This window comes from Delphinapterus leucas, chromosome 11, assembly GCF_059928025.1.
Source record: "Delphinapterus leucas isolate spDelLeu-1000000601 "Yukka" chromosome 11, BTC_Dleu_Yukka2, whole genome shotgun sequence".
In the NCBI taxonomy this organism is placed as follows: Eukaryota; Metazoa; Chordata; class Mammalia; order Artiodactyla; family Monodontidae; genus Delphinapterus; species Delphinapterus leucas.
Window position 1 is genome coordinate 5,166,629 of NC_143139.1, and position 71,469 is coordinate 5,238,097.

Genomic DNA, 71,469 nt, shown 5'->3' on the forward strand with positions numbered 1-71,469 from the left:
GAAATTAAGGAATTGAGGGTCTACTGAATTTTTTTTTGCAAAGCCCATGGAATCACTTCATTTTGTGGGGTCCAGCCTGGACTCTTCTTGACTATAAGCATCTTAACCTTTATATAAAAAAAAAATTCTGAGATATTTTGCCTAAACTGACCATCTCTGGGTTATAATAAATCTTAGATGGTCAGATGCAGTAGCACTAATCCATCCTCTGCAATTCTCGACCTGAGGAACCATACTGAGATTGATCAGACCAAGAGCATTTGGTTGGCCATTTCTAGGCTTGAGGAGACTTTATTAGCAGTACACTCTCTTTGGAATGTTACCTTAGGTACTCTTAATGACTCTCTGAACACCGCTACAGGATAAAGATTAAAATTGTTAATGAATTCAAAAACGACTTACTGGTTTACAAGCTTCCTTCAACAAGGTTATTTATCTACTGATAATCTTTTATATTGTTTCAGTTTCTTCATCTTTAAAATAAAGAAATTGAGTTTGCTGATCTCTTAAGATCCCCTCCAGCTCTAACATTCTGTGATTTTGATACTTGAGTGCGATGTGAACAGAACACACATACACTCATACAGCACTTTGCAGCTGACAAAGTGCCTTCACGTCCATGTCACTTGATCCTTCCGGTAGCATTCTGAGGAAACAGGACAAGTGTTCTCTTCCCTGTTAGACAGATGTAGAAGCTTACCCAGCTCACAACAGACACCTGGTAGACTAGAACTGGGCTCTAACATTCTGAGTTTTTGAGTTTTAAGTCGATGCTGTTTCAGCAATATCATGCCACCTTGAAAGTAGTATTGAGAACGTGAAGCACTGTTTGACTTGGAGATGAAACACAACTGGCAATATTACACAGGTGTTAGGATGCGGCCAATGATAATGGGATCTATCAATTTATCAGAATCAGGAAGGTATGTTTTTATTCATATTGACTCCAGAATCAAATATTAGCAAAATATAAGTGCTGAGTGAACACAGGATGAGACCAAGAAATATGATAGTGTAGCATTAGTAAAATTCTCTGATAAAATTTCTTCAAAAGTTTCTTTCCTCTTCCAATTCACTGTGGAAGATGACGTTTCAGTAAGCGGAGGGGGTGGGGTAGAGTGGGACCAACCAACCTTACAAGCCTAATAACAGGCCACTTCTGCTCACTACATGTCTTTTGTCCATCCCAGCAACGCACATTCCTTTCTTCCTGAGAACACAAAGCACTGAAGAAATGACCGAGTCTAGAAAGATTCCCCCAAACGAGTCTGTTTTCTGATAAGCCCTAGGTAGATGTCTCACGACAGGTTGCTGATCGCTGTTCCTACTCAGGGAGCTTGAGAGGTTGCCCCGAAGAAAGTATTCAAAAATGCAAGTCTTTATCTTTCTGGAATTTCCATAAGCTCTGGATACTACTATACTTTCTAGAACAATGTAGACTCCCAACGGATCCACAGTTTAAAAAAAAAATTGCAAACCTTTGCCCTAGAGAGAGCCATCTTGAGTTTCTTCCTAGAAAAATGTGCAGATGGCATACACGCCCACTAACTTTTACGTGACATTTCAGGAAGTTCGCAGACTTCCTGAAGCCCACTCCTTTTTCTTTGGCCACTCTATGCGGCCTGCAGGACCTTAGTTCCCAGAACAGTGTTCGAACGGGCACCCCCTGTGGGTGGCTGTGTTGCGTCCTTCCGTGGAAGCACGGAATCTTAACCAATGGACCACCAGGGAAGTCCCCTGAAGCCCACTCCTGGGTGGCAGTCCAAGTTAAGAATCCCTGGATTCATGTCAGGTGGTGAGATAAAGGCTTTGATAAATCAGAGTAATTAAAGGACAGGTGGAATGATAGAAGACGTCAGACAAGTCGTCTCCGAGGTCACCAACCCGCAAAGACTTGAGCTGGTGACACGCCAGGAAAAAGGAACAGCAAGAGCCAAGGCTCCGGACGGAACCTCCTCCGGTTCCATGACAGCATCCTTTCTCACTTCTATTTCTCATCCTCACTTCTTCTCTCTTAGTCCCCGCCCCCTCCAGTCCCCTGGGCCCGAGTTTTCTCCTTGAAGAGCGTCCCGAGCGCAGGGGCCACGCCTCCTCCTTCCCCGCCTCACCGGGGCCGCCCCATTTGACACTTTCAGGGCACGAGGAACTGAGAGTCGGGAGAGCTGCGGTGCTGCCATTTTGCCCTTGAGTCAGTCCTCGGTCCACCGTGAACTTCAGGTTCCTCGACAATACAAGGTTATCTTTACGGTGCACTCTAGACCGGGGATTCCGACCCTAAGACTCCTTTCTTTCTACATCCCCTCCTCCCCGTCTCCCTCGCGTCCCCCCAGCCCCTCCACCTCTCTCCCCATCAGTCTTCCGGGCCACTCTTCATCCTAGCCTCGGACCCGCCCCTTCCGTTCCCGGTTAGCGCCTGCGCAGACAGCCGGGAAAGATGCCTTTTGACCCAGCTTAGTAGCCGTAGGCGGCCGAGCGCCGGCGGCGGGGCATTGTGGGAGAAGATGGCAGCCGCCGTTCACCCCCGAGTTGTCAGGGCCTTGCCAATGTCACGTAAGTGTCACCGGGAACGGCGGCCCCGGATCGGGAGTCCAAGATGCGGATCTAAAGTTTTGGGAGTGGCACCGTGGTGCAGCGGTCACGCTGAGTCCCTGGGCACTCTGGTTTTTCTAGGTCCGGAGCTGCCTCTGTCCAGTTCCTCCTTTTTCTCCCCTTCCCCGGCTCACGTATTAAATTGTGCACCTGGGAAGGGGTCTTCGCTGGGTGAACGTGAGCAACGGGAAGGGGAGAGGAAAAAGGGGGACATGTGAAAGACCGAGAAAGTACTGATAGGGTTGTAAGGGTTTGGGGTTATAAGAAATACTGGGGGGAAGGCGGGGGAGGAATCTGAAAATGATGGGGGGATAAAAGGATAGTGGAGAAAAAGTTCTTCATGGATTTACTTTATGACTTTGCGCAAACTCTTAACCGGTCTCAACTTCAGATTCTGCGCATCACAGTGGAAATGATCATACGACAACGTCAGGGAGTTTCCGAGAAGATTCAGTGAAGTAGTATTTATAAAAGCACTTTCTAAATCAAAACCATTCCTACAAATGTGGAGGCGTTGAGGCCTCGGGGAGCGAGGGATGCTCAGGAGAGAGAAGAATCAGGACATTGGTGGAAAAAAAGGAAGAAGAATAAAAGAATATCTTAGGATTTGTCTAAGTGTAGTTTATTTTCCCTTCTATTCTGATCGGATCTGCTGTGGTCTTCAAGTTGAAAACACGCATTTGCTCTTCCACTCACTAAGAGAGGCTAGAAAAGCAAGGAAATTGGGAATACAGTTACACTTCCTCATCATTATTTCACCCTCCTCTCCTTCACAAACATGCCCTGCATCAACCTCCAGAAATTGCATTTTTCCATAGTGTATTTTAGTTATTACAGAATATCATTTGCTCTTAAAATTAGGTGCATGTCAGAACCATTCTTAGAGCTTTATGAAAAAATAGAAATGGAGGGCTTCCCTGGTGGCGCAGTGGTTGAGAGTCCGTCTGCCGATGCAGGGGACGCGGGTTCGTGCCCCGGTCCGGGAAGATCCCACATGCCGCGGAGTGGCTGGGCCCGTGAGCCATGGCCGCTGAGCCTGCGCGTCCGGAGCCTGTGCGCCGCAGCGGGAGAGGCCACAGTAGTGAGAGACCCGAGTACTGCAAAAAAAAAAAAAAAAAAAAAGAAATGGAGACTCATTGAAGAGCTATTGAATCAGAATTCTTGAGACTGGCTCCTTGTACCTTAAATTTTAAAAAGCTCCCCAGGTACTTCTAATGTTCAGCCAGAGGTGAGAGTCGGGAGTATTTGGAGGATTCTTTTCCATCTTGGGTAGAGCTCCTCCACGCCTCTGGGCAGGTGGTTGGTGCACATCACTTATAATGGATGGTTTCGTAGCGCTCACTTCTTTGCAAAGAAATTTGCTGGTTCTTGTTAAACTGTTACATTGGTGCCACATAGTGTAGGTTGTGAATGGTAATAACGACAATTTATTGAGTTCCTGCTGTCGGCTAACCACAGTTCTAGACATTTTCATAAAATTTTTTCCTTTAACATTTTTTTTTTTAACTTGACACCGTAGCTTGTGCTCTTTACCACTCTGCTTTACACTCTCTGGTAAAGTAAGCTTTTGAGTAAACTCGGGAGAGGCAAGTCTAGTGTGTAACATAAAACACTACAGAACTGTATAAAACATATATAGTGAAATGTGGCGAGACTATTAAGTACCACAGGAAATCAGAAAAGGGAAAAAGTAGATCATCTGAAGTAGGGAGGGAAGATTGAAAGGGCAGTGGAGAATTGCAGCGCTTCCATTGATTTAAAAAAATTTTTTTTTAGGGTTGTTATGATCTGGAAAGTCAGAGGGGTTGGACATTTTCCTGGCACTAGCAAGGACAAGGGGGTGAGAATGGAGGCAGTGAGATGACTACCTGAAGATCTGGAATAGTAGGAAAGGAGGTTGAATATGTTAGATGGGGTCAAATAATGGAGGCCTTTGAAAGCCAAACAGAGTTTAGACCAGTGGTTTTCCAAGTGGATTTTGCAAGAGGAACCAATGGTATATAAAAATACAGTATTAGAACTTAAAGAAAAAAGTTTTCTGTAGTAGTAACAATAGCTAACAAATGGTTCAAACTATATAGCAGACACTGTTCTAAGGGCTTTCATGTGTGTTGCAAAATGTGTATAACATATTGGTACTACATAGAACGTGCATGTAATTTACAAATAAATACTTAAAAAAAAACCCTTACGCGGTGTGGAAGCAAATATGTTTGGAGGCTATTGGTTTAGATACTAACAGTAGGAAACCAAAGTAGGTTTAATGAATAAAGGATATTATTTTCCTAATGGTGTTCCTAATAAATGGAAGAAAATGGAGAGGCTGGAGCCAAAGAGGGTAATAACATATTTATTGAGAACCTACAGTGTGCAAGGCACCGTGACGTACTTACCCATTTATTATTATTATTTTTAAAAATTTATTTATTTATGGCTGTGTTGGGTCTTTGTTGCTGTGCGCAGGCTTTCTCTAGTTGTGGTGAGCAGAGGCTACTCTTCGTTGTGGTGCGCGGGCTTCTCATTGTGGTGGCTTCTCTTGTTGTGGAGCATGGGCTCTAGGCGCGCAGGCTTCAGTAGTTGTGGCACGTGGGCTCAGTAGTTGTGGCTCACGGGCTGTAGAGCTCAGGCTCAGTAGTTGTGGTGCGCGGGCTTAGTTCCTCCGTGTCATGTGGGATCTTCCTGGACCAGGGCTCGAACCCATGTCCCCTGCATTGGCAGGCGGATTCTTAAACACTGAGCCACCAGGGAAGCCCTTACCCATTTATTATTAATTTTCATATCAGCCCTCTAAAATGTAACTTTCATGAGGCCAGGGACTTTGTCTTTTTTACTATGTTAGTCACAGTTTCTAGAATAATGCTTGGCTGGTAATTGTTGAAAAAACAAATAACCATGTGAGGTTAGCGTAACATTACTTTCTGAGGAATTTCAAAGTAATAGTAAAATACTCCTGGAATTCTTAATGTGTGCTGGGTAATGTGCTAAATGCTTTACACACATTTACTCCAGTCCTCATAACAGTCCTTGCAGATGTTCATACCTAGGCTCCAGTGATTCTTCTCATTTTATTTGCTCTGTCCTTTATCCTGTGCCCTAACTTCCTTACTCATCATGCTAATCATTCCCTTTCATACATTCTCAACTCCCCAGCCCTTATCCCTTTGACATAAAAAAATCAATGTTGATTAAACCAAGCTTTCCACATATTTCCTGCCTGCCCCTGAGCGGCTGAGAGCTAAGCTAAGGAAAACTCCAAACGAATTGAGTGTCCTTATTTTAAATCCATGAATGCAAATCTCAAATGGATTTTCAGCACATTTTTTCTAGGAAATTTGCTTTCCCTTTCTCCATATGACTAGTTAACACTGCCAGTCTCCTAAAACTTTTAACACGTGCTTCTGTCTTATTCTTAGCTTTACAGAGAATGGAAAGGAATCAGATGGGAACAATCTTTTTCCCACCATGAAAATCTAATAGCTGAGCTGGGATAATTCTCTGCTTTCCCCCCTCTTACAGTGTATGAGCTTCTCCTGGTCTGATGGAAGGCCAGTTCCCTCATTTGGCCTTTGATCCCATCCTCCCTTCCCTCTTCCTCCCCTCTCCTGAGTCATTAACATTTCCCCTCTACTGGGTCGTTCCCATCAACATCTAAATATGTTATAATATTTCATATTAAAAGAACCCTTCCTTGTCTTCCTGTTCCTCTAGTCCCATTTTTCTTTGTCCCTTTACATCGTATCCCCAGAGAAGAATTTTCTGTACTCCTCTTAGGACCTCCCTGCCGCACTCTCCTAATCCAATCAAATTGCTCTTGTTCAGGCCATTTACAGCCAACATTTTCTAGATCCTAGGGTCCTCTGCCCTCCTCTTACTTCACTTTTCAGCAGCATTCGATAGAGTTGACTATTCTCTCCATCAATCACTTTCTTCTTTTGGCTTCTGGACACCATTTTCTTTTGTTTTTTTCTCTCACCTCACTGGGCCACTTTTCAGTTTCCTTTGCAGGCTCTTTGGGTTAGTCATGTAACCCCTCTGAGCCTTGGTTTCCTCATCTGTAAAGTGGCAATAAAGATAGTGTGAAATAAAATAATATCTATTAAGCGCTAAGAACGATGCCAGGTGCCTTTGTAAGTTTAGCTGTTATTTATACATTATTATTTTGTTACTATTATGTGTCTGATCTGCATTGTTTGTTTCTAGTCTCTGTGGTTGCAGTAACTATTCGGCAAGCTAGGCTTTTTCTCCAATTCCATACTTTCGGATGGGAAAATCAGTGGTTTCTGGGCACAGCGCCACTGGAAAGTCAGCTTTAGAAAGCAGAACAGACTTATTGATACTTTCTTAGTTACTTACTTGTCTACTTTTGATGATTTTCATTAGTTTTTTATTAAGTCTGAAGTGTATTTTTATTTTTTTTAACTAATTACTTTATTTTTGGCTCTGTTGGGTCTTTGTTGCTGCACGTGAGCTTTTCTCTGGTTGCAGTGAGTGGGGGCTACTATTTGTTGCGGTGCACTGGCTTCTCATTGCGGTGGCTTCTCTTGTTGCGGAGCACAGGCTCTAGGCCTGCGGGCTTCGGTAGTTGTGGTGCGCAGCCTCAGTAGTTGTGGCTCGCGGGGTTAGTTGCTCCACGGCATGTGGGATCTTCCCAGACCAGGGCTCGAACCTGTGTCCCCTGCATTGGCAGGCAGATTCTTAACCTCTGCACTCCCAGGGAAGCCCCTGAACCGTACTCTTTTAAAAAAAATAATCTCTGGGCTTCCCTGGTGACGCAGTGGTTGAGAGTCTGCCTGCCGATGTAGGGGACATGGGTTCGTGCCCCGGTCCGGGAAGATCGCACATGCCGTGGAGCGGCTGGGCCCATGAGCCATGGCCGCTGAGCCTGCGCGTCCGGAGCCTGTGCTCCGCAACAGGAGAGGCCACAACAGTGAGAGGCCCGCATACCGCAAAAAAAAAAAATAATAATAATAATCTCTTACCTCTACCTCCAACCCATATCATCAACTCTGTTTTTCATTCATCATCAGTTTTACAGTCTGTTCCAGGTATGTCTTTTGCTGTTCCCTGCGCTGGGCTTATTCATTCCCACCCCTACGTTGTTAGATGTGTTACGTGTTTCACATGGAAATCTATCTTTTCTGTTACTACTCTTTCAAATCTTTCTCAAAACACTTTATTCAGGAGTCCTTCCTCATGAGTCTCTAACTTGTGGCACCTTTACTTTGCATTCTCTCTGCTCCTTTCATGTAGAGATTTATACTCTCTTAATTTGTAACTTTATTATTATCTTTCTTAACGTGATTTATCTTTTTAGGTAAATTATATCCTATAGGGCAGGGAGTTTGCTTTCTCACTTTTATACATTTCCTTATGTCCTATGGATTTTTTTGTTGCAATAATTTGTGTTTATTATTGCTGTTGTTACGTAAATTATAAAAGTTAAATTTAAACTGTAACCTAAGTAAATGAAAATACTGATAGCAAAATAATGTCGCATTTCTAGGAAAAGAAGCTGTTTGAATTCATGGTCAATTTTTATGTATATTCTGGGGTTCTCTTTAAGGTTCTTCTGTTACTACAATAGCCACATCTGTGTTTCATGGCCCGCCCCAGCGCCAGCTTCATCATGCACTCATACCTCATGGGAAAGGTGGGCGTTCCTCAGTCAGTGGGATTGTGGCCACTGTGTTTGGAGCAACAGGATTCCTGGGCCGCTATGTTGTCAACCACCTTGGTAAAGTACCTTGTGTTCAACGTACTCCAAAGCCATTTATTACAGTTGCCTGATGAGAACTGTTTCTTTTCATTGTAACGGTGTTTTGAATTACTCCTATCTTGGATTTATGTAATTTTGGTCTGCTGTATGTTATGAACAGGCCCAGACTTCCTATATCGGACGTTAATACAGGAAAGGGGGCTCTGAAAAGTTATGACATCTCTAGCATGGCAAAATATGTTTCTTACTAAAAACAGAATCAATTCACCTATCATACTAGAATTTAAATGTCACAGAATCACTGTTGTATAATGTAACCATATTATGGTAACGACCCTTGTTCCAATCCATTCTTTTTTAGGTCGCATGGGGTCACAAGTGATCGTCCCCTACCGGTGTGAGCCATATGATACCATGCACCTTCGCCCAATGGGTGACCTGGGCCAGATTATCTTTCTGGTAAGAGCCCCTGTTACTGATTATTGGAGTTGATAAATGTAAATTACTAAGGTCATTTTTAGCATAGAGAGGCAGTATAATAAAGCAGCAACTTAATCCCAGAGTGGACCAAGGGCATCCTCCATTCACAGGCCATTCTTGTAAACCCTAGTCCAGCAGTTAGCAAACATTTTCTCTAAAGGGCCAGATAGGAAATATTTTAGGCTTTGCAGGTCATAGGCTCTTTGTCATGTTTACTCAGCTCTGCCCTTGTAGCCTAAAAGCAGCTACAGGTAATATGTAAACAAATGGCTGTGTTCCGATCAAACTTTGTTTACAAAGCTAGATTGCAGGCTAGATTTGCCTGTGGGCCATAGTTTGCCAACCTCTGCTCTAAACCTATGCTGGCCAGTAGCCATCAGCCACGTGTGGCTCTTGAGCCCTTGAAATGTGGCTGGTGTGGATTGAGGTGCGCTGTAAGTGTGAATTACACATCAGATTTCAAAGACTTGGTTCGAAGAAGATAATGTTCAATATATTGTTAATAATCTTTTACATTTATTACATATTGAAATAGTATTTTGGATAAATTGGGTCAAATAAAATATTATTAAAATGAATTTCACCTGTTTCTTTTTATTCTTTTAAAAGTGGCTAAGAGAAAATTTAGAATTACATATGTGCCGCGTGTTATATTTCTCTTGGGCGGTGCTTCGATAGAGAAAATCACAAGTAGGGTGTTTTATAACTTGGTTGGCTGGGATAGACTTGACTTCCAACACTTCTTCCTGAGCATTCACTGTCGTTATTCTTCAACCTGCAGGTTCTTCCTTTAGGCCAATAGTTAGTTGCCAGCAGGGTAGGGGGAATTGTGTGGGGAGAACCTTCAAGGGAGTGATGAGAAATGTGTGGGCCCTTTTGGCTGTCCCAGTGACCGGAGACGATACTGGTTTATTAGGCAGGGGCCAGGGATGCAGAGTACCCTACAGTGCACAGGTCCTTTCCACAGAGAATGATGCTGTCCCAGTGCCTGCAGTTTCCTGTGGAGAAACACTCCGGGCCTGGGGGCTTGGGTCAGCTGTTCTTGTAGCTAACTTTTCTTACTTTCATCATCCTGCCTGGGCCTGAGCACTTCCACTGACACACTTTCCTCTTTTAAAAAATGTTTGTTAAACATCCTTAGTATCTATTTTATTCACACAGATTATTTGTGACCTCATTAAATTTTGACTTATTTTTAATGGCATTTTCATTTATTCTTTACTGAAGGTTCACAAGCTAACTATAATATTTATATTGGAAATTTCTTATTTCTAAAGTGTTTTTCTTTTCCACAGTCTTTTTCTCAAATATCTGCCTGGTATTACAGTTAGAGGAGCTTAGCCTTTTCCTAGTTCTCTGTGACTGAAGCTTATCAGTCATCTTGTCAGTCCTCAAAATTGAGGTATTTCACAAGTGATGGATGAAAACTTTTACCGGCTTGCAAATGTGGAGTCATTGGAATTAAGCTGAATGACATGTATTCCATGCTTTCCATGGGTGCTTATTGTGTCTGCTCCGTTCCTGGCGTTGAGCTAAGCTCTGAGTGTGTCTTGTTGAACAAGACCACAGGGAACTCAGTCTTAACAGGGCGTACAGACACAAAGTGCATAACTTTGAATACGGTCATGTTTATGAAAGCGGAAGCCCAGGAAAGTTGTAACAGGGGGGACGCCTCACTATATTGTTGTTTATTTTTGAGAAGGATGGACCACGTGGGGTGTGGGGTGCCGATCTCCCCACTTTAGTCTCTGTTGGAAACTGCTGTCTGAACAGCCGTTTGGTTCACCAGCCTGATCGTGCCCCTGGGCCTTTATTCCTGGGAATTTGGTTTCCTTTTGACTGCTCCTCTCCGGGCATCACTCTTGGGCCATTGATGCAGTTATGCCGCAAGCTCTTCCCCTCTGAGTCTTCTTGGGTTCACCCTTTCCCGCCTGTGTCATCTTCTCTGAAAAGGCCGTGTTAAGCTCATTATGTGTAGAGCGCTTTTTTGGTTGAGTGTGTTGCTCGCTGTGCTGCAGATTTTCTGTATATTTCACTTACTCGTCATAGCAACCCCGTGGGGTAGGTCGTATTTTCAAGTTTTGCATGGAGTCTGGAGAGAGCATTTGTACACTGATAGTAAATGGCACAGTGGAATTTGCGTTCTGTCTCTTGTACTGCATCCTCCACAGTCAGTTGTGACCAGTGCTGCCTGGCGAGGGCTTCATCTTTTTGCTCTTGAATCTGATTCCCGTAGCCCTCTCTCTCTTTTCTAAATTGCACAGGCATTCTATTGCTCGCTGTCTCTCCTTCTTCCCCCAGCCCCCCGCTTCTCTTCCGTTCTCCCCTCTTTTCTCACTCTCCCTCCCACCTCCCTCACTCACAGATACAACTAAGAAGTCCATACTACTTATTATCTTCCTTCAAAATGCTTTCAAATTTTATTTTCATTTTAACGTAGGAAATGCTCTGCCTTTGTCCGGGGGTCTTTAGTCCCTTGTCACTGTTTTGGACAAGACACATTGATCTGACTTAAGTCCTAAACGCCTGCTCACAAGTGCAGGTCTCCACCGAAGCCTACCATCAGCTCACCCTGAACTGATAGGCAGGTCACTTCTCTCTGAGTGCTGTTTTCATGTCTTTAAAGCAAAAATGACCAGATCTGGGATTATAAAGAGTAAAGAGTTAAAAAGAAATAAGAAAATAGTCATGAGTATTCCCAATTTAACGTTAACCTTTGAGAGACACCCCTCCTATCTTCTAACTAGTTGGTGCTAACAAGGGAAAGTCAGTTTACCTCCCAAATGATCCTCGGTTCTTTGGCTGTATTTCATTCAGGAAGGGAGACTTGATTGCTAGATTCCTTTACAGGCTTCTGCGGGGCAGTTGGGAGGACAAAAATTGCTCTGCCCCGTGAAAATGAATAGTGTCTTTTCTAGTTCTGTCACCTGCTATTACCTGAATAAAATGTGCTTTGACCTCTTTGTTTCCAGAAGAGCCAGAGAATCAGCAGCGTTTCTGTTGTAGTCAGTGGAGCCGGTGTGAAAGGGCACCGTCTCGCGACGACAACAGAGGGCCCATTGTGAATCTTGCTGATGGGGGGAGCTACAGACGTGTTTTGTGCCAGGGCCCACCCCTGATGTTTTCATGTGACTGGCTCCTGCTGTTATAGGAATGGAACGGGAGAGACAAGGACTCGATCCGAAGAGCTGTGGAGCACAGCAACGTGGTCATCAATCTCGTTGGGCGAGAATGGGAAACCAAGTAAGTCTTTGACCCTCGTTTCTCCTTTGCAAAGCTGGCTTAAGGTTCAGTAGACGTTTGTTGGGCACGTAACATGCCAGGGATTGTAGTTGTGACATTTTTCATTAGTTCATCAATGAGTATTGACTGAACAACCTTTCCACAGCCAGTGACCACCCTCCCCACCTAACCCCTATCCTCCCCCAGCCGGGGATTCAGTTGGTGGTAAGTCTAGTATAGGAAGCGATAAAAAGCCACTGCGGGTTGTGCCAGTGTGGTGGGTGTCATCACCAGCTGGGGTGGGGTTAGGAAGGAGGGTTTTCCTGTCCCACTGACCGGCAAGCTGAACACTGGGTTTTCTCGCGTGAACAGTGTTCTCGATCTGTTCTCCACGTTGTTAATCAAAGATGGCATGAGTACCAGTTTGAACAGTTCTTTTTAGCCCTTGTGTGGGTCGTTTATCAACAAATAATGTTTGAATCCTGCGGCTCCGCAGCACTCTGCTCACGCCTCTTTCTTCACATTTATGAAAGTTTGACTTAGACTCATTTAGATACGTCTGCCTCATCACATCTTTTTAAGTTCTTTGATGACTTGGAGGGTCTTATTCAACTTTATAGCCCCCGTGATGACGAACAGTGCTTTGTACAGGGCAGGCACTTCGTTCGTGTTGTTGGATCTAATTGGTGACTGATGCTTTTTTTTTTTTTTTTTTTTTTTAACATGGAACGCTCCATGAATTTGCGTGTCATCCTTGCCCAGGGGCCATGCTAATCTTCTCTGTATCGTTCCAATTTTAGTATATGTGCTGCCAAAGCAAGCACTGATGTATTTTTTTAGTTTCCTTTTTTTCCCCTGAGGAAAGCAAAGGCCTGGGGGTGAGCAGTGATTTCCCCTCCAGAACCCAGCACTTCTCCCCTCCCCGCCCAGTCAGTGCAGCCAGATGTTTTTAAAGGGCCTGAGCCTTGGGATTCCTTGAGGACAGAGGATAGTACGTGTGCTGATTTATGACTTACAGTAAAGCCTTACATTATGTATGGTAATGGCAGTGAGGAGGCCTGTAAAATGTTTTTACAATATTAGTTTTGACTTCGGGTGAAATCGTTGCTACTTAAAAGTATAACTACTGATATTATGAATTCCAGCCATAGTATGAAAACCGGCTTATCACAGTATGCTTTGGAGTCCTGAGTCAGGTGTTCTTAACCGATCCCTATTTTTTTCCCGCTAGAAACTTTGGTTTTGAGGATGTTTTTGTAAAGATTCCCCAAGCAATCGCTCAAGTGTCCAAGGAAGCTGGAGTTGAAAATTTTATTCACGTTTCACATCTGAATGCCGATATTAAAAGCTCTTCTAAATATCTGAGAAATAAGGTGAGTAACAAGTTGATCTGGGAAGTGGTTCACAGAGCTTGAGCTTCTTGCCCGTTGGAAACATGAGTTTAAGTGACAGCGGTTTCTCACTGACGTATCCAGAATCAAGGGGGATTTCTAATTCCCCATATCCAGAATGTGACGGTTGTGTGGCTGAGTTGTAGCTGAGTGCCTTCTGTTTGCAGGGAGCTGTGCTAAGCGGCCTCAAAGATGGGTCGATCATACTATTACCCACCCTCCAGGGTGTAAAGTTTCTTGGCACATCATAGAAATACAGAGTAAACACAAAAGGTAGAGTATGCTTCCTGCATAAGAGTCGTACCTGTGTCAGCCACCAAAGCTAAAGGACCATCCTTCTTTCTCTGACCCCTTGCATAGTCATGGTCTTATGCCATGCTTGGAGGGGTAATGTGAAGGCTGGGGGTGACAGGATAAGTATTTGCCAGGGAAAATGGCTGTTCACATTGTAGTCAGGCTTCTTGGACTCCCAGAAACCCCACTGTGGTCCAGATTGTGCCTAGGGATTGAGCAGCCTGGTTTGGAGTCGGTCTGTAACCTGAAATGTTTTATCATCAGGGACTCAGTAGGGATTGTGGTGCCCAGGAATGCCTTCAGCAGTTGGTTCCTGCCGCAAGGAGCCTGCTTTGGGTCAGATTGATAAGGACCGCAGAGTTCCTTGACACTGGCTCCAGCTTTTGGTTCCACTGCATTCTTTAATTGACCAAATTATTTATTAAGCACCTACTATGTGCTCCGTGTTGTAGTAGGCACTGGGGATACAGGGTAAATAAAACACACATGGTCTTAGCCCACATCTAGTTTCTAGTCCATTGAGGAAAATAATTCCAGATGCACTAGGTGTTGCAAAGTAGCCTGGGGAATCTTTACAGAAACAACCTCAAAATCAAAGTTTCTGGAAGGAAAAAATAGGAATTGGTTAAGAACACCTGACTCGGGATTTCAAAGCGTCCTGTGATAAGCTGGTTTTCATACTATTGCTGGAATTCATAATATCAGTAGTTACACTTTTAGGTAGCAATGATTTAACCTGAAGTCAAAGTTAATACTTTTTAAAAATTTTACAGGCCTGCTCACCGCCATTACCGCACTCAACGTAAGGCCTACTGTAAGCCGTACATCAGCGTGCGTACTATTCTCTGTATGAGAGCAAGAGAGAGGGAGCGAGAGGGTGAAGCCCGTGCCTGCCTCTGCCCTAGCATTCAGAGGATCCCCCGCATTCGCGATTGTTTGGAGGGGGCGGAGGTGGGGTAGTCAGTGGTGAGGGTGAGGGAGGGGTCGGCGGTGCCCAGCCCGCAGGCTTAAACCCCTGCATGGATGGTGCTCCTGTTGAACAAAATGAGGAACCCTTGAGAAGGACCAGGTGCTGGGGGTGGGGTTCTCAGCCTTAGTGGCCCATTAGAATCATGGAGGGGACTGAAAAATCCTGATGCCCAGGGCACCCAGACCAACGGAAATAGCAGCTCTGGGGGTAGAACTCGGACATCAGTATTTACACCTCCCCCTGTGTAATCCCAATGTGTAGCACAAATTGAGAGGTATTTGTGGAGAATGGAAGAGGATGATCCAGTTTTGGACTCAGGTTGCATCTCAAGCGCATGTCAGTCACCCAGGTCCCAGTGGAGAATGGGGTTTAAGATCCTGGAGCTCCGAAGAAAGAGCGTGGTTGGGGATACGAACTTGGGAGTCCCCACTGTTTGTTGTTAATTGAAGCAACACGAGGGGACCAGGTGGCCTCATGGGCATGAATCGAGAGCAGAGAGCTCTGGACAGCGCCCAGAGGAGCACTGACGGGGGGTGTGGGGGACGAGGAGAAGGGTGCTCCTGCAAAAAGCAAACAAGAGGACTGAGCAGGGCGGACGGAGAGGCAGGAGGGACGCCAGGAGAGTCTGAGGTTACAGAAGCGGGGGGAAGATGAAGAGGTGAGTCAGAGCTGCAGGGTCGGCCGGGGTCTACAGCGCAGGTCCTCGGTGGGCTTATCAAGAGCAGTTTGAGCAGGTGTCGGGTCAGCAGTGAGTGAAGAGCAGGCAGGGGCGGAGGCAGCAGGGACAGTAAGACAGCATCGTTCTCAGGGGTTTACTAAGAGGAAGGAGGGGGCAGGAGGCTGGAGGGGCATGTGGAGTTGGAATTTCTTTTTTCTTTTAAGGTAGACGATCTTGACATTGTTGAAATGCTGGTGGGAAGGTGCAGGTAAGGGGAGCCTGACTGCAGATGTGTGGGCTGGAGTAATGGGCAGGTTTCTGAGAAAGTGACAGGAGGTGAGTTCCTCCACTCTGGTCAGGAAGGAGGAGAGAATGTTGCTTCGTGCCCCTGGCTTTGTAGATTCAGCACTGGGAACACCAGGTGGTTTTTCTCTGCTGCTGTACTTTCTCCTCGAATTAGAAGATGAAGTCATTTACTGGAAGGAAGAGGGGAAAGTAAGGGAGAAACTTGAATAGAACAGAAAAGGTTTGAAATTTGTCAACTGGAAATGTAAACTAATTAGAAGGAAACCCTATTTCTGGGAAATGTTACGAGCCCGGTTAAAACTGGGGACAGGAATTTATGTGTTACCAATTGATGATTTGTACTTGTTTATTTTCCTGTAGCTCTGAAGGCAGCAGGAGTGCGTGGCTTAAAGAAGGAGGCTAGTGGGGTTCTTCCAGGATTGGGATTTTTGCCTGGTGGGTGGAGTAAAGGACAAGGGGACAGGTAGTCTACAGTATCGCTAAGAGAGTGATGGACAAGTTGGGCCATGGAATCTAATCTGGGGCAAGGGACGTTCGGAGGGATTGGTGTGGAGGAGGGCAGACCCAGTGGAATGGGGTCCCCGAGAAGTTGAAGGAACACATCTCAGGAGCAGAGGAGCAGAGAACAAGCAGGCTGGCAGCCCAGGAGCTGGTCATCTGAAAGCGGCACGTCTTCATGTAGGGCTCAGAGGAGGGGCACTTGGGTTGTTCTGGTCTGAGGCCTCCAAGTGGAGAGTGGCTGAAGTGGGGTGAAGACGAGGTCCCTGGAGTGGAGAAGCTCAAAGAAACGGAGGTCCAAGGCCACCGGGGCTCTGATGTCACCCCCAGCGGGTGCGGGTAGGCAGGATGGCTGAACCAGGTGCTGGTATCTGCACCTTGTCTAGGAAGTGAGTCTACTCTGATTTTCCTTCTTTCTTCTTCCGCATAGTCTTCCTTAGAATAAATATGGGAAGAAACCCAGCAAGAGCTATAAGAGGTGGAGCGTTTTTATGTGTTAGTATTTTAAAAAAAATTTTTGCGTAGACTTGTCTCCTCCTTGCCATGAGGAATGTATTCCAAATCCCCCAGTGGATGCCTGACACCGAAGATGGTACCGAACCCCATATATACTTTGCTTTTTCCTATATGCACATACCTGTGATAAAGTTTCGTGTATGAATTAGGTACAGTAAGAGATTAACAACAATAACTACTGATAAACAGTTATAACAATAGACTATAATAAAAATTTCATGAATGTTTATGAATGTTTCATGAATGGCCCCCCGTTCTCTCACTCAATACCTGCGGACTGTACTCCCCCTTCTTCTTGTGACGATATGAGATTCACGTGCCAGCAGGGCTGAGCAGGATGACTTGAGATTTCATCACGCCGCTCAGAACAGCACACGAATTATTTCTGGAATTTTCTGTTTAATATTTTTGGACCGCAGTTGACCGCGGGTAACTGAAATTGTGGAAAGCGAAACTGAATCTAAGGGCGGGGTCGGGGGGGACTGTCGCTGAGTGTTATGAATGACATGATTCCCTTAACCGGGAGGAAATACGACCTTGAAATATGTGTAGCGTCCCCATAGTGGAAGGAGTGGGAGCTTCGTTAACTCACCGCAGAACTCTGTTGTGTTTGGTTGTTAAGGCTGCTGGAGAGAAAGAAGTGAGAGACACGTTTCCAGAAGCTACCATCATAAAGCCATCGGACATCTTTGGAAGAGAGGATAGATTCCTCAATTATTTTGCAAGTAGGTCTTCTTCCTTAATAGTAGGAGGAGGAATGCTGGTTAACCAGGTTGAAGTTAATCACAAGCAAACTATGTTCACTGACTGGAAGATGGAGGTTGAAATTTTTTCTCCTCGAGTTGCCTTTTTCTCCCCAAAGGTTCTCTTTTTCCAGTCAGCATGGTCCCTCTCGTGATCTTCGTCACTCTGTATCACAAGAAGCAGCTTAGATGCCTGGAGGGAGCATGGACTTGGGAGTTCGAGACCTGACTATGAATTGGGTCCTGGGACTAACCAGCTCTGGGACTCTGGCAGGTCTTTGACTATAGCAGCTTCTTCATCTGTTAAGATGAACATGATGACGTCCACCGGAGGACCAGTGCGCTGGTTAGTGGAGTAGCTAGCTCATGTTACAGCACCTGGCATGGGGTCAGTGCCTCATTTATACTTGGCCTACGAAGCCCCGGTTTTCTTAGTGCTGCCTCACTTTCAGTCTGTTTTCCAAGTCACTTAGGTGTTGGTTTTGAAAGACAAAGAGGTAGCATCCTACTTTGTCAGACACATGTGATAGGTCATAAGAGTGGGGTCCTAACCCGCAGGATTAGTGGCCTTAGGAAAAGAGGAAGAGAGAGATCATTCTCTCCCTCCCTGTGTGCCCTGAGGAAAAGCCATGTGAGAACGTAGCCGGCTGCCTGTAAGCCAGGAAGAGAGCTCTCACCAGGAACCAGATCAGCCGATACCTTGATCTTGGACTTTCCTGCGTCCAGAGCTATGAGAAAATAAATTTCTCTTGTTTAAATAAGCCACTCAGTCTGTGGTATTTTATTGTGGCAGTCCGAGCAGACCACACAGTCTTAACCATTTCTAAGTGTACAGTTCAGTACCGTTATGTGTATTCACGTTGTACTGCAAACAATCTCCGGAACTCTTTTCATCATGCAAAACTGAAGCTCTGTATCCATCAGACAACTTCCCATTCCCCCCTCCCCCCAGCCCCTGGCAACACCATTCTACTTTCTGTCTATGAATTTGACTACTCCAGGTACTTCATATAAGTGGAATCAGACAGTGTTTGTCTTTTTTGTGACTAGCTTATTTCACTTAGTATAATGTCTTCAAGGTCCATCCATGTTGTAGCATGTGACAGGATTTCCTTCCTTTTAAGCTGAATAATAATCCATTGTATGTATAGACCACATTTTGTTTATCCATTCGTCTGTCAGTGGACACTTGGGTTGCTTCCACCTTTGCATTATTTTATCTGAATAATGCTGCTATGAACATGGGTGTACAAATATCTCTTTGAGACCCTACTTTCAGTTCTCTGGGATATATATCCAGAAGTGAAAATGCTGGAGCATATCGTTCTGTTTTTAATTTTTGGAACTACCATGTGTTTTTCCTTAATGTCTGTACCATTTTACATTTCCACCAACAGTGCACAAGGTTCCAATTTTTCCATATCCCCGTCAACGCTTGTTATTTTCTGTTTCTTGATAGTATCCATCCTAATGGGTATGAGGTAATATCTGATGGTTTTGCCCTAATGATTAGTGATGTTGAGCATCTTTTCACGTGCTTGTTGTCCATTTGTATATCTTATTTGGAGAAATGTCTATTCATGTCCTCTGCTTATATTTTAATTGGGTGGTTCTTTGTCATTGTTGAATTGTAGGAGTTCTTTATACATTTTGGATAGTAACCCCCTTCCTATCAGACATATGATTTGCAAACATTTTCTCTCATTCTATAGGTTGCATTTTTACACTGTTAATTGTGTCCTTTGTTTCACAGAAGTTTTTAATTCTGATGTAGTCCAGTTTATCTATTTTTACTTTTGTTGCCTATACTTTTGGTGTCATAGCCAAGAAGTCATTGCTAAATCCGTTGTCGTGAAGCTTTTCCCCTGTGTTTTCTTCTCAGGGTTTTGTACTTTTAGCTCTTATGTTTTGGTCTTTGATCCATTTTGAGTTAATTTTTGTGTATGGTGTGAGGTAAGGTTCACTTTCATTCTTTAGCCTATGGATATTCAGTTTTCCCAGCATCATTTGTTGAAAAGACTATCATTTCTCCTTTGAATGGTGCTGGCACCTTGTCAAAAATTTTTTGGCCAGATGTGCAATGATTATATCTCTCTATTCCATTCCATTGGTCTATGTCTGTCTTTATGCCACTGTTTTGATCACTATACACTGTTCTGATTACTGTAGCTTTGTAGTAAGTTTTGAAATCAGGAAGTGTGAAACCTCCAACTCTTTTTCTTTTCTTTTTCAAGATTGTTTTGGCTATTTGGGGTGTCCATATTCCGTATGAATTTTAGAATGGAGTTTCCTGTCTTTCTGCAAAAAACACCATTGGGATTTGGATAGGGATTGCATTAAATCTGTAGACTGCTTTGGGTAGTATTGACATCTTAACAATACTAAGTTTTCCAATCCATGAACATGGGATGTCTTTCCATTTGTGTCTTTTTAAATTTCTTTCAGCAATGTTTTGTAGTTTTCAGTGTGCAAGTCTTTAACCAACTTGGTTTAGTCTTTCCCTAAGTATTTTGTTCTTTTGGATGCTCTTATAAATAATTTCTACTATTAAAAGTTTTTTTTAAGGGACTTCCCTGGTGGTCCAGTGGTGGGAACTCCATGCTTCCACTGCAGGGGGCACAGGTTCAGTCCCTTGTCCGGGAACTAAGATCCCAGAAGCCGCGTGGCGTGGCCAAAAAAAAAAAAAAAAAAAAGTTTTTTTAAGAAAATCTTTTTTTACCTTTACATTTAAGCCACTTGGGATTTTGTTTTGGCTTATGGCAAGATGTGAGCCATTTCTTTTTTGTTTTTTTCCTTCAGAGAGTAGAATGATTATCTCAGCGTCATCTATTAAATACTTCCATTCTCTACGTATTTGTGGTACTGCATTCATCATACACTAAATTCCTATTTTCACCTGCATCTTTCTCTGGGTTAGTTGTATTGCTGACCTGTTGGTTAGAATAGGGTGCAGGTAGAGTGCAGTCTTGGGAGTGGCCATGCGCTTAGCACTGCAGAGTGGAGGACAGGTAGACAAGCCGCCTGACTACTTTCCCTTGTTCTTTGTGTCCCTAAGTATTTGGCCCTTTTACTTTGTATGTTTGTTGTGTGAAAAACAAATGGCTGCCCCTCGTAGGACCATTAACTGCCTCAGAGTCAGCTACATTTATTTCCTTATTTTTACTACGCAAAATGGTTATGCCAGCTTGGGGCACCTGGAGATGCGTGGGTCTTCAGGCAGCCTAGGCCTTCTAAGAATGTTGTCTTTCTTCCGCCAGGTATTCGATGGTTTGGTGGTGTCCCTCTTATTTCCTTGGGCAAGAAGACAGTGAAACAACCAGTATATGTAAGTACCCTGGATAAAGGAGCTTTCTCTGAATTCAAGAGTCAGGTGATCAGTTTTCCAGTTTTATCCTAATCCTTAATTCCGTCATTTTCACCTTTGTCAGCTTGCTTTGACTGGTTGCCTCTCAGTTTACCTAAGAGGTACATGTATTCTCTGTCTTCACTTGTTCATTCATTTAAGAAAACTGTATTGAGCCCTTAATGTGCTAGGCACACCGCACGTCACTGGGAATATTGAGATGCTAATGACACAGACACACGTTGCTGTCCTCAAGATGGTCAGAGGCAGGTCAGCAAAACAATTGTCATGCAGCGTGATAAGTGCTACGACAGGAGAGGGTTTTACGTAAATATGTCAGAGGACACCTACTCCAGACTTGAGGGTCAGGGAAGGCCTCCAAGGAAATGACATCTTACGTGAGACCCTACAGATGATTCACATGCAGAGGGAGCGGTGTGTACAGGGGCCCAGAGGTAAGAGAGCATGTTGGAGTCCATGTTGTGTTGAACCAGGGTCTCTCAACTGGGGCATTGTGGACTTCCTGGGCCAGTAACGCTTTGCCGTGGCGGCTGCTGTGGAATGTGTGGCCGCATTCCTGGCCTCCAGCCACCAGGTGGCAGTAGCACCCCCCAAGCTGTGACAACTAAAACTGCCTCCAGGCATTTGCCGATGTCCCTTGGGGGCCAAAATCACCCCTAGTGAAAACCACGGGGTCTGAAATCATGTAAGATTATTATTATTTTTAAATTTCAAAATGGTAGAATATTGGCAGTTCCACGTTGTTTGGACTAATGGTTTGTGATAGCACAGTGACAGCGAGAGGAGGAGGAGGAGGGGGTGAGTTTGGAGCCGGTGGAGAGGCCTGGATGCCCGCGAGGCTAACTGGAGAAGGTATTCAGGTGACCCTCCCATGTGGAGGTTATTGAGCTCTTGAGATGTGGGTTCTTTTAGGAGCGTTCTGAAAAGACAATGACATCATCTTAATCTTATCATTCTGTTGTTGTTGTGATCCATGTGGCCTGCTTTCCTTCCTTCCTCCCTCCCCTCCTCCCTTTCTTCCTTTCTCTCCCCCATCTCTCTGTTTCTCTCTCTTTCAACAGTTACTTAAACATGTGTTATAATTTCTTGTAGATTGTGGATGTCACCAAAGGAATTGTTAATGCAATTAAGGATCCAGATGCCAGAGGGAAAACTTTTGCCTTTGTTGGGTAGGTGGCTGGAGTTTGACTTTAAAATAGTGCAGCCTGTTAAAATGAAAGAACCGTGATTTACGACAACAATGATTTCTAAACATGCGCTCACAGGTCTGTCGGTTGCATTTTTCAGTGTCTTTCTTGGATGATATTTATTCCAGAAACCTTACTGTCTTGGCCCTGAGGCCAGTATATCTCAAAGAACCATCCAAAGGCCATCATTATCAGAAGCTCCTGAATGCTTATATTAAGTCCGAATTGAGGGAACCTAGGAATCTGCTTGAGTAAATGATTCTTCTGTCACCAAAGTCTGAGAACCCCTGCCCTAGACTATTACGTAGCCTTAGTTCAGTGACCCCCAAGGATGGTTTTGTGCTACTCCAGTGATGTTTTTAATATATCAAAGGAGAATCAAACAAAACACTTTTAGGGAATAAGTACAGTTGCAAAATCAAATTAATTTTGCTAGATTATCACGATGCCCCAGAAGGTTGGAAATGGCTGGCTTAGGGTACAGCTTCTAGGGCTTTGCAAGACTGATCATTTGTTATATGCTCTCTTTGTTGAAATTCGCTCTCGGGAAAAATGGGGCACAGTTAAGCTATGTGACTCACCTGAAATTATTCAGTCATCTCACAGCTAGGTTTAGGACCTTTTTACTGAATTAATTAAAACTAAAACACTAAGACCCGGGCTTCCCTGGTGGCGCAGTGGTTAAGAATCCGCCTGCCAGTGCAGGGGACACAGGTTCGAGCCCTGGTCCAGGAAGATCCCACATGCCGCGGAGCAATAAAGCCCGTGCGCCACAACTACTGAGCCTGTGCTCTAGAGCCCCTGAGCCACAGCTACTGAAGCCTGCACGCCTAGAGCCCGTGCTCCGCAACAAGAGAAGCCACCACAATGAGAAGCCCGCACACAGCAATGAAGAGTAGCCCCCGCTCACTGCAACTAAGAGAAAAGCCCGCGCGCAGCAACGAAGACCGAACGTAGCCAAAAATAAATAAATTAAAATAAAATAAATTAAAAAAACAAAACACTAAGACTCAATCTGCCCAGTGGAAAAGTACCAAATTCACCTAATAATTGGCCCAGAATCCTACTTGCTTCTTGAGAAAAGGCATTCTGCTCTCCAAGCCAGGAGACGTGGTATATTTTCCCAGCATTATGGATTCATATATTGTCACGTTTCATTATCACTATAGATTTAGTTTAGTAAAGTTTTTTTTCAGTGCAAAAAACTCTGTATTGTGTTTCCATGTCAACCAGCTGCTGGAAGATGTATGTCTCCCTGAGTTCCCAATTTAGTACATTAGTGTATAATCAGTTATATACTCTAGGAAAATTATTTACAAAAAAAGTGTTCAGCACGGTTTCCATAAAACACTAGGCTCAAAAGATACCAGGTTCTAGTCAAGAGATATTTAGACCAGGATTCCGAGGAATAGATGAGCAGAAATGGTTTTATAGACTCTGCTTACTGCTCAGTGGAGATGCTCTGGGATGAGTTAGCCATTGTCCTCTTTACCTTTGCCCAGCCAGTCCAGCCTCTTTGCCAGGCGGCAGTAGGTCATACTTATCTGACACAGTGGTGGGAAAAGTAAGATACACAGGGAAGTGTAGGCATTTTTTCTTGCAATATTGTAAATGTGCATGCACACTTCTCTTCAGCCCCAGGGGAAAACTTTGTTTATTTCCCTGAGGCTAAGGCAGAGGCCTGAATTTAATTTTGCTCGTAGTTTTTTCGTAGTTATTAATTACATGATGTTGGTTCATTTTATCAATCGTCCATTTAATATCTGTTGATACACACATACATACACAAAACTGAGAACCAGTAAACAAGTTCAGCAAGGTTACAAGGCACAATATCAATATATAAAGATCAGTTTCCATACATTAGCAAATGAACAGTCTGAAAATAAAGAAAATAATTTTATTCACAGTAGCATCAAAAAAATAAAATACTTAGGTATAAATTTAACAAAAGAAATACAAGACTTATATACTGAAAATCACCTAACATTGAGGAGGAAAATGAAGGAAGACCTAAGTAAATGGAAAGACATTTCATGTTCACGGGTTGGAAGAGTCAATATTGTTAAAATGGCAATTTTCCCCAATTGATCTGTATATTCAACTCGATCTTATCAAAATTTGAGCATGCTTTTTTGCAGAAATTGACAAATTGATTCTAAATTTATACGGAAATGCAAAAGACCCACAATAGCCAAAACCATTTTGACAAAGAAAAATAAAGTTGGAGCACTTAAGCTTTCCAATTTCAAAACTTACTTGAAAGCTATAATTATAGAGACAATGTGGTACTGGCATAAGAATAGACAAAGAAGTCAATTAAACAGAATTGATAGCCTAGAAATCAGCCTTTATGTTTATGGACGATAGATTTTTGCCAGAGGTGCCTTGATATTGCAATGGGGAAATGATAATCTTTTCAACAATGGTACTATCCACATGCAAAAAGATGAACATAGATTCTGATTTCACAGCATACATCAAAAAATTAACATAGATCCAAGACCTAACTGTAAGGGTTAAACTATAAAACTTTTGGAAGAAACGTTTAAAAATCTTCTAGACCTGGGGTTAGGCAAAGATTTTGTAGATACGACATCAAAAGCATACTCCATCAAAGAAAAAAATGGATAAATTACACTTCACTGAAATTAAAAACTTCCGTACTTCATAAGACATCATTAAGAAAAAGATGAAAAGACAAGATCATCAGCTAAAAGGCAGGATGGGGTGGGTGAGAGAGGTATATGGAAAATTTGAGGATGGAGAAGAAGATAGGAAGCACTCCCTGAGAGAAGAGGAAAAGAGCACTCCTGGGAGCGCACAGTAGGACTGCAAAGCAGAGCTGAGCCTTCCCCTTGAAATTCATGATCAGAAATGTAAGGGGAAGCCAGTTAGCCCAGGGCTGTTTTCTCTGCAACTGTGTCTTGCTGGGGGTTCAGGCACAAAGAAGGCAGATACTTGGATTAACCCGAGAAGGGGTTTTGCTGTGCTAGGATAGTGGAGAGGTGCTGGGGACAAGGTTTTGCTGAGGATATTTGCAGAGGAATGACTACAGTGTGGAACCGTGAGATCTAAGCTGGGAAGGACACGGCCTTCAGTGTACCTTTCTCTGAGCAGGGGCACGTAGACCAGTCTTGGAGTCACAGTTAATGGAACACAAAGGGCTTTAGAAGAGCTGAAGAGCAAGTGTATGACATAGTTAGTTTGCCCAAGATACCAGGACTGCTTGTCATCATGAAGATTGCAGTTGTTCTTTGGCATAGCATGTATTATATGCAGTGATTTCTGGAACTTGAAGGAAGCTATCTGAGGGCTTTGTCTGGTAGTTCCCCTAGCTGACATTTTCTTTTTTGTTTTTTTTTTTGTTTTGGGGTGGGTTTTTTTTGTGAAAATGTCAGAATGATGAGGTTCTCACAGAATTGCCTTAATTCAGCTCTCAGCTGTCACAGGCTTTCTAAGGCAAAGAGATTAGGAAATGGGTGAAGAGATATTAAAGTGTGTTATAAGCAATAATAGTTACTAAAACTGGGTTATACTATTCAGATCGGTGGAATAGAACGGGAAGTCCAGAAACAGTCTCAAATATATGTAAGAATAGAGTGTGATAAGGGTGATATTTCAAAATATGGGGAAAGGGTAGATTTTTCAGTAAATGTTGATAACATCTTTATCCTGTATTAATACAAAAATACATGGCAGGATGACTTATTTTATGGGTAAAAAACCAAAGCATTAGAATAAATATGTGGACATTTATTTATGTCACTAGTGACTATAGAGGGATTTTCTAAACATAAAACCAAACAGTGAAGTAAAAGAAGTCAGTAGTTTTGATTAAATGAACTGTTTAAACTTCTGTATGCCACAAGACAATTAAACATTAAAAGGCAGTAATATAAACAATAAAAGATATTTCCAACTGTATCATTAAAATATAAAAATTTTTACAAACCATTCTTATAGAAAGAGACTCCAGGAGGAAAGAGAGAAAAGCAATAAATGTAAATGGCCAAAAATATATGAAGAAAAAAATTAATCTCTAATATTAAAGTAATGCTAATTAAAATGTTGAGGTACCTTTTTCTACCTGGCAGATGAACAAAATTTTGTTTGCTCATTTTTTTATGACTAAACTCATTTTTGGTGAGGGGCGTACTAGCATTTTCTATTAAGTTGATATAACCTCTTTGGAAGAGGTTTGATAAAAGCCTTAAAATGTCAAAATATACTTTGAGCTAGTTCTATTTCTAGAATATATTACAGATACATAATTATGGATATATAGAAACATTTGCAACAAGAATGTTCATTAAAACATTATTTTAAAAAAGAAAAATATTTTTAGTAGCTTAAATATCCAAAACCTGAGAATTGGTGATACAATAATTATGATTACCTGCAATACAATACGGGCAACCATTAAGCATGCACTAGAATATTTAGTGACACAGAAAGATGATTGGGATTTAACGTTAAATGAAAAAGACATTACAGAATACGATGACCTGTGTGATCTTACATTTATAAAAGCAAAAAATGTAGAAGGGGATGAGGGACTTCCCTGGTGGCGCAGTGGTTAGGAATCCGCCTGCCAATGCAGGGGACACGGGTTCGATCACTGGTCCAGGAAGATCCCACGTGCCACGGAGCAACTAAGCCCGTGTGCCACAGCTACTGAAGCCTACACCTAGAGCCCATGCTCCACAACAAGAGAAGCCACTGCAATGAGAAGCCCGCACACTGCAATGAAGAGTAGCCCCCGCTCGCTGCAACTAGAGAAAGACCACGCGCAGCAACGAAGACCTAATGCAGCCAAAAAATAAATAAATAAAAGTAAATAAATCAATGAAATTTTTAAATAAATTAAATTAAATTTAAATATAAGGGGATGAGAAGTTAAGTTTATTATTATATATTAAGTTTATTAACTTCATCTTTGGTGGGTGGTTTTTCTTTGTGCTAATCTGTATTTCCTATAGTGCTTATGTGTTTCCTTTTTCATAAGAAAGATGTTATTTTGTAAAACTAAGAACGAAAGTTTGTGAGGAGCAAATAATCTGAAGAACTGTGAATTTTCTGTTTGTAGGCCCAGTCGGTACGTCCTCTTTGACCTGGTGCAATACATCTTTGCCGTGGCTCACAGACCCTTCCTGGCATACCCTTTGCCACATTTTGTCTATCAGTAAGTAAAGCGCTACTTTTTGTGCCTTCTAGAAAAGAGCTAACTAGAGACTTCATTTGTAATGCTCCCACCCAGGGGTTAGAGGGAGTACGTCCATTGCAGTGAAATCTGGGAATCTGTAACCAGGAGGTGCTTCTGATATCTTGACAGTCATCTAGGAAAGAGCCAGAGGAGTCTAAGAAAGGGAATGTTGATTTGTGGGTGAGAAAAACACTGTGTTGGAAGGTTGAATCTGCAGGTCTTCAGATTCTCCTGTTAGAAGCCACTGGGTTTAATTGGCAGCGTCTTGCTTGGCAGGTCATGTGAAGGAGCAATCAAGTTTCCCTCTGTTTCATCCACTCACCCAGGAGGGGAAAGGGGCCCTCCTTCATTAAGGCAGTCTGATCCCGGGGTTGGGGAAAGGAGCCAGGTCAATTCAGCCGCTTCCTGCAGTTGCCTTATTTGCTGTTCCTGCTTCTTGCTTCACTTCTCCCCTCTGTAGGTTTAGCATCTTGGAATGATCACACACTGAGGTCCTGGTCAGGGAGACTTTTCACATCCAGTTTGCCAGAGATTGACTGATGAAGCAACACAGCAGCTCACTTCTTCATTCGTTTGGTCATTCAGTCATTCAACAAACATTTCTTGTTGACAACTGGGTCTTAGGCAATGTACCAGGCACTCAGGATGTTACAGTAAACCCTCAGAAAAGCTTCTGACCTAACAGAAGTATCAGAGAGATGACAGTTAGAAGGCAGTGTGATGGTAATGTTTGTTGGGAGTGTTCCGTCTTTCAGGCTGCCTTCTTCCTCTCATTTAACACTCCCAGCGACTCCGAGGTGAGCGGGGCAGAGTGGGGACTGAGTGGAAGAGCAGGGCTGAGGAGTATCTCCATTTAAAGGACCAGCGGAGCAAGAGCAGTTTGTCAGGGGGGCTAGAAGAGAGTAACCAGAGGCTCAAGTGAGAAATGGAGAGACTTTGGCCTCCTGGGCACCAAAGGAAAGGGCGTGCTTTAAGGAGGGAATGCCGTTTAAGGAGAGGAGCTTTGCTATTTTGTTCACATCTGTGTCTTCAGCACCTAGAACGGTGTTAGGCACACAGTAGGCCTTTTGTTAATGTTTATGGAATGAAATGCTGTAGAAAAGTCAGGTAAGATAAAGACCAAAGGGCATCGACTGGAGCTAGCGGTGAGGTCATTTGTGGCGGGGGCCTCGGGGCAGTGGAGGGGTATCAGCCAGTTTGCAGGGAGCTGCTTTCGCGGTTGTGCCTACGCCTGAGGCTTATCCTGGAGCTGGCATATGGCCATGGCGTGGCCCCCGAGGACCCAAAAATACAGACTGGAGGTGATCTGTTAGCGTAGGACCAGAGCAGAGGATTGTAAGCGGTGTGTTTTGTTTCGTTTTTGTAAGCCAGCGAAGTGGCCTTTTTTTGGCCATTGGAACAGGTCGGCTGGAATCTGAGGCTTGCTGTGTTCCTGGAGAAATTCTGACCAATCTTCAGCTCCCTTTTTCACTTTTTTATGCCTCCCTTTGGGATGTTTTTCAGGTCTTTAAAAAGCTGCGGAACCCTGGGTTTGATGACTTTTGACCTAAAGGCCCATTAGGACAATCAGATAAGAGCAGAGCCGGCCTGGCCGTAGGGGTGGTTGCTGCTCAAAGCACATGCTCCCAGCTCTGCCTCCAGTCCTCTGTGGGGGCCCCGAGGAACTCCTAGGGGCCTCCCTGTCCTGAAGACACGTGAGACGGAACTCAGGTGGCAGATAAGGAGACCCCGGGTTTCAGTAGGGTGAAGAGATGGTGCTGAGGAAGCAGGAGGCCCCTCTTGTCCGGGTTTTCTCTTGGCTTCCTCATTTGAACCGTAGATCTTAGGCATCTCCTTACTTTTGGATTTTTTGGTTCTCTCGGGTCCCCTACTTTTAAGGCTCACGCTTTCTATCTTGCATACCACCTGGCTCGCCCTGTGTCCTTGACAGAAGCCTGTTTGAACGTCTGGGGCTTAACTTTGATTGAATGTGACAGGTGTCGCTGGACGTTGGATCTTTTGCGTTTGTCTCGTTGCTGAGGCAGCTGTACTGTAAGCTTTTCCGATTCACTGTCCCTTTGGTGGGCGCCTGGGAGAGCCACAGGGAGGAGATGAGGCCGTTGGCGTGAAAGGCGAGGCGACCTCCCAGGCACTGGGGCCAGGAGGTTCGGATGTTTGTTCGTTTCTTTAAAAACCTGCGGTGACTTCCTGGCTCCCCGGCAGCCTCCCTTGCTTGCTTGGCTTGAACATCGAGCAGAGACGCTCACCACGTGTGCCGTGTTCTTTCCTCTTTCCAGATGGCTAGGTCGACTCTTTGAAATTAGTCCGTTTGAGCCCTGGACCACGAGGGACAAAGTGGAGCGGGTGAGTATGAGGGTGATGAACACTTGCCCGGGCGGATGCCGGGCAGAGAGCCGCGGAGATGGGTGAGTGAGTGTCGAGATAGCTCACGGGCTCGCCTGGCTTAGCTCCACGTGCTTGTCTGCCATCCTCGTGCACAAAATGCACCCACGCCCAGGCTCTCCGGGGTCCTATCTAACATTTTCAATTTTCCTTTCTCCGCTGGATCATCTCCATCCACGTACAGACAGACAAGCCTTAACACTAGCTCTGTGTGTTTTTAAAGGCCAAAGTCCCTCCCTGGGCCCATCGTGTCTGGCCGCTGCCCTGTTTGTCTGTGTCCGTGTGCATCAGGCTCCTCAGAAGAGCTGTCTCTACCTGTGGTTGACAGCTTCTTACCTCCTTCTTGCTCTAACCCACTCCTGGCTTTTATTTCCTTGTCTCCCCGAACCCGGCTCTGTTCCCGGTCACCTGTGACCTCTGTGCCGCCAACTCCAGCGGTCAGCACTCTGACCTGCCCTCACCCCATCTGTGAGCCACATTGGTCAGAGGCGCCGCTCCTGTCCTCTTGAAACCCCGGTTTCCACTTGCGCTCTCCACATTCTCTTGCTTCTCGTGCTCACTCGGCCTCCCTGGTTCACCCTCCGTCCCTGGTCTCTGACGGTGGGGACCAAGGGCTCTGTCCTCAGCCCTTTCCTGTCCTTGCTCTTTCTCTGAGCGACCCTCATCTCGCCCCGGGCTCCGGCTGCTGTCTGTGAGCTCCTGGCAGCGGCTTCAACTCCAGCCCTGGATGGCCTCCCCGCCCACCCAGTGGCAGGCCTCACATCTGTTTAGCTGTGTAATAGTTATCCGAAACACGGCTTGTCCGAGAGTACAATGGCAAACCTGCTTCTCTCCTAGCCCCTCTCAGCTCAATTAATGATATCACTGTTCTCTCTGTTGCTCAAGCCAAAAATCTGGAAATCCTCCATGATTTCTTCCTTTCCTTACCCATCTAGACAGTACTGCCCCATCCTTCCTGCTGTGATGGAAATGTTCTGTCATCTCTAGTGTTCAGAAAGTAGCCACTAGCAACAGTGACTGTGGAACGCCTGAAATATGGCTAGTGTGACTGCAGAAATGAGATTTGAGTTTTCTTAAATTCGTGTTGGACAGCACAGGTCTGGCCCATCAGCAGGTATTGATGGGAAACCAGCTGTGTGCCCGATCTCACCTCCCTCTTCCTACCTTTCTATTCAGCTTTTTACTATGAAAATGTTTATAATAGCATTGAAAATTCTCCACTTCCAGAAGGGTAGAGGAAATAGTCATCTCCACTCTACCCACTCTGATCCAGGAGGGTAGCTCATTCCTTCCGTAGCCTCTGGACCAGCTCCCGCTGCCTCTCGTCCCCTGCAGTGCGCTGATCCCTTCCCATCTGGCTGTCTCCAAGCTGGTCTCCCTCACTGATCGTTTGCCCACTGCGTGTAGAAGTGTTTCTAGGGAGGAGACAAAATAAAATACACACATTCTGCCGTCTCTACCTTTGAAAATCTATTGGCCTTTTACCAACAAGCAACAGCCAGGGTGTCCTCTGAATGTTAACTTAAAAGCTAAAATGTTAACAAGATGGAAACATAGTCCTTGGGGAACAGATGTGAACAGGCAGCTGTTATCCCAAGGTGTCCTTTCTGTGTTCAGGAAAGATCGGGCGGGAGAACTGGTGGCCAGGACGCTTCAGCGTGTCTGCCGGATGCACCTCTTACATTTGTCACTGAGGAAGTGTTGGGGCAGCAGGCTGCTGGGTTTTGGATTTGATCTGGGGAGGCAGCTTGACAGCTCTTCGGTGGAAGGATGGGCAGACGTGCTCAGGTGGGAGGATGGGGGTGCATGCTGCTCTGGGTGTAGACCGAGCCTCTTCGTTTGCTTGCGGATGAGCCGGGGTCTTTGGAATCTCAGGGCTCACCCTCCTTTCCTCCAAACAAGGTGGGTTTGGATTTTTAGATCTATAGTCAGCATTAGTCAGCCAGGTTGAGTTAGAGCTGGAGACAAAGGTTCTTGGATTGTCGCGGAATAATCTTGATTCAGCAAAACCGAGGCAGAAAGCTGTGCTAGGAGAACAGGCCCAGGGGATGCTCGGGATGGGCTGGTTTTGCCTCAGCCCCTGTTTCTTTACTGAGCCTCACAGATGTGACGACCTTTCTGCTCCAGCCCAGACTGACTGCTGTTTAACCCTCACCGGAGCCTGTGTTTTGTACTCGCGGATAGACCTTGAGCTGACACTTGCCTTTCCCTCCACAAGCCCTTTTCTGTGGTCTGCTTTCAGTGGTTCTGGGCATCAACCCCTGCCCCGTATCCTTTGAACCCAGTGAAGTCTCAGCAGCGGGACTCGGGCCGGCTTGCGGGTTGGAGCGTTTGCGAAGCCAGCGCTCCGTGTCCCTGGCTGCTTTTCAGTGCTCTCTGCGCGTCTTGTTTACTCACAGGTTCACATCACAGACATGACCCTGCCTCACCTGCCCGGCCTGGAAGACCTGGGTATTCAGGCCACGCCCCTGGAGCTCAAGGCCATCGAGGTGCTGCGACGTCACCGCACGTACCGCTGGCTGTCTTCTGAGATTGAAGATGTGAAGCCGGCCAAGACAGTCACTGTTTAGTGGCCCCTGAGCTGCCCTTGGTTTTTGGTGTCATTCGGGTCACTAGCGACCAGGCCACCTTTGGCAGAGAATCCTGTACATAGTGCATAAGAGCCCCTATTAAAACATCTGAGATCAGATTCTTTGCCAACATTTTCTTTCTTGATTTACAAAGGGAGAGATTCAGCCATCTAGAATTTGAGCATTATTTTCTTTAAATTTATATATTTAATGCTGACACATATATATCTTATTCTCTGAAATCCTGGAAGATTTGAGTGTCCTTCTGTCAGGCCACTTCTTGTGAATGTTCCGGAAGATGAGAACTGCTTTTTAAGGTCAGAATATTGTGAAGCCCCCGTGTGATATATGATGCCTTTTAATAAACACTAATTGAGAAAAGACACAATGTCCCATAACTAATCTGAATTTATCCACACTTTGGGTATTTTTAAACGTTTATCTTAATGATCTCTACACACATTTAAAATATAGTACATACATGGAAAACCGTTGTCTGTAGCCATGGATCCTCCGACTACCTGCAATAATTCCATAGTCCTCTGCCCAGATCTGAACTTGCCGAGGTCTCTACCCGCCTGCGGTTAGGACCGCCTCTAGATGGTTTCAGACACGTGGGTGTACAGGGATCCCCTGCCGTGTAAAGGAGTGCCAGCGCTTCGGAATTAGGACTGTTTGCATAAGTTGTCAACCTCACAGCCGAGATCCAGATGCACAGTTGGTTCAGTGTCGGCAAGTCCCTCAGGACAGTATGATGAAAAACTCCCAGGGTTTGTGGTGAAGCTAATGCACCACCTTCCTAGGCGGCCCAGGGTTGGTCATGCAGCCGACTGCAGTGCAGTGCCTCAATCTGTGGGGCGGGAAGGTCAGTGAAAGCCCTATTCATTTACAGTAATGTCCGTCTCAGCCTTGCGGAGTGAGGAACGTGAGTGCTGAAGTGCGTTCTCTCCCTGACCCCTCTGCGTGCTCCAGAATCTTTTGTCCCCAGATGGACAAAAGTGTGATTTCTGGACCAGAAGCGTCAGCACCCCCTGGGAGCTTGTTGGGAATGCAGGCCCATCCTGACCTGTTGAATCAGGATCTGCATTTTTAAAACGTCCCTGGGAGATTTTTGTGCACAGTGGTGTGAAAAGCACTGATGTGCAGAAACGCTGCATCTCAGGCGTGTGGCTCCTGTTACTAATTCAAGTGGTGGAGCCCCACCCCAGACCTGCTGAGTCAGAATCTCTAGAGACAGTGACGCATGTCAATGAAATCTCAGTAAAACTGGAGGAAAAAAATAAAACAATATTACATGATAACTCTGAAAAAAAAAAAAAGAATCTGATGAAAGGGCCTGGGAGTTTTATTTTCCTTAAACATGCCGGTTTATCCTCATGCGCACTAACACGTGAGAATCAGTCTTCTAGGGAAAGGAGTCCAACCCTGCTTCACTTTTTTTCTTCAGTTAAGAGATATCTTGTTGGTTTGGAGGATACTTCCGCCAGCCACAAGCCAGCCAGCAGGCACACAGATGGGTGGATTTGATTTGAAAACATGGTAATTGTGTGATGTACAGTATCTGTGTGTTCTAGCAACGCTATTTCTCATCGGTTTGTATCCTAACTCATGCTGTTGCATACTTGCTTTCTCTAAAACCATACTTTACCCAAGATGGTTCTTTCCTGTCACACCCGATGCCCCCTTTTTATATTTTGTAATACATCCTTTATTAATTATTCTTTTATGAAAGTTGTATTATTATTATAGCCTATCTAACATGTAATCAAAACGTAATGCCTTGTCTCATATAAACAAGGCATTAAAGGAGAATAATACACCCATAATAAAATAACACGTACTCCAGTGATGATGTGAGCACAGTTGCACTGAAGGGCATAGCGAAGTGGTCAACTGCTTGCATTCATGTGGGCCGTCACCATAGGCACACAGGTACGCTGGCCTGATGTGGCCAGAAGAGTAGGTCACCCATGCATGATACACTAGCAGTTAATATTTATTGGTCACTAAATGCCAGGACTGTGATGTGTGCTTTACCCGCACCATCTCACGAAATCCTTACCACAACCTGTGATGACCCAAAAGGGTTAAATCAAGGTCAAGTTCACACAGCCAGGGAGTGTTGGGGTGAAGGCTGAATCCAGGCTCCCTGACTTCAGGGCTGCAGAGAGGGTCCGTCTATCTCGGCCACTTAACTGCCGAGAGCTTCATTGCTCTTCCTGATGTCAGCTTCTGCATTAGTGAGCAGCTTCTTGTAAAGTTCAGAACAAAACAAAATCTAATTTGCCCTAGATTTATATAGTAAATCACATTCTTAGAAAACTCAACATATATTAACCCCCGTACCAGAAATCCCTTGTATCTGTCAAACAGTTAAATTTGCAGTTCAGGTGAGTATAAATGGGTTTTTAAATCACGTGAGATGTTTCAAGTCTTGATTTGTGTGTTCTGACTTACTGTGCTATGTCCACCCCCACTAAATGCCCACAGTCCCCCTCCATCATTGTGACAAACAAAGGTTGCACCCACAGATTTCCAGGGTGCCCTCCAGGGGCTGTGTCACGCCTGCTGAGATCGACCACTGTGACCCCTGCCGGGGACATCTTTGAAGGTGTGTTGCCATTGTGTCTTGGGAGCTGGGTTTAGGCAAGGTGACCATGCTTTGGTTTTGCTTAAAATTTTTAAAAATTATTTGTTTATTTTAAATTTTATTGGGCTATAGGTGATTTACAACGTTGTGTTGGTTTCAGGTGTACAGCGAAGTGAATCAGTTATACATACACATAGATCCACTCTTTTGTTTAGATTCTTTTCCCATATAGGTCATTACAGAGTATTGAGTAGAGTGCCCCGTGCTGTACGGTAGGAAGGTGACCATACTTTAATGGTAAACCATGGTAAACGCCTGAAACACCATTTGAGCAGAGTGTGGTATTCCCCTGACTTGCTACCAGCTGTGCAACACACGGCTCTGTTGGCTTTTCCGTCGGGCCCAGGGCACCCCGTGGTCCAGCCAGCCTTCCCTCTTTACGTCTGATTCTCTCCCCAACGGCACAGTCTTCAATAGAGGACACGCTTGAGGTTCAAAATGCAAAAGGCCACCGTCGTATCTGTCCATCCCTGAGCGCTAACTTAGCCGGTAAATTAAAGCGTGGACTCGCTGTTCATCATTTACCACAAATTAGCACAATAACCAAGCTTTCGGTGGGGGGCTGTTTGGGGTTTCACTTCACGTCAACCAACCCTAAATGAGGTGGCTTTCTTCTCCATCCCTTCCCTTATCTCCTTCCTTCCAGAAGCTCCACGTTCTCTGTCTTTTAAAGAAAACTCAGCTTTTTCGGTTCCTCAGCTCGGTCCCAGGAAGCTCCACCAAGATCCGCCATCTCTGTCCTGGTCACTTGTTCACACGGGACAATCACACCCATGTCTCCAGCACACGCATGTGATCTCCTCAGCTCAAACGATTGTCAAAAGTCCCACCGTTAAAGAATTTCATCCATTCAACTAGTAACAGAGAAGTTAAGGGAAGATGCAGCCCTGAAGTCCCGGAGCCCGGATTCAGCCCTGGCTCCAACACTCCCCCTGGCTTTGTGAACTTGACCTTGATTTAACTTTTTCAGGTCGTCGCAGGTTGTGGTGAGGGTCCCGTGAAATCCTGTGAGTAAAGCACACATCACAGTCCTGGTGTTACTAAGTCTGAGCTCTCTCTGCTCGCCACACGACAGGCCAATGAATTGGAGACAAGGTGTGGAGGCAAGGAATACGACTTTATTCGGAAAGCCAGCCGACCCAGAAGATGGCAGACTAGTGTCTCCAAAAAAACATCCTATCGGGGTTTGGATGCCAGTTTCTTTTATAGCACAGAGAGGGGGAGGAGATGAGGAAGTAAAGCAAAAAGGTCATAAGTTTTGCAAATAGCCCCTGGAATGGCCCCGCTCTTGGAGGGAATGTGTTAATTTCTTTCTTGCAGCCATCCACAGGTGGACAGGGTCGGGATGTTTCCCTAAACAAAGGCACTTTGGTTTAACATTCAGGCAGAGGAGCAGGGTTCCCTGAGGCAGGCCATTATGTAGAGGCAGTGTCCTTTTAGTGAACAAAAGCAGCGGAGAGCAAAGGTTCAAGTAAAAGAAACAGATGCAACGTGTAGCCTGATTTGACTTCACACTGGCATTTTGTGAGCAATAAACATTCACTGCTGGTGTACTTACCATGGGTGGCCTACTCTTCTGGCCTTTCTTGTGCCAGCTGATGGGGATATAAGGAAGTAGTTGCTTTCTACTCAATGAATTCATTGTTTAGCGGCAGGAAACAGACATATAAACAGTAATCACTGTTAGATTTTTCGTTTCCCAAAGGGCAGTTTCTCAGTTTAGAAATTTTCGAATTATGTAATTTATTGAAGCAATAAATAAAACTAACCTTTAAACTTTTAAAAGTTCAGCCCACAATTCTAATTATTTATAAAGCTAGTGAATTTAGCAATTAGTTTTAAGCGTTTCTTATAATTTAGTTACTTGAATTTTCTTATTTTAAACTCATTTTTAAATTTAATTAATTTTTGGCTACGTTTTGCAACTGACCGATATACAAAACCTTCCCACATATTTAAAAAATTGTAGTAAAGCTAATAATTATATAGATATTAACCTTCAAGTCTGGCAATCATGATACTATTTACAAACTTAGCAAAATTCTCATCCCTTTCAACTTAAAAATCTAAGTCTGAATTAATAAAGTACACATTTGAAATTGGAATCTTAAGATAAATTTGTCAGACTCCAAAATGCTAAATTCTTTAAAATGACAAATACTTCCAATACCAAATATGTGCAGTTATCCTCAAATTTAGCAGAAACATGAATCGAGATTTGAATTCATGCTGTGTATTTAATTTTAAGTTGTCTGGAGGTTGAAGACCTTTTCCAACTTAGGAAACAATTGTACCATCCCAAGCTTTTAGGAGTTCCCTTCTTAGTGCATGGAGATTGCGTGGGACCAGGGATGTGCCCTGGGCGCAAGATCTGGGATACACATGTCCAGGGTGATTCTTTCCACGGCAAGGAGGGATGAGTTGAGTGTCCATCTATAGGGGCTCTTCCTACAGGGACTTCAATTCCTGCTCTCCTAGGGGTGCACTTGTGGCCCATATTCTCTGGATTCAAGGTGCATATGACCTGATCATCAAAGCTGATTTCAACCACCACTCTTATCATGACATTGTCATTTATACTTTACTTACATGTATTTATCCTGTGATCCTACTCTAAGTTCCTACTCCAGATTCTAAATTCCTGTCTTCCTGGGCCCTCCTGTATATCTCCCTCGGCTTTGCTTGACTCTGATCTCCGGTGGCCTTGGCCTGCAGCAGCTTATAGCAGGATTTCGGTTCCCAGCCAGAGATTGAAGTCAGCCTGCGGCAGCGAGAACACTGAATCCTATTCATGAGACCAGTGGCCAGTGACAAGGCCCTGCCTGTACAGCTTTGCAGAAAACGAATTTCCACAAAGAAAAAGAAAGTAGCGAAACAAGTAAAGTGTTTATTAGGAGGAAAAAAGAGTATGTGTGGATAGACACACGGGTGGGCTCAGAGAGAGAGTCGTGCCCTCGTGGTAGTTTGAATCGCTCACATGGGGCGTTTCTTCCAGGTGTCCTTTGGCCAATCATCTTGCTTTGCCTGGTTCTGAGTCCGTATCTGGTTTATCTCAGGGTCTCCCACGTATGCGAGCATCTCTCTTAGCCAAGATGGATTCTAGCGAAGAGGCCTATGGGTCGGGTGACATCACTCCCTTTTCGACCTCCAGGAAGGCTTTCTGCGCATGTATAGTCAGGAAGGTCTCCTTGACCTCGAGAAAGAGAACTATGTGGTCTCTATCTAGGCGGGGCTTAGCTTCTCCTCTTCATCTTGGAGTATCTGTCCACAGGGGACAAACTCCAGCTGTTCAGCCTGGGGCCCATCTATCTCCTGCCTCAGCTCTAAGGTCACATTGACCTTTATCCTAAGGACAAATAGAAGTTCTAGAGTGGAAGTGTGTATGGCGTACCTGTGAAGGGCTCTGAGAGCTTGAAGAAGAAAACCACCAGAAATGGATTTCTAAAGCTGTCTTGAGGATAACCAGGGGACAGGTGTGAGCTGGTGTGTGAGTGTTTGGGTGAGGAGGGAGCTGTCACTGAGCGTGAAGAGAACAGCGTGAGCGATGCACTGGGGGCTCGAGAGATGCACTGGGGTGTGAGAGGCAGGTGGTTACAGTGTGTTGGGGGAGGGGAAGGAGAGAGGAGTTTAGCCCTTACCTTGTGGGTGATGCCCAGCGGTTTAGCAGGTAGGCTCTATGCAAAACTCCACCTCTTAGCTGGGAGACAAATCCCTAACCTCTCTTTCTCAGCCTCAATTTCCTTGTCTGTAAAATGGATGTGATGATAATAATACCTACAAACACCTACATCGGAGGACTGTGGTGAGGAATTAAATGAGATGATGCATCTAAAGTGCTGAGCCTGGCACACAGTGAATACTAGGTAAATGTTAGCTGCTATCGTTTAAGTAGCAATGCCATGACTGAGTCCACACGTTCATTTCCTGACTTAATAAGTAGTAGCTGCCTCTCTTAGGCAGGGAGGGATCCCTTTTCAAAGTGACGGCAACAGCAGCCTAGGGAAGGTAACTTATCCCATTAGTAAGTAGCTGAGCTGGTTCTGACTTAAGGACACTCAGGAGAAAGACATGCTCGTGATCTCGGAGAGACAGCAGTGAGTGGTGGCTTGAAGCAAGATCTTAGCTCCGTGCTGAGGAATCGAACCTGGATAGCCTGGATGAAAACCAGGAATCCTAGCCACTAGACCAGCAACGGCTAGAGGCTAGGAGCAAAGTTTCCCTGACTCTTACCCCTGCTTGAAAGCAAGCTTGTTTCAAGGAGGCAAAAACTGTAAAAACAAGTACAAAGTTTATTATTAGAGACACAGCACAACATGTGGGAGAGCTCACAGAGAAACAGTTTCTTTAGTTAAGACAGAGCAAAGCAGAGATACACACCAGAGAGGAAGGGTGTGGGCATCCTCCCTAATGATGAAGAGTGCGGGAAAGCGTCCTTTATACAGGGCAGTTTTCCGGGTCTTTGTTTACCTTTGGCCAATAATCTCATTTCTTTTCCACGCCTGACCTGCCCTAGGGCACTCCTCAACATGCCTGCGCAACTTTTTTCGAGATGGATGCTAGCCCAGAGGCCTATGGGGAGGTGGGGGGAGGCTTGTCACCACCTATTCTGGGGTGGAGCCCCCTCCTTTTTGACCCCTAAGGAGCCTTTCTGCGCATGTGCAGTGTCTCCCTTGCCCCAAGGATGGGAAATATGAGACCTCTTGATCTTTTGCTCAAGCAAGGTTTTAGCCCCTCTCTGTCCCTGCCATGACTGCTATCTTAAAGCGTCCACAGGAGACAAAGTCCAGCTATTTACCCCGTTCCTGTTGTTATTTCCACCTCGAAGTACAAACAGGAGGCTGGTTGTAACTATCCAGCCTAGAGCCCACCTGCCTCCTTCTTCAGGAAATGTAAACAGGAGGCTAGTTGTAAATGCCTAGGCTGGAGCCCATCTATCTCATGCCTCAGACAGAGTGATTTAATTCTGGAAGGCTATGGGGTGCATGGGAGGTAGAGGGAATGGAAAGCAGAGTTGAAGACAGGCCTAGGCACCTACTCGGCACTCTATAAATATTTGTTGAGTGAATGAATTGATGAATGAATGGGGTAGGGAGATTCTTTCCTTATTCTTAGGTGAAAACTCCATCTGACCCCAAACTCTCCTGGTCTTGTTCAGGTAATAATCATTTCAATTTTGTAATAAAACCCCAAGATATAATAGGCTCTATTTTGTCATCAGGATGCCCAGTGTCGTGTAATCATTCAAATTCTAGCTTGGGGGCTTCCCTGGTGGCGCAGTGGTTAAGAGTACGCCTGCCGATGCAGGGGACACGGGTTCGTGCCCCGGTCCGGGAAGATCCCACATGCTGCGGAGCGGCTGGGCCCATAAGCCATGGCCGCTGGGCCTGCGCGTCCGGAGCCTGTGCTCCGCAGCGGGAGAGGCCACAACAGTGAGAGGCCCGCGTACTGCTAAAAAAAAAAAAAAAAAAAGTAATATAAAAAAAAAAATTCTAGCTTGGTACCCTAACTCTCTTCTCTGCTCCCCAGCTGGGGTCCAGGAAGATACTGTGGTTGGTACTTTTTTCAGCCTTCACTTATTTTCATCCCCAGTTTGCCAACAGAGGCTGTCCTCTCTCTGGGACTGGGCCAAGGGGGGCCGGGGGGGGCGGGGATTGGGGGAAAGGGTACAGTCTTATGGGGTGAAGCTCTTTGCTGACTTTAGATGTCTGAAGCAGCAGGTGTTTGGAGCTGAGTGTTGTGAGGTATTTTCACAAAAATGATGGTTTGGGTGGTAATTGAAGCTGTAGAAGTACATGTTGCGGAGGATACAGTATCATATTAATAAAACATCATCCATTAACACCTTAGCACAAATGAGGGTAGCTACACCTCACTGATAAGCATGTGAATAAGGATGAATAATTTATGGAGATGGTGTGTGTTGGGAGTGTTGGGAGTGTTGGGTGGAAGCTGCCCTAAGAAATTTGAATTATGGGACTTCCCTGGTGGTCCAGTGGTTAAGACTCCGCGCTGCCAATGCAGGGGGCGCGGGTTCGATCCCTGGTTGGGGAGCTAAGATCCCACATGCTGTGTGTTGCGGACAAAAAAAAAAAGATATTTGAATTAAAGAGCTGTAAGGTAATTTAGAGATTATCTATGCCAATCTGTACATTTTATAATTGAAGGAACTGAGTAAAAACGAGAGAAATGACAGCTGTGTAGGATCTGGGTGGACCAACGCTTCTGAGTCCAGGCAGTCCGTAAATAGGACGATGGGAAACAGAAGCATAGGGGAAAATTTGTGCTTCCGTGGAAAACTGCATTGTCTGGAGTCTAGACTGGATGAGGTCCAGGTTAGCTGATTCTGATTCCAGGGAGATGCTTTACAACTCTGTAAGCTGTAGATAACCAATAACAATGCTGTTGACTAAAAAAATATACTCAACAACCTAAAAGTTGGGAGTTATGTTTTATTTGGTGGGAATTTTTCAGGCTTCAAGCCCAGGAGGCAGCATCTCAAGTAACCCTGAGAAAACTGCTCCAAGAAGGCAGGGGAGAGCTAGGATATACAGGAGTTTTGCAACAAAGGGCAAGTAGTAGGAACAAAAGGTTACTGTTAATAAAAGAAAACTAGATATTTCAAGTTAAGGAATTTAGCGCTTTTCTATGTATGGGAAGATGCAAGAGTCTGGGCTCACTGAAATCATTCCTTTGATATGCACCTCAGCTATCTGGGGCCAGTATCCTGTGTTTTCACAACCTGAGTTTCCTCGGGGCTCACTGTAGGAAGTGGCTGCAATCTGATGGCTGCTAGATGGCAGGTATTCTTTGTTTCCTTCCTGAGTTCCCTCAGGGCTCACCAGCTCACTGCTGGAGGACTGCAATCACTGATGACTATGACATCGTTGTTTACTGATATGAGAGGCAATATTCTACTTATCAATGCAAAATAATTCTTGTCTATGTACATGTAAATTCTGCCATGAAGTTTCAGCTGACCTGTCTCCCCCAGTTTTGCCTCCAATGGCATGTTTATTTCAAGATTCCTGAGCTTTGTTTTTGTTTTTTTCTTTTCAAGATCCCTGAGCTTTGGATTCTCCTTTGCACTGGTTGCAACACCTCACCATTCTCCTCATGAATGAATTAAACACAATCTTTAATGTGTTCATTTTTATATCTGCCGGAGAGTCCTGACTGTTACACTTGCTTCACAATTATCCTTTACTAAAAGGACAAAAGGACTGTGGGGAATATGGGCAGCTCCCAGCTCCTCGCCAGCTCCCTCCAGAAGAGTATTTCCGGACGGGGAAGTCGGTCAATGATACCAGATCTTCAGCTTATCAAGGAAAGCTGAAAATTTTTCAGCCTTTTTTTTGTAAATGTGTGAAAGCTCTTTATTTTTATTTTATTTTATTTATTTATTTTTTGCGGTACGCGGGCCTCTCACTGTTGTGGCCTCTCCCGTTGCGGAGCACAGGCTCCGGACGCGCAGGCTCAGCAGCCATGGCTCACAGGCCCAGCCGCTCCGCGGCATGTGGGATCTTCCCGGACCGGGGCACGAACCCGTGTCCCCTGCATCGGCTGGCGGACTCTCAACCACTGCGCCACCAAGGAAGCCCTGAGTTAACTTTTGGGTGTATCAACTGGAGGTGCCTGGGGAACGTCCAAGTGGAAATACCCCAAAAGCAGAAAGATATTTGACTAATAAGCCTATGACAAAGGGCAGTATAATTAGTAACCAAAGAAATACAAGTGTAAATGGCAATAAGCTATTTCCTGCCTATCATATTAGTAAATAATAATATAATAATAATAATTATTATTATACAGAATCTGCACAGATCAGTGATATGGTAATCCTCCATACTGCTGGCAGGGTGAGAGGCGGTGGTATATAAAATGAAATGAAGAGCACTTTGGGAATATGTACGAAAATAACACTGCAAGGGATTTACCTTAGGGAAATAATCTTGAATGTAGGCGAAGAATTAAATTTTGCTTCAAAGACGTTTATTGTTGCATTGTTCATAGTTGCAGAAAATTGGAAGTAACTACCAACCAGCAAGGCTTGGCTGAATGACTGTGATAAAATTCCATTCTACTCTTCGGAATAAGGTTTTTGAAGAGCACTAAATGGAAAAATACTCAACTATATCACTAAATTAAAAAAAAAAAGCAAGTTAAAACTTCACATGATCCCATTTTTATTGTTAAAAATGTTTTTAAAAGGGACTGGAAGGAGGTAATCAAAATGTCATCTCTGCTTCTCCCCAGGCGTTGGGATTACAGGCGTTTTAAGTATTTGTTTGATTTTGCTTCTCTTTATTTTATAAGCTTTCTGTAATGTTTGACTTATATAATAAACTAATAAATACAATAATAGCAACAAAATTAAATTGTAAAAAGCTGTCACAGCTATTTTAAAGATCATTGCCAGAACATGACAGTATTTAAACACTGATGCCAGCATGGACCAGGTAAACTGAAAACGGAAGGACAAGCCTGGAGTACGAGGACAGGGTTCATCATTCGGTTGAAACTGTAAACAATTTTTTGCTGGTATGTATATACATTCGTGTACTTTCTATGACAAAGCTCTAATCAAAAGTTGGTCCTCAGGTAAGCATCAAGTATTTATGCCCAAGAGTAAGTAAAAATTCTTTGAAAAAGGCAAGAAACACGTATGGTTGGAGATAAGCAGAAGCTTCTGGAAATATGGTTTTCTTCACAAGTATTCTAGGAAGACCGTCTTCAAACATTAGAATATTATTGGTTTCAATATTTTGGGGGGAGAACCGCCTAATACTTTCTTCAATAGATATCTCCCTTCTGTGGCAGCTTATATATGAAACAGATAAAAGCAAGATACTCCATGGGGGCAGGAAGCGGTGAGGGGGATAGAGGGTCTGGGGCTCTGCTAGCCTGTTGTCCACCTTCTAGCCTTACAATCAGCCGCGAATGCATCTGTATGGGGTCCCTAGTCTTCTCAGAGGTAGTTGGAAGAACCCGTCAGAGCAATAGGGTAAAAAAGCTATGCTCCCTGGAAAGGTAGAGCTAGCCCAAGGAACTAGGAGGGAAGTGTGCTGATTGCAAACTGCCCAGACTAGGGAAGAGTGGACCAGGAAGGCTTTATCTCCAGCTGTGGGCAGTGAGAGAAGGGACACAGGAGAGGAGAATTCAGTTCTTTCCCAGGACCCACTTCAGCCCTGAAGCACAGAGCTTTTCAAAGAGCTACTCTACAGTTTGAAAGCCCTGCTGTCACTTGCAGAATGAATCAGTTAGATTTAGAATCGAGCTGAGATACCAATCATAGGCACACATGCACACAATTAAAATATGTGTCTATTTTCTCCTACTTAGGCACATAAGGGGTGAGAAAATTTATAGGTTGTAGCTCCAGAGGGGTGGAGGGGAGCCTATTCCTAAAGAGCTAGATATATGACAAAATCCCTAATTAAGATTTTGCAAACATTTCCCTCCCTCCCCTTGCCCGTTCCCCCCACCAATAATAATCCCACTGTAGCAACATTAAAAATGGCTAAGAGAAATCACAGCAGTAGTTACAGCTGTCGCAGAAGCATCCCATAGCCCAGGCTGCCTCCCACCCATAGTGGAGATAGTGTTACCGAACCTGGCTTTGGGTCTCCTCGATCAACGTGCAGCAAAGCCAATCTACTGACACCAGGTTGTGGTGAAGGAAAGTACAGCGTTTATTGCAGGGCCGAGCAAGGAAAAGAGGCAACACACATGCTCAAAAGACCCAAACTCCCTGATGGTTTTCAGCAAAGGGTTTTTAAAGGCAACGTTTTGGGTGAGGGTTGCAGCTTGTCGTCTCTCTTCTGATTGGTTGTTGGTGGTGGTGTTTTGAGAATCTTAATCATTAAACTTCTGGTTCCAACTAGTCTGGGGTCTATGTGCTTGTGGTCAGCACGTGGTCACCATCTTCCACCTGGGTGACGGTCTCAGTTTTCGCAGAACAACTCAAAGATATGTGTCAGATGGTTACGCACATCCCTCGAGGGGAACTAGGACTCTGTTTTATCACTGAACTATTGCTTAAGCTCTCATTACTTTTCTTGCTTAACTGCTTTTCCTTTGTTCCTGCATTGCCTCACTTCCCTAATTAGTAACTGCTTGAATCTGCTCTTGGGAAGTCAGGGAAGGCCTAGGAGACCAAAGCCTTTTTCTACAAACAAGAAATGGGACATGGAGCGACTTTGGTACCGGGGAGGGCCCTGCAGGGTCCTGCTTGGTTCCAATAACAAAGTCCATTCCTCCCATCACACAGAAACACACACACAGGCACACCACCACCAGTGGCATCACCACCACACATGTGGAGTCCACCCATCACCTGTGGATGCTTCTCTCACCACTTCTTTTCTGCCTTGAAGATGTTGTGCACCATCCCAACTTTGGATGAAATGTGATACCCGTCTGGCTACTGCTAGACCGAAGTCTGAAGCTAAGACCTTCCAGAGAAGGAAGAAAAGAAAGAGAGCACCAGGGCATCCTTCCAAACATTTATTTAACAGCTTCTCTGGCTCTCTCACGTTTCTCCAGAGACTTCAGAAAAAGAAAAATTTCCTGGAGTTTCTAATTGCCTTTATTTTTATTATCAGGAGGCGTATGCTTTAATGGCATCATTAAAATCTTTTACTTTGTTAATTATACAATATCGTGAATATTCATATAAAAATCTTTTTATGGACAGAAGGTTTCATTTTTCTTGGGTGGTACCTAGAAGTGGAATAGCTAGATCTTATAATTAACTTTAGGAGCGAGTGTTCTGTAAATGCCAATTAGGTCATGTTGATTGTGTTATTCAGATCTGCCATATCATGATTACTGGGATAGGAAGAAAGATGCATAGAGGGGCCCTATGATCTCCACTCCCTGGTGTTACTCCCATGATTAAATTATGTTACGTGACAAAGAGGCTTTTATAGATGCAATTGTAGAAGACCAAAATATGGCACCCCAGAATATGCCTCCTTGTCCTAAGGATTATTTTGAACTGATTATTTTGAGAAACAGAAGACACAGGAGAAGCTCTGAAACTAAAGTAGAAGTTACCCTTTTACAAGAGTTTACATTTACAAAGGAAATCTCCGTTTGTAAGAGTTTCTCCTTCTCTGTACCTGGAAGACAAGGATGACTATAAATCACAAGAGACTCTTATCAATGGATAAGGTACCAGCTTAAGTCTGCATAACTAGTCTTACTTTTATTTACCTTACTTTTCCTGATCACTCCCATAACTGGCCTCCCCCACACCCTTCTTTCTCTGTTTTTAGCTGAAGACGACGATATTTAAGCCTGAATTCTAAGCGCATTCCTTGAGGATTACTCATTTCTCTGGTTATCTCTCCCAAGAGCTATACATGTGATAAACTTTAGTTTGTTTTTCTCTTCTTAATCTGTATTTTATGATAGTAACCCCAGAACTTAGAAGGCTAGGGGAAAGAGATTTTTCTTTCCCTACACGTTTAAAATGACTTATCAGTTGACCTCAAGATTAGGGAGGCTGGGCTTCCCTGGTGGCGCAGTGGTTGAGAGTCGGCCTGTCGATGCAAGGGACATGGGTTCGTGCCCCGGTCTGGGAAGATCCCACATGCCGTGGAGCAGCTGGGCTTGTGAGCCATGGCCGCTGAGCCTGCGTGTCCGGATCCTGTGCTCCCCAGCAGGAGAGGCCATAACAGTGAGAGGCCCGCATACCTCACAAAAAAAAAAAAAAAAAAAGATTAGCGAGGCTATCCCAGTGGACGTGCTCCATTTACATGAACTCTTTAAAATCAGACAGTTTTCCCTGGCTAGTAGCGGAAGAGGAAGTCAGAGAGATTTCAAGTGTGAGGAAGGGGTGCTGGCTTTGAAGATGGAGGGGCCCAGGTGGCAAGGGAAGCAGGTAGCTTCTAGTTGCTGAGAATGGCCTTGATTAACAGCCAGCAAAGAAACAGGGACCTCAGTCCTACAGCTTCAAGTAACTGAATTAGGCCAACAATCTGAACGACCCTAGAAGTGACTTTCCCCAGAGGCTACAGAGCCCAGAGTGGCTGACACCTTGATTTTGGCCTTGTGAGACACTTGGGAGAGAACCCATTTAAGACCACCGTGGCTTGTGACCTACAAAACTATGCTGTTTTAAGCCACCTCTTTGTGAAATTTGTTATGCAGCAAAAGAGAAAACTAACGCATGTACTAACTTTTTGTTCCAATTGTTTTATCACTTATTCTCTCCAGGATTGTAGATTTGCCTATTTATCTTTAGTTATGACAGTTTTTGCTTCATGTATTTTGACGCTCTAAGGTTCACATACATGTAAGATAGTTATGCCTTCCTGACTGATTGACCCTTTTGTTGTTATAAAATTTCTACTTCATCTCTGATAATACTCCTTGTTTGGAAGTCTTCCTTGTCTGGTATTAACATAACCGCACAAGGTCTCTTCCCTCCAAGAAGATATAACAATGCTTAATGTGTATACGCCTGACAACAGAGTGTCAAACCACATGAGGCAAAAACTGATAGAACTGCAAGGACAAATAGATTAATGCACTATTACACTTGCAGACTTTGGTGCCCCTCTGCATATACTGAACAGATCTACCAGGCAGACAATCAGTCAGTACATAGTTGAACTCAAAAACACCATCAATCAACTGGATATAATTGACATCTATAGGATACTTCATCTAACAACAGCAGAATACACATTCTTTTCAAGCTTGTGTAGGACATTCACCAGGTAGACCACATTCTGGGACATTAAACTCACCTTCACAAATTTAAAAGACTAGAAATCTTGCAATGCATACTCTTAGATCACAGTGGAATTAAAATAAAAGATAGCTGGAAAATCCCTAAATACATGGAGATTAAACAACATAGTTCCAAATAACACAAGGGTCAAAGAAGAAATCTCAAGAGAAATGCTTTTAAATGCTTTGAACTAAATTGAATTGAAAATAGAATTCATCAAAATTTATGAGCTACAGTGAAAGCAGTGCTGAGAGGGAAATGTATAGCATTAAATGCACATAATAGAAAAGAAGAGGAAGAGTCATGTGGTGACCGAGTTGGGGAAATGGTGGCTGTAGGGGTGAGCAGGCTTGGGGTGGAGGGGGCAGCACAGAGGAAGCATTTGTGACCTTCTACTGTGAGGTGAAACAAATAAAGAAGAGAGATTCAGTTCTAAAGTCCAAAAATGAGATTGAAAGATTGACCTGTCCTGGTTCCTCCTACTTCAACTTGAACCCTGATGTTCTTCAGATAGATCCTGAAGTGACAGATGAAGAAATAAGAAAGTAGTTTCAGCGGTTATTCATATTGGAGCAGCCTGACAAAAAAGAGGGTGATGCTGATGGAGCACAAAACCCTTTTGAAGCTGTGGACAATGTTTACAAGTTGCTACTGGACCAGGAACAAAAGACGAGGGCCCTGGATGTAATTCAGGCAGGGAAATAATACCTGGAACACACTGTGAAAGATTAAAAAGGGCAATTAAAGAAGGAAGGAAAACCTACAAATGTGGAGGAGGAGGATCTCAAGCTGTTCAAACAAGCAGTATACAGACAGACCATAAAACACATTGCTGAGCTGGAAATTAAAACGAAAGAGAGAGAAACGAAAGAGATGCATGAAAGGAAATGAATAAGGGAAGAAGAGATTGCAGCTCAAGACAATGATTTTTAAAAATCATTTCTTTCTCTTTTTTCTCACATTGGATAATTTCTATTGATATGTCTGGAAATTTATGACCTTTTTGTCTGAAGTCGCCAATTTGTTATTAAGTCTACCCAGTAAGTCTTTAATTTCAGATACTAGAAATTTCAATTCTAGAATTCCCATTTGGTTCTTTTTTAGTTTCTAGTTTTTCCTTGAGATTTCACCATCTCTACATTCATTATGTCCATCTCTTTCTTTAAACTCTTGGACATTTTTATAATAGCCATTTTAAAGTCCTAGTGTTTGAATGACTACATCTGAGTCATCTTCTGGTGGGTTTCTATTGACTTGTGTTTTAATGGGTCACATTTTTCTGCTTCTTCACATGTCCAGTAATTCATGATAATATCCTTGACATTGTGAATGAATCCTTGTAAAGCATCTGGTTTATATTGTTTTCCTTTAAAGAATGTTGAGTTTTGTTCCGACTGTTAATATACTGGAAGCTTATTTTGATGTTGTTGAGACTTGCTTTTGGGCTTTGTTAGAGTGGGTTTAGAGTGGCCCTTACCCTAGGGCATGGTTCTTACACGTAAGCAGTGGTCTTCCTATTGTCTTAGCAGGATACCCAGGGTGTTCACTAAGATGTCTCCATTGTGACTCAGCCAGAATTCCTGTATCTGCTAAGGCTGTGTGACCTCTAGCATCTTTGTTATGTCTTAACCCTGTAGCAGTTGTGCTAGGCTAGACCTTGTGGAGTTTCTCCCTGGGCTCATTAAGTCTATCCCATGTCTGGGAATCTGGAGGGAATCCTCGGAAATCATCCTCTTTCTAGGTAGCTCCTTTAATTTTGGTACCCTGCACTGAAATTTACAGATGCTTTAGCAGCTCCCAAATTTAGCTCTCTGACTCCTCAGCTCAGGAGACTATCATTCTCTGTCCGGGGCTGACCATCCTATACGCCATAGTTGCAAAATTGTCCCCAGATCAAGAGATGGGGTAAATGTAGGACTCAACTCATGCTTCCCTCTCTCAGGGATCACAGTCATTTGCTGCCTATTGCCTGAAAACAGGTGTCTCATATACTTTGTTCAGTTTTATAGTCTTGGCAGGAGGGAAACTCTGATTCCAATTACTCCATCATAGCTGGAAGCAGACGTTGATTCCAGAAAGCCAAAAAAAAAAAAAAAAAAAAAGAAATTACGGTGCTTTTCCATCTATTTTCAGCTGATTCTTCGGTAAATTTGACGTAAGGTAGAGATACCCCTTTCTGAACTCATCAAATTAACCTTCATTTGCCTGAAATTCCAGAATATCTTTTTTAAGTGCTTCTTCCAATTTTTTTTTCAAGTGGATAGTTTCACCTTGAATTATTTAGAGTCTCACTGGAATGCCTAAATGAAACAGAAACTGAGCTGTTGCTGGCAGGTGGCAGCTGGTAAGTAACGTAGTGCTTCAAATCATCATCCATCAGATAACATTTGAAGAACTGAATTTAAAGGCTTATGAAAGTGAATCGCATAGACAAGTGTGGGCTGCCTAAAAATTGCGTCTACTCTGGTTCTGATGGTAATGACCAGGACTTCCCTACCAGGTCACTGATGCAACTCACAATCAGGTGTGGTAAAAAAAAAACAACCCCAAACTCATGTTTTGGTCGTGATTCCAGTTCCCCTCTTCTTTTGCTGTTTTGTTCTGCAATCTGTATTGGTCTATTTTCCAGGCTAATTTTTTCCCCTTGGGCCAATTCTGCTCTTTTATAGATACTCAGGGCTGGTGAATAATTGCAAAGAATTCTGTTGCTCTGCCATTTCTCCAAGTTAAATGTTTATCAATTTTATTGACTACACCATTGTCTCTTCCTAATTATGTACAAATGTATTAGGTTTTATGATGCTAATTCTGCAGCACGATTCTCTTTCCTCTGTTGCTATGGTGAAAAAGGTTTGTCTAAGCCTCTTGATTATTGGTGGGAAAGACCACCTTTAAAGTGGGTTTCTTACTCAGCAATTTTGCTTACCTTATGGTTTTTTTGGGGGGTCTTACTATGTGATATTCTCACTCCTGGCTGAGCAGCTGAAGTGAAAAACTATTGTCATGGAACCCTTGTTTCTGCATCATATATAGACTTTAGCATAATGGTAAATATATAGGCAACCAGTCCAGGAGGTCAGGAAGGGCGTTAGGAAATAGATATCTGTGCAAAAGAAAAACTCTGCAGATTATCCGTAATAACCCCCAAAACTACGGCGTAAAAAATGTGATTAAAACACTGAAACAGATACAACCTGATCCAGAGCAGACATCACTTAGCCTTCTGACTCTCAGTTTCCTTATCTGTGAAATGGGGTAATAATCCTTGCACCAAAGGATGGTTATGATGGTGCCTAACGCTGGCTGGCCCATAGAAGGGGCTTACAAAATATTTATTTCCTTCTTCCCTCCAACACATGCTCACAATCCACAAATCAGCTTTTTCTTAGCCACTGTTATCAACCCTATTCCTTGTCAGGTGAATGAATCCTCTGAAATTACACAGGTATTTGTAACCGATTAAGAAACGGTACAGTTTAATCTCTTGAGAACACATTAGACGTTAAGAATGGCCACTGAGCTTGAAAGAATTTAAAGTTCATCTCTCAGGCTCCTCTGCTTTAAATATTGATGATCCCCAGGCTTTAGCTGAAGGCTTCTATCTGCACGTAACCTGAGTGATTTTATCCAGCTCTTATGAAGTCAACCACCATGTACACGGTGATGACTCCCAAATTCACATGTCTCCAATCCAGATTGTTCAGACTCAATGTGGCCAAACTTAAATGTACCCATTTCTTTTTCTCCTCTCATGTGAATGGTGTTATCGTTCAAGCAATAATTATAACCACAAGAACAGCTATAACCACCGAGGCGGTAGCAATAGCGGCTCACATTTACTGAGCACTGCTTCCATTCTGAGCATTTTATGTACATTATTGCATTTGACCCTCATAACAATAACTATTGTAAGATAATAGAAATATACATTGGTCTCTGTTCCCAGTTCCTGGCACAGAGCTCGTGAAGCCATTGTAAATTCGTAAGTGGTAAGAACACTAGGAACATCTTTTGTTCTATGGAGATGACTCTGGGTGAGCTCCCGTATGGGGGCTGGTCACCAGAAAGACCAAGTCATGCTTGTAAGGTCGGATCTTAACAAACGGCACCACGAAACAGAGGAAAGCTTCAAGTGAGCTTTATTAGGGAGCGCTCCTGGGCGAGGTTCACTGGTCCGAGAGAAAGGGGGCCAGAGAAGTCGCGCCGGGGTGAGGGTTGGGCAAGATTTTATAGGGGAAGAAGGGAAAGGGGTGTGGTGAATCTGGGAGGGCGCAGGGTATTCCTTGTTTGGTGGTCTTTTCGGGTATCCTGGGGGACCGTTAGTCCCGCCCCTCGAAAGGCGGGAAGGCTGGGCTGGTTTCACAGTCCCCAGGTCAGTTCCTGGAACTGGGTGGTCTGGAATGTCGCCAGGGCAGTTTCTGGAACTGGGTGGTCCAGAGAATTTCGTTCTGATGCAACCTGTGGATCTGATTGTGTTCCCCTGCCTCGGGCCAGTTGGCCTTACAATGCTTAGAAGCTTGGAATTTTCAGCCTCACCGTCCATCTTCCAGAAAGGAGAGAGGGTTGAACAATCGAATTAATATTTCATCATGCTGGTATGAGGAAGCCTCCATAAAAATCTCAGTAGTATGGGATTCAGGGAGCTTCCAGGCTGGTGAGCACATCCACACTGGGAGGGTGATGTACCCCAGCTCTGTGGGGACAGAAGCTCCTGTGGTCAGGACCCCCCCAGATCTTCTCTATTTATGCCTTCGTCTGACTGTTGAACTGTATCCTTCATTCTGTTCTTTGCGGTTGGCATCTGAAGTGCGGAGCAGTCTTGTCGGACTGGGCCCTCGCCATGTGGAATCTGATTATCACCAGGTAGATACTGTCAGAATTGAATGAAATTGTAGGACACCCAGCTCGTATCACAGAGAATTGCTTGGTGTGGGAAAAACTCCCACACCTTTGGTGACCAGAAGAGTCAAAAATGAAGTGTTCTGTGTGATAATAATGTAATGCAGGAGACACACAGTAGGGAGCCCCAGAAACCCACACATACACTTCAGGTCACTGAAGTTTTCATTGTGAATCGTGCTGTAAGTAGAGAGAAAGAGACACACAAGAAGTTTTCTTCTTTACAAGTGCCAAGACAATTTAATGGCGGAAAGAATGGTGTTGGGACAACTGGGCATCTACATGCAAAAAGATGAAGTGGGTGCTTAAATCACATCAGACGTAAATATTAACTCAAAATGGTCATAGATGTGAGAGATAAAATTATAAAACTCTGAGAAGAAAACATGAGTAAATCTTGAAGATCAGGTGTTGTTAGGCAATGATTTTGAGATATGACACCAAAAGTCTAAGTGAGAAAAGAGATGATTGAAAATTTTCAAAACTGAAAATTTTTTCTTCCTGCAGATAATATCAAGAAAGTGAAAAGACAGATCTCTGAGTGGGATAAAACATTTGCAAACCATATATCCGATAAGGTACTTGGATCTAGAATACATAAGTAACTCTTACAACTTAATAATAAAAAGACAAATAACCAAATTAAAAATGAATAAAGTCCTTAGATATTGCTCCAGAGAAGATATACCAATAGCCAACAAGCACAGGGAAAGATGGTCACAACATTAGTTATTAGGGAAATGGAAATTAAAACCATGGTGCGATAATACTTCACACCTACTGGGAAGGCTATCATCACAACAGGGTAATGACAAATATTGTCCAGGATGTGGAGAAATTGAAACCAACATGTATTACTGGTGGTAATGTAAAGTGGTGTAGCCACTTTGGAAAACAGTGCAGCGGTTCATCAAACTGTTAAATATAGGGTTACCACATGACTTAGCGATTTCACTCTTAGGTGTGTATGTTAGTAAAATGAAAACATATGCCAACACAACAGCTTGTTCAAGAATTTTCATAGTGGCATTAATAACAGCCCCAAAGTAGAAACATCCTAAATGTCCAACAATGGATGAATGGTTAAACATGTGGCAAAAACCCATGCGATGGAATAGTATTTGACAATAGAAAGAAATGAAGTACTTAAAATATGCTACATTGATGAACTTTGAAAACATTAAGCTAGGTGAACACAAAAGACCACATATCGTGTGTTTCCATTTAAATGAAAAGTCCAGAATAGGCAGTTCTATAGAGATAGAAAGTAGATTAACGGTGGCCTGTGGCTGAGGGGGGATGGGGCTGGGGAGAAATAGAGTGGCTGCTGATAGGTATGGGCTTTCTTTTTAGTGTGATGAAAATGTTCTAAAATTAGATAGTGATGATGGTTGCTCAGCTCTGTGAATATTAAAAACAATGAATTGTACATTTTTTTAAATTTTATTTTTTCCCTCTGGAGAGTTTAAAAAATTTTTTTTACTGGGGTATAGTTGATTTACGATGTTGTGTTAGTTTCAGGTGTCCAGCACAGTGAATCAGTTATACATATGCATAGATCCACTCTTTTTTAGGTTCTTTTCCCATATAGATCTTTACAGAGTACTGAGTAGAGCTCCCTGTGCTGCACAGCAGGTCCTCATTAGTTATCTATTTTATATATAGTAGTGTGTGTGTGTCAATCCCAGTCTTCCTATTTATCCCTCCCCCATACGCTTTTAAATGGGTGAATTTTATTGTATGTGAAATATATCTTGATGAGGATGTTAAAAAAAAGAAGAGGTCAGTGCCTAGCATACGGTAAAGCATTTAATAAATATAAACTCTGACACTTAAAAAATGTGTTAAGCACACATCTCTGGACAGTTGGCCACCTCGCTTTAGTGGTGAAGGAGAGCATTGTGTCAAAAATGACGGAAGGTCTGAGAACGTGGAGAAAGGGTGGTGGCAGTGGCAGATATAGAGGGCGGGGAGTAGACATTGGGAGTACAATTAGCCTCTAGCACAAAAAACGTAAATGCAGAAATCATTATTTTATGCACGGTACTTAGCAAAGTCCTGAGGATGACCCAAGTTCCTTGTGGCTGGGTTTTCCTACCCACCAGAGCATCCTGTGAATTTGCCTGGAACCTCAATTCTCCAACTTAGGACCCAAAGCCCTTCTTACCATTTCTGAGTTCATCACGCTTTTCTCTGCTCTCCCTTCTGCATCTCATTTCATCTTCCGCAAGAAATCCTATTTCTTTCAATATTTTGTGATTCAGAAAAACAGATTTCGCTGGGAATAGTGGGAGTGTCAGGGAAGGGTCATTCTTTTCCTTTTCTTGATAAAACGGTTTACCCATATCCAGTTTCCTTTGTTTGTGTGTGTGGCCGTTGGCCTTTTCAAACCTCTAAGCACTTGTTAGGACATATTTCTCCTAACAGTAGCAGACCTTGGAGAACATCAGAGCTGCACGGGGTGTTTTATTCTGACATCTAGAGGCCACGCAGTGATGGTGCGCATGAATGCGTATAATTAGAGATGGAGTGTCAGTCTGATGCCCTCAGGACTGGTCCAGCACCCTGTGTATTCCTGGCACTGTACCAGAACTTGACACTGTCTGAGATCAGAATCAGGCTCTGTCATTTCTTAGCTGGTAAACGTGGGCACATCGCTTTAATGGGGGTAATCATAATACTTACATGGTGAGGGTTAAATTCCTGAAACATCAGGATAGTTTGTGATACAAAGTAAGCCATTGTAACTATAAGCAGAAACTTCATGTCTCTGTGTGTTTGAGAGCGAGAGAGAGAGAGACAGACAGACAGACAGAGAGAATGAGGAGGGGGCAATTGGCAAGTGGGAATAAATTGAGAGAGAAAAATCTGAAACCTATTGTTTCAGGATAAGAGTTAAAATTGCTTCATCAATGACAATTCTGACTTTTATCTTTTCGCTTGAACTTAAGGTTTCTTGTGCCCACTGTTCATTTTTCTCCCTTAAACGCCTGTGGATTGGAAAACTCTTTTAGGAAAACGGAAGGAAAGTTGTATTGGGATGTTTTTTTTTTTTTTTTTTTTTTGCCATACACGGGCCTCTCACTGTTGTGGCCTCTCCCGTTGCGGAGCACAGGCTCCGGACACGCAGGCTCAGCGGCCATGGCTCACGGGCCCAGCTGCTCCGCGGCATGTGGGATCTTCCCAGACCGGGGCACGAACCCTTGTCCCCTGAATCGGCAGGCGGACTCTCAACCACTGCGCCACCACGGAAACCCTGTATTGGGATTTTTAAATGTTTAGCTACAGAAAATAAAGTCTGAAAACAAGCTAGATGGAACCTCTAGATGATGCTGGGAACCAAAGAGGTGAAATGGAGGAGAAGGACGAAGAAAAGATGTGCTTCGAGTTTATCATCTTAGAAGATGGTGCCATTTAGTCCTCCTGGCAGCCCTTTTGTGGCTGAGCCCCTTGAGGCTCAGGGAGGGGGCAGGCTTCCCCCCCTCGCTGCCAGGGGTGCAGTGATGGATTGGATACAGGCATTTGGATTTCAAAGCCTGGCTGTTTTTCACTTTGCTATTCTGGATCGTAGAGATGGTGAGGGAGGGGAAGCTGTGGGTTCAGAAGTAGAGGAAGGGGTGAAAAAAATTTGAAAGTCAGATAAGGGGACTGACCATCCCCCCCCACCAACCCTGGGTGTTAACTGAACCAGCAGGACCTGAGTCGCTCTGGGGGTCCCACAGACATGAGTGTGGTAGCTTGCTAACCACTGCTGGATGGGCTAATAGCTCCCAGAAAATGCAAGTCACTTGGACAGCCATGAACAGAACACACAGGAGCCATTGTATCGATCTAATATCACTAGACAGTTCAATCATCTACTGGCATAAAGAATACATTTTAAGCCATATATTAGAATGTGTGGGCTGCCAAGCACGTTTGTATCCATTAGGATGACAAACATTTATAATTAGATGATAAGCCATGGTATCTCTTGGTCAAGAATTACCTGAATTAGTTACCAATTGCTGTGTAATAAAATCATCACACACTTAGTGGCTCAAAGCAATATCCATCTATCATCTCACAGTTCCTGTGGGTCGGGAGCCCATGCCTGGCTCAGCTGGGTCTTCTGTAAGGCTGCAGTCAGGGTGTTGGCCAGGGCTGGGTTCTCATCTGGGGTTGGCCGGGGATAGGTCTGCTCCAAGCTCGTGTGGTTGCTAACAGCACTCAGTTCCGTCAAGTCTTCCAGACTGAGGAAGCACTCAGCTTTTTCTGGCTCTCAGTTGGGAGCCGCCCTCAGTGTCTTGCCATGTGACCTCTCCCTTTTGTGGCTTGATTCTTCAAAGCCAGCAAGACGGTGCATCTCCCAGCAAGATGGACACTACCTGCTTATGTAACGTAATGACACACATGTAGTCGTGCACGTGCTGTCCTCTTTGTCATAGCCTGTTGGTTAGAAGGAGGTTTCAAGCCCACCCTCAGGGGAGGGGATTAGGGAGACATGTGAATGCCAGGAGTCAGGCCTCATGGGGGCCTCTGAGAGTCTGTCCACCACATTGCCTTACATCCAGCACCAGGCCAGAGAGCAGTCATGGGAAGCTAAGTCCAGCGAGACTGGCCCAGGCCATGGCGTACCTCAGGACTTCTGCATTTTCCCTGGGGATAAAGGAGCAGGGGCCCTCCTCTGGTCCCTTCAGGAGGACTTCCTGAAGGAGGTAGGATTTCTGGCGCTGTCTGAGCGACAGGAGAGAAGCAGTTTTGTAGACGTCTAAGGAAGATGGTTTTATATGAATAGTTTAGGGGTGTGTTGAGATGGAGGTAGGAGGACTGAATGTACACTCTTTAAAAAGTGGTTCCAGGGCTTCCCTGGGGGCGCAGTGGTTGAGAGTCCGCCTGCCGATGCAGGGGACGCGGGTTCGTGCCCTGGTCCGGGAGGATCCCACATGCCGCGGAGCGGCTGGGCCCGTGAGCCATGGCCGCTGAGCCTGCGCGTCCGGTGCCTGTGCTCCGCAACGGGAGAGGTCACAGCAGTGAGAGGCCCGCATACCGCAAAAAAAAAAAAAAAAGTGGTTCCAGAGTGTGGTCTCTGAGTCAACAGGCTGTGCACTTTCCGGCCATGGGTCCAGCCTGCCCAGGCGAGTTTGCTTTTTTCTTCTCTTGCAGGTGTGGCAATGCAGTGGGAGAATCAAGGTCTTGCCCTGCTCCTGGGTTGCCCACCTGGAGAGACACCACAAGCCCTACTCCTTGGACCTGAGTATTCCCTTGAAGCATAATGCCCTGAGAGTGGCTGAAAGCTGGATGGATGAGTACAAAGACATGGTCTACATGGCCTGGAGCACACCTCTCCAGGTTCGTCCTGGACTTGAACAGAAGCAGAGATGGATGAAGAAGGAAGAGGTGGTGGTCACGGTGGGAGATGGGAAGGGATCAAGCAGAAGTGCCATCCCAGCCCTAAAGAATTTAAGTCAAGTCCCGATAGGGTGAGGATAATGACGTTAGCATTTATGTCCCAGGACTAAGTTCCAGGCACTCATGACTCGTCACAACGTACCTCTGGTGTAAGGCTTATTTTTATTATTTTAAGTTTTCAGATGAAGAAACTGAAGCACAGAGTGGAAAAGAAGTTGCTTAAGGTAATAATGTCGTAAGAGCAGAGATAGGATTCAAACCAAGGAAACTTCTAGAATCCACGTCCTTCATCCGTCATCTATACTGGGGGACTCCTTGTGGGGCAGGGTTGGGCATGGATCCACTGTCTAACGAGGACATAAACATGGCGGTTGGGGTGTGGGATGGTGGGAGCAGGCACCGGAATCCTGTTGGATGCACGTGAACGAAGATGACTTTCTTGGCTAAGGCCACATCATTTGCCCTAGTCCCCGAGGTCAGCATGACATGAAGTCTCTGTTCCCGAGCTGTGGCTCTGGGCTGAAGCATTCTTCCACTTTGATTGGCCACAGATAACCACTTCTAGAAAATCTCCTTTAACCTCCAAATCTTGCTGCCAGAATATTCCTTTTGGAAGCCGTTCCTGGACGTCATGAGGAATATTTTATGCCTGGTTGATGTGAATATTATCTCAAACAGGAGCCGTCTTGCTAATGATGAGAAGTAAACCCCGCTACGCAGGCCTTGCAAGTGCCTTTGCAACTAGCAGATATTCCTAGGGGTCAAGCTTCTTCCACTTTCCCTGGAAAACTATAAATGATTAAGGATATCTTACAGGGAATTAGGGAGACACTCAGTTCCCTCATGCATTATCCGTACCCTTTGGTGGAGTCAAGGGTGTTGCAAGGTACAGACATGTTCCATGTTTTATTTGCAGAGCTCTGGAATCGATTTTGGAGACGGTTCTTCCAGAATGGCACTCCAGAAGAAACTGAAATGCAAAACTTTTGACTGGTATCTGAAAAATGTTTATCCAGTCCTGAAGCCAATCCACAGCACTGCGGGCTACGCAAGAGTAGGTTTCATGAAATTGCATTTCAGACTTTAAATGTTTGGATATAAAAGACCATGAGACCTGAATCATCTCATGAATGCCTGGATAAGGTTTCCAAAACCCATCCTCCCCGATTCCCTGCCTACCCCCAACTCCTTCCTCAACTTCTTATGCTTGAACCCTCTAGTTTCCCTTCCTCTCTTGCTCCCCGGTCCCCATCTATTCCTTCTCTCCGCCTCCGGTTCCTTACTTTGCAAACCACAGCCCTTGATCTGACCCTCACAGTTTCTCAGCCAGTCAGGGCCTGTGGCCTTACCCACCTGACTGCAAGTGTAGGAGCCCCTTCTTTATATATGGTCTGATGCTCTGAGGGGGTGTGTGTTCCCAGGAAGTGGGCATCACAGCAGAGCCTCACTTCAGCTTAGAAAGTAGCTGTCGGGATCCCAAATTCCCAATCCCTTTGGCATCCTTAGAGTACCGGGCAAAATGCAGGGCCTGGGGAGGCTTGGGGACCCTCCTTCTCTGCCTCCTTCCAACAGTGTTGCCTTGTGTTTTGCTCCTTCAGATGAAAAACCCATTGGATGAAAGTGTCTGCCTGGACCAGGGAGCTATTCCAGGCAACAGCCGATCATGTATTACCTCCCTCAGTACAGTTCCCAGGTATCTTCCCTGCCCCGGCAAGGTGAGTCTGTTGTGGCTCACCCCCTGGTAGCCTTTGCCAGATTTGGACTTGGTGTTAGATGATGGGGAAGCAGGTGCTGAGCATCCCTGGTAATGGGTAAGGATGAAGCCTGAACCCGTGCTTGTAACTAAGCACTTCCAATTTCATGTGAGCAGTCATTGCATTTCAGGTACAGGGCGGATAGGAAGAAAGGCCGTGCTCTGGCACGTTCATTCTCCGTGGTCATATCTTCATCGAAAAAAAACCTCCAATCTCTTCCTTTTCCCCTCCTCCCACAGCCCCTTCTATCCACCCTCTGCCCCTTGTCTGCCCTGGAAGGTGGACAGGTGATGCTACCTGTGGTTCCTTCCATAGAGAAGGAAACAGAGGGCTAGAGAAGAGAGAGGCTGAATGGAAGTCCCTCCATGGGGTAAGAGAGGTCTGGCACCACGTGGAGGGTGCACCCAGGGGACTTTTTCCGCCTATCACGTGACTTTGCATGTGGCCCTCACAGGGACTTTTTGAGGTCTGCAGGACAGATTGAATTTCCATTTGAGAAAAGAAAAAAATGGAGATACAGAAACAACCTATTTGTCCAAGCTCACTGAGCAAGGCGGTGAGAGGCTGAGAATTTGAAAGGTTTCCTGACAGCAAGCTCTTAGCTGGGACTTATAATGACAGCTTCTGAAGTTCAGTTGTGTTGTTTTTGTTTTTGTTTTCAAAGATAAGCTCCCTTATCTATGCAGGAATTGATTCTATTGGAGCCTTTGTATGGAAGGAAGAAGGCTAGTGTCCCTCCCTCATGCCTGGTCTTTCTAGAATCAGCTGGGGATGAGGGGTGGTCAGAGAAGGGTGCAGAGGTGACTCTTTTTCACCCACGGAAGTTCAGTGGTCCCCCCGTGGTGACTGGGTGTCTAGGGAACCAAGAGCAGTCTTTATGCCCTCTGTAATGTCAAGGGCACCCCCACTGAGTCTCCATGGCAAATCCCCTTGTCCTCTTGCAGAATGTCTACTACCACCTAACTGAGGAAGTCTATGTGGGACCACTGATTGCTGAGACAGACATTGGCGACTGCTGTCTGACACACCCTGGCAAAGGGGAGAAACCTACTTTAGAGCCATGTTCCAAGGCAGTCAAAGATAGACTGCACATACACTGGGATTTTAAACTGGTGAGTCAAGTGTTGTTGTTTTTTAAAGATGGATATATTAAAATATAGTCTGAGAGGTTCAGATTTGATCTAGTAGTGTTTTAGAAAGATTAATTTTGTAGCAGTGTATAGGGAAAAGACTAGAAAATTTTCTAGTCTGGGCGTGAAATACTGAGTCTGTTGACTAAGGCGGGGTGGCCAAGGGGAAAAGATATTGGAATGTGTTGTAACTTAACGGTTAAGAGTTTGCCTTCATATCCTAGTTCAGTCACTTTTAGCTATTTTCTTATCCTCTCTGAGACTCAGTTTTTTCATCTCTAAAGTGGAGATGACAGTTTCTACTTGACGAGCCTGTGGAGATGATTAAATGGGATAATATATGTAAAGTATTTAGCATGGTGCCCGGCACATAGAAAACGTTCAATACTATTAGCTGTTGTGATTAGCCTTATTATTAATGATAATCAGAGAGTCCGGAACACTGGGATGAATTCGACAGGCACTGATGTAAAAGCCCTGATTTAACATCGTCATCACTTGATTAAGAACAGGGTGGAGGGAATCCAGCAGAAGTCACATGACTGTGGCACGAGGGACATGGCTGACCACGTCTACATGTGAATTAACTGTGTGTTGGAGATGCATTCCTAAACCACTTTGGCAGGATTGGGATGTCCTGAGGGAGAGAGACGGGTAATGCTTTGTTTGTGAATGTATCTCTGAGCATCTTGGTGCTGTGTTAGCTTAGGTTCACATTGTAAGAGACATGGACAGTCTAACAGTAATTGCTCACTTAAAGCTAATAACCCCTTGAGGAATGCTATGGACTGTCTCCAGGAAAACATATATAGGCACCTATGTGAACAGTTGTGCTAATGTTTTGCTGACGTTTTTTTTTTTGTCTACGTTCATTAGAGATAATGGTCTGCAGTTTTTTTGTTTTTGTTTTGATACTGTCTTCGTTTTAAGTATCAGGTTCATACTGGTCTCGTAAAGTGCGTTGGGAAGTGTTCCTTCTTTCTGTTGATAAAATTAGTCATGTTGACAAATATTACAGAAGAGACCAATTTCTGGAAGAGATTGTCTTTAATTGGTGTTAGTCCGTCTTTAAATTTTTACCAGAATTCTTTAGGGAAACCATATGGACCTGGATTTTTTTTTTCAGAACCTTTTAAATTATGAGTTGAATTGAAAAAAAAATGATATAGGGCTATTCAGATTATTTCGTCTTGATTGAGTTTGGTGGTTTATGGTTTCTGAGGAACTGTTCCACTTCTTCAAATTTATGAGTATAAAGTTATTTGTAGTATTTGATTCATTTACTTATTTTTATTTAGATATAATGGACATATAACATTGTATTAATTTCAGGTGCACGGCATAATAACATGACTTATATGTATATTGCGAAATAAGCACCACAGTAAGTCTCGTTGATGTTCATCATCACACAGTTACAATTTTTTTTCTTGTGATGAGAACTTTAAAGGGGTTTTTCAATTTAATAAATTCCCTTAAACATTACAGACTGTATTTATAAATTTAATACATTAAATTTTCTTTTCTAAGAACTTCAATTATCTTGACTTTAAACTGAATGATTTCTTAAGTTCTATTAAATGTTTCAAAAGTGTTTGCGATCCAGTAAAATTTCAACATACAATCACAGATTTATTTAATTACACATTTTAAAATTGGTATCAAAAGGTTAATCTGTAAGACAGTTTTTCTTAAACATTGTAAGTACTTAAAAATAGTAAATGTACACAGAGTCTTTAGCAATTATTATGTGTTTGATTCCTTTCACATCTCAACTTTATCCTAAATCTCCAGATAGTACTTATGCTAAAGAAACAATGATGACATCCCAAACATTTTGAAGGTTTGTCTTTCCAAGAGAATTTTGGAAGATCACTTACTTTCTTAGCGGGTTGAAGTTGCTGATAGAATAGACATCTCGGCTGGTGTGAGATCTGGAGCTGCGGGACATGCAGGGAAATTCAGCCCACCACTCTGATGTCCAGGCTGGGTCCCTTTGTATGGTCACTATGTCAAGAATTCCAAAAGTTAAAGAGGGAGACACTCCTGTCGCTCACGGTGCATTACCTGATTTCAAGTCAGGTTTAAGTCCCTTCATTCCATCCAATCTCTTCATACCCATCTTATCTCTTAGGACCACAGCTCTTTCAGATGTGAAAATGATGTTTGTTGGAATCTTGGGTCCCTTTTGTGCTCTGCTTTCTTTGTAGACACAAATCGTACATTCATTCTACTAAAAAGTTACCAAAGATGTTTCCCAGAACTGAGAGGGAGGGAAGGCTCGATAATTCCTTTGTTGTCTTCCAATTCCATGATTAATGTTTTGAGTCAACCAAAAGAGGTTCTGACCTCTGAAAACCACAGGAGAGATGGTGCCAGTGACTGAGAAGGGACTTGTTTGGAGAGAGAAGGCCAGTTTGAGGTATCTGGACTTTCACATGAGGAGCACGGAGGGGAGAGGAGAGACAAAGCTGATATAATGGAGAATTTGAGTGACAGTCATTGTTCAGAAGTCTTCTGGATAGCGTGACAGCAGAGGATCTCTGGGAGAGGTCGTGAGAAGGAGGAAGCCACTCGTAGTTGGGTTTGAGAAGTGGCCAGGAAGAGATCCCTGAGGGACGGCCCTCACGCGTGCTGGAGGGCACAGCTCCAGAAAGATCTGACACTAGCCAGAACCCCCAAATTGATTAGGCCCCCTTTTAAGGCGCTAATTCTCTCTCTCTCTTTTTTCTTTTTTTAAATACATTTATTTATTTATTTATTTTGGCTGTGTTGGGTCTTCATTTCTGTGCGAGGGCTTTCTCTAGTTGCGGCGAGCAGGCGCCACTCTTCATTGCGGTGCGTGGGCCTCTCACTGTCGCGGCTTCTCTTGTTGCGGAGCGCAGGCTCCAGACGCGCAGGCTCAGTAGCTTCTCCGCGGCATGTGGGATCTTCACAGACCAGGGCTCGAACCCGTGTCCCCTGCATTGGCAGGCGGACTCTCAACCACTGCACCACCAGGGAAGCCCGCTAATTCTAAGACAATATTTTAATTTAAGGAATAATATAGAATGTAGATCAAGATTAATATAGAAAATATGTTAATAGTTATTGCAAAATATTAGGAAAGATTAAATGTCCAAAAGTAGGGGAGATTTTTGTTCATCCCTTGAACTGAATATTATATAGTCATTCAAATGATATTCTCAAAAAGTGTGTTTTCTAAAAAGTGAATGACACTGGAAAATGCACATGATGTTACGTTAAGTTCCAAAAACAGGGTATAGAAGCCAGATAGACAATGTTGTCTTAAGCTAAAAAAACAAGCACATATTCTTTTTGTACAAGTGAAAAAGAATCAAAAAATCGTTTAAAAAGTGGCAGGCCGTACCCCTTAAATAAAAACCAAACCAAAAATGTGTAAGACCCAGATGAACACATGTAAGAGAAACCAGAGGGGGAGAGTCTGAAGACATGTAAGGAATATTGCCAAAGTACATGTCACATGGAAGTGGAGAGAAAATAGAAAAAAAAAAAGACCACTGATTTTATCTGCAAGGTCACAATAAATTGTAATTGCCAATATTTACTGAGTACATATTATGTACCAGACATTGGATTAAGCATTACCTAATTTAGTCCTTACTCAAATCTTATGAGAAGTATTACCATTAGTACTTTACCTATGAAGTAACTAAAACACAGAGAAGTCGAATAATATTCCAAGGTCACATAGCATAGTAAATATCCAGGGTTCAAACACAGAATCTTATCCACTGTTTTTGCCTCACTGCTTGGGAAGTTTAATTCTGAAAGGGAGAAAAACACTGAATGCTGGTTGAAAAAGATGATAGAGTTAAGGAACATTTTTTCACCTCGAATATTCGGACATTTGGATATATTTAAAGTCATAGAAAAGGAATCTGCCAAGAGGGAGAAATAAGAGAAGGATGTTAGACAGGAAGGGTGTTTGTTTCTCTGGCATCGAGGATGGCTGGGCTCCAAGCACAGGGGCCGATAGTAGAGACAGAGGCAGGGCAGCTCCTTTGAGACCACCTCTGAGCAGTACCCCGAGATTGCTCATGGCATTTGGGAGGGGCTAGATTGGCTGGGAGCAAGGTCTTCTTGACAAAGGGAAAAATAAAGGCATTTAGTGAAAGTGAGGGACAAGGGCTGGGGCAGAAGGAAAAAGCATGCTAAGGAGGCTTGGAAGAGCAACCCTACGGAGTAAGCCAAGTTCTGAGGCCAGACTGCTCGAAGCACTTTTTAGGGGCCAGGCCTGCTCAGTTGGTGGACCCTCTCCAGGAGCGATCTGTGGTCTGGGAATGGGGCCCAGAGAAAGGAGCGGTGGGAGTGATGCGGGCAGTTCAAGAATAGGAGGGCATAATTCCAAAAGAGTCATGTACCACAATGTTCATTGCAGCTCTATTTACAATAGCCAGGACATGGAAGCAACCTAAGTGTCCATCGACAGATGAATGGATAAAGAAGATGTGGCACGTATATACAATGGAATATTACTCAGTCATAAAAAGAAACGAAACTGAGTTATTTGTAGTGAGGTGGATGGACCTAGAGTCTGTCATACAGAGTGAAGTAAGTCAGAAAGAGAAAAACAAATACCGTATGCTAACACATATATATGGAATCTAAAAAAAAAAAAAAAGGTTCTGAAGAACATAGGGGCAGGACAGGAATAAAGACACAGACGTAGAGAATGGACTTGAGGACACGGGGAGGGGGAAGAGTAAGCTGGGACGAAGTGAGAGAGTGGCATGGACTTATATACACTACCAAATGTAAAATAGATAGCTAGTGGGAAGCAGCCACATAGCACAGGGACATCAGCTCGGTGCTTTGTGACCACCTAGAGGGGTGGGATAGGGAGGGTGGGAGGGAGCCGCAAGAGGGAGCAGATATGGGGATAAATGTATACGTATAGCTGATTCACTTTGTTATAAAGCAGAAACTAACACACCATTGTAAAGCAATTATACTCCAATAAAGATGTTTAAAAAAGTACAAAAGAATAGGAGGACAGCCCTGAATGACCGATGCTGGATGGATGCACCCAGGGAGGTGGGAGGTGGTGGACAGAGGGAGTCCAGGGTGGCCAGGGACGGGGGCAGGTGAGATTGGGGGAGCAGGGTTGGTGGGGGCCGTTGGCGATTGGAAGAGATGAGAGGAAGGGAGGTGGGGTCAGAGAGGGAGCAGAGGTTTGGATGTAGAGCTGCAGCCCTGCTTGGTGTTAAGCAAACACGAGGTAGGGACAGGTCATCGAGGAGGAGCAGTGAGATCCGGGTTTCTCACCAGACGTCCACATGGATGCTGTGAGCTCTGAGGGTAAAGGGGACCACTTCACCCAGATACTAAGGTAGACTCCTGCAAAGGGGTGGAGAGGGGCATGGGGAGGGAAGAGTTAGGAGAATGGAACAGGACAGATGGCATGACCGTCAGTGTCAGGGTGAGCAGATAAGGAGCAAAGAGGCCGGGGGCATTGGAGGTGGCAAAAGGGAGCACAGAGAAGGATGCCCTCCCTCCCCCGTTCCCCATTAGGATGGGGAGAGATGGAGATGAACTAATATCTATTGCACATCTTCCATGTTAGGTACAGAGCTCAATAAATATTAACCCCAACGTTAACCCCGATATCAACTCTAGACCCATGTTAGAGATGAGGAAATTGAGACTTAGGATAGGTAATTTGCCCACATCTCTCTCTTCACAGTGGAGCAGAGATCCAACCCAGACTCTGGCTTTAACGCCCTTAATGTTTCCAGCAGTAAACCCTGGTGAAGCTCCCACAACAGGGGAGGCAGGAACTGCCTCCTTCCCCAGAGAAAACAGGTGGAGAAAATAGGCTGAGAGTCCTGAACAGAGCTTATACTCCAGTCCCACAACTGGAGTCCCTTGCTGAGGAGGCGGTGGGGTGGGGGAGAGTTCTGATGGATTTCACGGGCTCAGGGATGAAGACGTAGAAAGGAGGTCGAGTGGAGAAGGGCCACGGCTCTTCAAGCTGCATCCTGTCTTGCCAGCCATGCTGACCTGATGCTTCCAGCTCAGGAGATACGGATGAGAGCATAGGAACCCAGCACAGCATTTTTACTCCCGGGTCTGGGGTTAGTTTGCGGTGGGACTAGGAGAGAAAGCACCGGGTGATCTAACTCAGCACTCGGCTTTGTTTCCCACTGGATGACTCGCAGAGGATTGAGGGAGCCCTTGGGCTTTTCTCTGAGCACAGCAGGGAGATGATGCTCTACCAGGGCACTTCAATACCTTCAGTTCTTCTCCTTCCATCCAGGGAAGAGCCGTCCTAAACAGAACCACCAAACGATGTCTGGAGACAAAGAGGTACACTTCAGGTGGCTACATGTTTGCTCTGCAAACCTGCACCACACACGTGTGGACGCTCCAGTACACTGTCGGAAACTGGGGGTCAAACCAACGCCCAGTGATCCTCAGAGAACCTGGGTTCTTGCCAGGAATGGGCTCTGCCCCCAATGCTGCTCGAAGTGGAGGAGAGGGAGAGAAAGAAGGTGTGTGTGTGTGTGTGTGTGTGTGTGTGTGTGTGTGTGTGTGTTTACTGTGACTTCAGCCAGGACTGTCCTGAAAGGTGCAGCAAATCGACCCGTAATCTTTAAAAAAAATCCCTCCATCCATCCCCTCACAGCAGCTTTCTTCGGATTATCCTATCTCTCCCATAACAGAGACTCCAGGGGCTGAGGATAGGAGAGAACACACCTAACGGACCAATCCCACTCTGCCTAGTACATGAGAATGGTGGAAAAATCCAAGTCCTTCCAAGTCTTTCTCTAAGGAGCTTATAATATTTAATAGACTTGATTAACTGTTTCCTTCTACCATCCCTGAAAATTATGGAGAAAATGAGGCTTGAAACAGAGAGGCATCACTTGTTGGGAAACAAAGAAGGGATTGTAGGTAAATACTAAAGACCAGGGGTCCTTACTGCTGCCCACTGGATAAATCCTTTCCTGTAAGTGGTGAGTTAGGAGGATCTGTCTAGGGGTGCCAGCTTTGGCAAAGTCTTAGGGGCTGGTGGGAGTGAGCATCACGGTGGGAGAGGAAGTAGGATGACCCTGTGTGCTCTGTGTTGTTGGGTTCACCTTTCAAGTATGTCCTTTCTCTAGTGGGTCACCTTTTCCTCTTAGTTTCACATCAGGGTTACTTGGATATGATTCTGGGAATTACCAGCCTTCCTTTAAGCATTAGGCAGACGAGGCACTGATAATTTAGTGCAGAATTAAATCAGCTAAGAGTTTTTCAAATAAGAAATGTACAAGTCATAAATATACAGCTTGATAAAATTTTCAGTGACCACGCCCATATCAAGGACTAAAGCGTCACCACAATTTAAGATTTTATGGTGCAAAAATTAAGGAAGAGGATAAATGTTAAGCAAATGTACAACTTCTAGCTTCTGCCCAGCATGTTGAAGGGAAAAATGCAATTCATAGCCAAGTTTTAATAAAAGCATGTGCCCAACAGAAAAAAGGGCAAAAGACATAATATTCTTAAGCAAAAGAAAAAATGTTTAACGTCACTCATAGCGTAATGCAAATTTAAACTGTACTGAGATCATTTCTCAGTTAACTTGGTGAAAATCAAAAAATATGACGGCACATTCTGGTTGGCAGGGCTGTGGGAAACAGGCAATCTCATACTTCGATGGTAGGGATGCAAACTGGTACAGTCCTTTTGGGAGGGATATCTGGCAATAGCTAAAAATACTATATGTGCATTTTCTATTTGTGCCAGTAATTCCACGTCTAGGTATTTACAGCTCCATAAACAAGAAAATACTTACGTACAAAATAATTCTTTGCAGTATTGATTGTAATTGTAAAATGTTGGAAACAAACCGTAGGCTCAAACATCAGCGAGTGGTCCACCCAATGGGGCGCAGCTATAAAAAAGAACGAGGACCATTTTTTGAATGGATATGGAGTGATTTCCAGTGTGAAAGAAGAAAAACAGTCTAGAGTATGGGTTTTTAGGTAAGAAATGAGGGGGAAAGATCCATGTACCTGTTCATTTCTGGTTAATCTGCATGATAAACCAGAAACTAATGAGATTGGTTGCAAACGGGTGGTGGTGGCTGGAAATAGGGTGGAAAGGATTGGCTATAGGAACAGGATAGAAGGGGTGTGGCAGGGGAGTGACACTTTTCAAACTACAATTATAATTGTAGCCTTTTAGAACCACGTTATATTTCATATGCTCAAAACACACATACGGTAAAACCGATAAGGTTAGAGGAAACCCCAAATGGAGTACAAATAAAAACAAGTGAACTTAACTATATTTTGATATTTTAACTGAATGCACCTACCCTCTGAGAACGCTTAGCATCTAGCATCCAGATCTTGGTTTCTTAATATTTTCCAGTAAAAGGAATTAGGGCTCCCTGGAGAAATAGCTGATTGTAGGGCTTGGGGACTGGGACATTTTCCCATGTTGGGAAATAAGGGACTTCTTAAAGAATGATGGGAACAAGTCATAGACTGCAGCAGCCAGGTTCCAGGGGCTCCCACTGGCCAAATCTAAGACAACTTGAGCATTAAAGTAAACAGTGATTTTTATTATATAGACTATAAGCCATAGAATAAAATAAGAATCCGTGAGTCCTTACCGATGAGTGATTGGATAAATGGATGGATAGATAGATGGACGAATAAATGAATGAATGGGGGAAAAGGTAAAGCTCTTTCTGATAGTAGAAAGCCAACTAATAAACATAGGAGAAATTATGGAATTAGAAATTTATTTGGCAACCCCCATAATTAAAATTGTTTCAGGCAAGAATTATCAATGGATGTTAACGCTAGTGGGTGATGAGAAACAGGATACATACAGAGTATCAAAGTAACTCCCCCAAAGATATTAACTACAAAAGGAAAATAATAATTTCGTGGTGGAGAAACCGGGCAGACACCATCTTAACAAGACGATCAGTATTAATATCGTCAATTACAGCAAAAATGGATATCATGTGCCTTCTGATATGATGCTCCCAGAAGAATACATCATTTCTGTGGTATTCCCGCCCACAATATAGAACCTGAATCTATAATCTTGAGGAAATATCAGTGAAACCCAAACTGAGGGACATTCTTCAAAATAAATGGTCTTTATGCTTCATAAACGTCAGTCATAAAAAGAGACAGACTGAGGAACTGCCCCAGAGTAAAGGAGATTAAAGAGACAGGACAGGTGTCCCGACTTACCTCTCGTGTTTGCACTGCTGCTTCTCTTGAATTCTGGCACTTTTTTCAAGAGAGATGCGCCTGAGGCTGTAGTCATGTATCCTGGGCCTGGTGGTCCCTTTGCTCCAGGCCCCAAGCATCATCCATGCCAGCCTCGAACATCCCAATGCTCTTTAGAACAAGCACCTTCCTCATTTGTGCCAAACCTAAGAGCTAAAGGGCTGAGGGCGGGGTCATAACAAATTGAGATTCTAGAAGTTCTAAATTTAATCTCTTATAGAGTCCTTTTATTTTCCTTGTAATCCATTTTTACAATAGGAAATGTGCTTTTAGCTAATTTCCTAATTTTAAGGAAACTTGCAACGTCCTTTTAGAGAGATTAAGTGAAATAGAGTCAGGTCAGTAATGTCCTGGTGAAAATTATCACTAGGGTTGGTGAATAAATCAACTTCTCATGACTTTAAGTTGTTATAATTTTAAAAACACAGGTTTTTTTTTCCCTACAAACATTTTGATAAGTGTAGTTTCAAGGAACAAACCTGTCTCAAGATTTCAAGTCTACTGTCCATGGAACTATAAAAATCAAATCTCTCAATATTACCGGAAAGGTGTTCGGCCTTCTTAACAAAAAGCCCTAGGCAGAAACTCAACTTTATGACAACAAGATAAGAAATAGGTATAGTTTTCACTTTAATTGATGTAAGAGGTTGTGTCAATATTCCCAATACTTTCCTGCTTTCTCTGACAAGTCATTACCGTAAGGGCAGGACTTGTCTTTTCCAAGTACCTTGTCAATGTTCTTCATTCTTTAAAGGTTCTTCATTAACTCCTAAATGAGGCTGGTGCTTTCTGTCTCCAGTATAGTTTCTAGCCAAGGCTAAATTGCAGAAGACGGGCTTATGTTTTCCAGTTTTCACAGGTGCTTTGTCCTGAGGCTGGCTGTAACCCCCAAGTCCCAGCTTCTCCCCCCAATCCCCATCAAGCTCTCTACTTCCTCTCCAGGGGCCCTGCTGGTGGGCCTTCCCCACCAGGCTTGCAGCTCATCTTGACTAGTGTTTCCATGTGAGAATTCTTTCCCAGCATTGCCTGGGAAATTTCTGTGTTTTTCCAAATTTCAAATTTCAAGAAAAAAACCAGTTGAAAAGTTAGGAAAACAAGAAAAAACTCTATAATTCTCCTGCAAGAATTAAAGCTTTATAAGTGACATAGAGATGTTACTGATTTGAAGGAATCCATTGAAGTGCAATGGAATGTGAGTGCAGGAACCACTGACACATAGAGTCCAAGGTTAAGGGTGATAGTTTCTGAGACCAGGACAGGAACACTCAGGAGAAAAGCAGTGATGATCTAACCAGTTTGTCATCCATAAGCTATAACCATGTTGTAAGTGTCTGTGACCTGCTTGTCTCTAATGGTGAGTAATTGTTGCAAATAAAATAATAATTAATGAATTTTACTAATTTCTGATACATTTTTATGCACTGTGTACTTTATACAAATCTTGGAATGGTGTTCCAAGAAATAATAAATTTGGGGAGCAAAATATGTCTTGAGCAATTTCAACGTATGATTCTGACTAGCGCTGTTAACCTCTCACTAGGAGAGCTGAAT

General features: G+C 44.0%; 1 protein-coding gene, 1 non-coding gene and 1 pseudogene across 3 annotated transcripts; 2 read left to right on the forward strand and 1 right to left on the reverse strand.

Annotated features, from left to right (window-relative positions):
• Positions 1 to 2,430: 2,430 nt before the first annotated feature.
• On the forward strand, positions 2,431 to 32,211 carry NDUFA9 (NADH:ubiquinone oxidoreductase subunit A9). 2 transcript variants are annotated; one of them, XM_022577352.3, is made up of 11 exons: positions 2,431 to 2,550; positions 8,153 to 8,323; positions 8,667 to 8,764; positions 11,937 to 12,028; positions 13,239 to 13,380; positions 17,263 to 17,365; positions 20,641 to 20,708; positions 21,840 to 21,916; positions 27,024 to 27,119; positions 29,417 to 29,483; positions 31,922 to 32,211. In XM_022577352.3, the coding sequence occupies exons 1-11, from the start codon at positions 2,502 to 2,504 to the stop codon at positions 32,090 to 32,092; spliced, it is 1,134 nt and encodes a 377-aa protein (XP_022433060.1). In that variant the 5' UTR covers positions 2,431 to 2,501; the 3' UTR covers positions 32,093 to 32,211. The 2 variants fall into 2 exon arrangements, with proteins under 2 accessions (XP_022433060.1, XP_089776289.1); XM_089920163.1 differs by lacking the exons at positions 29,417 to 29,483; positions 31,922 to 32,211 and adding an exon at positions 27,601 to 29,410.
• LOC115802882 (U6 spliceosomal RNA) lies at positions 12,725 to 12,831 on the reverse strand. Its single transcript, XR_004023461.1, has one exon. It is a non-coding gene; the product is annotated as a U6 spliceosomal RNA (small nuclear RNA).
• A 12,716-nt stretch (positions 32,212 to 44,927) lies between the features above and the next one.
• Positions 44,928 to 49,335, forward strand: LOC111176551 (dnaJ homolog subfamily C member 8 pseudogene; annotated as a pseudogene).
• The last annotated feature ends 22,134 nt before the right edge of the window (positions 49,336 to 71,469 follow it).

Excerpts from the sequence above, each read along its gene's own strand:
- NDUFA9 (XM_022577352.3), top strand. The coding sequence starts at position 2,502 with ATGGCAGCCGCCGTTCACCCCCGAGTTGTCAGGGCCTTGCCAATGTCA. Across the intron at positions 2,551-8,152 it reads CAGGGCCTTGCCAATGTCAC|GTTCTTCTGTTACTACAATA; the intron begins GTAAGTGTCACC and ends GTTCTCTTTAAG. Across the intron at positions 20,709-21,839 it reads CAGTGAAACAACCAGTATAT|ATTGTGGATGTCACCAAAGG; the intron begins GTAAGTACCCTG and ends AATTTCTTGTAG.